Below are 72,089 nucleotides of genomic sequence, written 5' to 3' on the forward strand. Positions count from 1 at the left end.
AGTAGGGCCCATTCTCCTCCAAATAAAAATGCCAAGCCCTGGCACAAAGTGTAAATCCAGGAGCAAAGGTTGAAGAAAGGGATGAGCAAAAGGAAAATCTGAATCACAAAAAATAAATAAATAAAACACTAAAAGAAGCCCACAAGGGAAATTGAAAAAGATACAAGAATCGCTTGTGCACCAAGGACTCCAATAATGGTTAGAAGAAATGATATGAAGAAATGAAATAAGAGTTCCAGAAGGTAGAAAAAAGGAAGATTTAGCTTGAGATAGAACATAAAAGTATGATACAAGTAGTATATTCCCTGAAACCTATAATTGATCAAACTACTCAAGAATTCAACAAGGCAACAAAAATACCAGAATAAAAGACACAATATTCCCCATCATCTTCAGCTGTACCCCTACCACGACTCCCAACCTTGCAACTACAGCCATAGTACCAAGGAGGCAACCTTTTTGAAAGTGTATCATAATAATTTTCTTATCATGAGCTACAGCTCTACTTTCTCAGTACCCACAATTCAAAACCTGGAAAAGCCAAAGACAGTGACATCAGAAATAGAAGTAAGTATGCCTTACATAAATTTTGCTGCTGTATCCCAAGAATCATGAGGCCCCTCTGTGTTACTTAGTCTTTTATTTGTATCCCCAGAACTTATCCCGTCATTTTTCATTCATTCATTCATTCATTCATTCATTTATTCATCTAGCCATGCCTAAAATGAGTAGTTGAAGAAGTTATTATATCCTGGACAAATTATTTCTTTCCATTTATCTATCTACCTATCTATCTATCTGTCTGTCTGTCTGTCCATATATCTATGTATCTATCTATTGATATACTTATTAATATATATAACTATTTATTCTCTCTGTACCTTATATATTTCTATAGCACTATACATGCTACCAAAATGGTTCTCTTAATTGTAATTTAGCACTAGAATTAATGACACTAAATACTTTTAAAATCTCAGGCATTATTTTACAGGCAAAAATTTTCTATAATTCTTCTAAGAATAATTTTTATTTCCCTAATTATAAGTGTTTTGGGGTATAACCCAAGCAAATTACAGAAAGTTTTGAATTAGAAAATACTTTAATGAAAAGTTTTATTATTATTATCTATCTGTATTACAATTAAAATAAAATTATAGTAAAAGTATTTGGGAGTGTCTTTATTGTTTGATCTGTTTTTTTTTCCCCATTTCTTATATTTTCACTAGCTGTCAAAATTCTAGGTAGAAAAAAAGGTTAATGCACAGTGGTTGATTTTGGAGCTTACTTTCAATGATTAATCATTGATCAGTTGGCTTTTCACAGCGAGGAGGCTATGATAAGCCAGAGCGCCATATTTTTACCGTCTAGTCTATGAACTTGATTTTTCTTCCCCTACTTTTACTGATTTAGGCAGAAAGAAATAGTTTAAAAATCTTCTGAATGACTAATTTACTAATTCAAGAATAAGAAGAATCTCTTCACTTTACATTAAAAAAACAAAAAACAAAACAAAACAAAACAAACAACAAAACAGGCAAGGATTCACAATCAGTACAAATGGGGAAGCATAATCTTGATTTCAAAAGTTGACTCTCAGACCAATGAGACATATTTTGAAATTTCCATTAAAGTTCTGTGTTTAGTATGATATTTCGTATGTTATGAGGGATACAGAAAACTGAAAGGACTGAGAAGGCAGCTTGTATGTGTATAAATGTGAAACAACAGGATTTAAAATTAATTTAAAAAGATTTTGTACTAGTTTGTAATGGAAAAAAAAATAAGCTTGACCTTTAGTACTTTTGAACTGTCATGATTGGAATGCCGCCACCTACTGGAGACTTACTATAGAAAAACTTTGCCATGAAGTGAAGGTCTTTGAGGGCAAGACCAGGAGTCTTTTCTTTGGCGTCAGGAAGTGACATTTTGCTGGTGGGAGGAGGAAGGGGGAGCCGGACACTCTGCCTCTCTCTCTTTTCCTGGGGACGCTGGTGGAGAAGGGAGCTAGAAATGCGTTCGCCCTTTAATAGATAGGAATCTAGGCCTTTTCTTCTCTCTTTACCAAATTCTTATTCTCCTTAATAAATGCTTAAAAGTCTAACTCTTGCTAAAGCTTACAATTTATTGGTGACCACTCATTAGATATTTTAGACAGTTTAGCTAGAATTTTAGCCCTTAATAGAACTATTAAAACAGATTTATCAGTGCTTCTATATCATAGTAATTAACATGTGACTGTGAAATACAAGCTTATATTTGTGAGTTATATTTACATTGTAAGGGGCTAAAATTCTAGATAGTCTGTCTAAAATATCTAATGAATGGTTGCCAATAAATTATTAGCTTTAGCAAGAGTTAGACTTTTAAGCATATATTAAGGTGAATAAGAATTTGGTGAAAAGAGAGAAAAAGAGACCTAGATTCAGCTATCTATCTCAGGGAGCTACAGTTCTCCTGCTCCACTCTCCATGAGAGTCCTGGAGAAAGAGAGTGAGCCACACCTCCTTCGTCCCCCACACCTCCTCTGAAACTGGCAACATCCTCTATACACATCTCTGTGTGACCTAGGTGCCTCCCCCCCCCGCCCCCGGAAATCTGTTTTTAGGGAGTTATTTTCCTCAGTAAATTTTTATATTTCTTTTTGTTTTGTATTTTGTGAGGCAATGAGTGTTAAGTGACTTGCCCAGAGTCACACAGCTAGTAAGTGTCAAGTGACTGAGGCTGGATTTGAACTCAGGTCTTCTTGAATCCAGGGCCGGTGCTTTATCCACTGTGCCACCTAGTTGCCCTTTGTATTTCTTTTTTATGGTTCTCTTGCATTATTTTTATTTCTTTTCCCAATTTTTCCTCGACTTTTCTAATTTGCTTTTCTAAATTCTTTTAAAGCTCTTCCAGGAATTCTTTTTGGGCCTAAGACCAATTTACATTTTTCTTTGAAGCTTCATCTGTAGCCACTTTATTACTATTGCCCTCCTCTATGTTTATGCCTTGATTTTCTTTATCACTATAGTAACTGTCAATAGTCAAGCTTTTTTTTGTTGTTGTTTGTTTGTTTGTTTCCTCATTTTTGTGCCTTCTTTGTGCCTTGATGTTTGTATGAGAAAGTTAGGTTCTATTACTGCCCTGTTCCAAGGTTTTTGCTGAGTCTCTGCATCTTACTGGTGGTTTTCCCTGGATTTCAGGGCTTATCCCCCTTACTTTCTATATATTGTATGCTTCCCTTCTGTCTGATATTGGGGATTTTAGACCTCCCTTTTTGCTCCTCTGGGTGTGGACTTACCTCTAGGGGTGGTGTACTGGAGCTTGGTTGTAAATGTTAACAGTCTTTCTAGTGACCTGCTCTAGAAGAATCATCTTGTTGTTGGTCTACCTGAGGGATGGTGCCCTCCTGCTGGTTTGCTGTTAGTAAGGCCTCTCTGTTAGCAGGCCCTGGAGGAGTGATTTTGTTGCAAATCTTCCCAAATGTGTGGGTCTGGCTGCTTGGTTACTAAGGTAACCAAGTCCCTCTGTTAGCATGCCCTGGAAAGGTAATTTTGTTGCTTTCTGCTGAGGGTTGGAACCCCCTGTGGCTGGTTTGTCCCAGGAGGTACCAGAGGAGGGAATGTGATGTTGCCCAGCCTTGAGCTGGACTTCATTACTGGTCAGCACTGGGGTCAAGGCCTTCCTGGAGGTCTGTGCTATCTGTGGGTTTCCTGATGAGGGTCCCTACTATGCTGCCTAGACTGTCCACTTGCCCAGAGGGCTGCTGATTTGCAGGAGGACCAGGCCTCACTGGTGATTTGCCTCAGACTCAGAACCCTGCTTTAGGTTACCTGCTCTGAGCCCAGAAATTACTGATGCTGCTGTTGCTGCTCCTGGACCTCATGTCCCTACCACCCAGGTAAGACAGACCTTTCCTGCTGGGCTAGTAGACTGCTTTCCTCTTCCTGGAACAATTCAGACACAATTTTATATTGGTTTTCTAAATTTTCGGACATTAACCCTTCACCAGGAAAAAATGGAATTTTTTTTTCCCTCATTTCATATGAGTTATGACTCTTAGGAAAGAGAAATAAGGTTAGAGGGGCAGCTAGGTGGTGCAGTGGATAGAGTACCGGGCCTGGATTCAGGAGGACCTGAGTTCGAATCCGGCCTCAGACACTTAACACTTACTAGCTGTGTGACCCTGGGCAAATCACTTAACCCCAGTTGCCTCACCAAAAAAAAGAAATCAGGTTAGAACTATTAGTATTATAATCCAGAAACTTCTGTACTTCTGTGTATTTTTGTTGTTCAAGAAATTGGATAAATGGGATTTTGTGGGCTAGTCTATGTACCTAAACAACATTTGTAACTTATTTTTGTACAAAAAAAAGCACTCTTACTTTTAAACAACCAAATGAGATTTTAGAATACAATTCATTTGTTAAATTAAATAGTACTTCCAAGTAGATCATTATTCATTTAGTATTTAACTAGTGGCATCCTGGGTATGCATAGAGCATTGTGAACATCCTCTAGCAGAACATTTCCATTGGCCTTTACTTTAAGAAACATAAGAGAAAGATTAATGGTAATGCCCCCACAGATGTACAGGAAAACCTATCCCATGCTTTATACATACCTACGAGTGGCATAATAAAACACTTTTAATTTTTTTTTAATAATCCAGAATGAAGTAAGCAGGAGTATTTATAAAGTAAACATATCTCAATAATAATAACTCAGTATCACCCATCAGAGCCAGCTATTAATCAACATCATGTTTTCAAGGAAAAATGAAATTATTTCTCAGGTTTAATACTAAAGGTGGCCATGATATAAATTTAAAAACTTCCAACAATATGGTGAAACTTTGAAAAAAATTAAATTAAATGTTTTAAACATTTTTATACAGAAAGGATCAAGTATATAGCTGATCATAACATGGTAAGATCCTAAATGAAATTCAAAAAATATCAGCTTTGATCTTTCTTTCCACTGTGAAGGAAAGTATGGTAAGCCATAAAGTGCCCCTTTCTTTCTTGTATCATTAAAAAAATCATTCTTATAATCTATATGTACAAACATGACTTCATATTTGAACACTTCAGATGAAATACTTTTTTCAATCTAATTGGTGGAGCAAAAATAATTAAAGAAAAACATAAGAAATATGACAACGGATAAGAAAAATCAATTCCTGCAAGTGATAAAATAATTCTGATACCCCACAACCTAAAAGGGAAATAAAAAAGTTCTTTATTTTGGACATGTTATAGATGGCTGAACTTGTTAAGAAGGAGTGATAACAATCCTAGAAATCATTAGGAGCCATAGTTCAGGAGAACAAAGAGATGTTTTAAACAAGCACACATTTTGATCTGTCAAAGCTGTAGCAAAGAAATTGAGACCAAACCAAACTGGAAAACTTTCTGATTTCATGAAATTATATAGCATAATGAGGGTTTGAGAACCTAGGCAACAAGACTAAGTTTTTGGAATATGACTTTTGGCTTTTTAAATTATAAAAATTCATGTTCTTTCTGAAATCAAATGATGGTATCATTTCAAATTTCATTTCCTGATTCATTTTGGCTTTCAATTTGATATCTCAGTGTCATCTAATAGTGAAGATGAGATCCCAAATTAGTGATTAATTAAGGCTGTGTGGTCAATATACTGGAAAACTAGGGAATTACTGAACCTTAAAACATACAGTTGCATAAGAATCACCAAAACATTCATATACTGCATTTATAAGCTTAAAGTTATAGAACCAAAAGAATCCTTTGAGAATATCTAATCCATTATCTTCATTTTTTTTATTTTTTGGTAAGGCAATTGGGGTTAAGTGACTTGCCCTGGGTCACACAGATAGTAAGTCTTAAGTGTCTGAGACCAGATTTGAACTCAGGTCCTCCTGAATCCAGGTCTGGTGTTCTATCCACTGTGCCACCTAGCTGCCCCCATTATCTTCATTTCACAGGTGAGGATACTGAGGCTGAGGGAGATGAGTGACTTGGTAAGGATATGTATCAGAGTAATGAAGTATCAGAAGTGAGACTTGAGCCTAAGGCCTTGCATTCCAGAGCCCATGATTAGTAAAAGCTGCCTCCTTATGCTATGGAATCTATGATTTAGTGAGAGTGAATATGTGAGTCTGTGCCAGGTGCTTTACTTGGATATTATCTACCACTCAGATGTAGGAGTGAAAATGTGAAGTGCTGATTATTGTATCACAGATAGTACATCTCAATTAGTCAATCCATCCATAAGAATTCATTAAGTACCTACTATGTGCCAAGATCTAGGTAATGGAGTGGATACAGCACTGGACTTGAATCCATAAAGACCTGAGTTAAAATTTGACTTCAAACACTTATTAGCTGTGTGAACTTCATCAAATCCCTTAATCTCTGTTTACCTTAGTTTCCTCAAATGTAAAATGGGGATAATAATAGCCACTACCTCACCCGGTTGTTGTGAAGTTCAAATGTGACAGCACTTATAAAGTATTTAGCACATAAAAAGTGCAATATAAATGCTATTCTTTTTATCATTATGATTAGCCAATAAACATTATTTTTAGGCACTGAGGATACAAAATGAAGATGGTGGGAAAGTAGGGATATTCTGAAAAAAAAGTTTAACAGCTATTTTAAAAATTGCACGCATTTAAGAATAATTTGCATTTTTAGTACTTTCTTATATCTAGTAAAGCAACAAAGTAATACATCAAACTCTGATTTGTAGGGTTTGCTGATTTTTGATATGAAATGCTCACACTGAAAATTTAACAATTGTCTCTAAGGATCCAGTTTAACTTGGTGTCAGTATATCTCTACTCGGAAATAAAGATAACAGATGTGATTACAAATGGTGTTAAAAAGATTGGGTTTTTTTTCCTCATTTAGAAAACAAAAAAATAGGAGGAGATAGAACATAAATACAGCTGTCCATATTATATTGCTAAAACTCTGAGTTTGAACTCTAGATACGATACTGGAGGCATTCAATGTTATGTGTCATAAAAAAATGAAATCTAGGAAAAACAAAAATTCCTCTAATTTGTAGGCTTTTCCTCCCACTATAATACATTACCTGATATCAAAGATGCTGCTGCTTCATAAGCCATAAATAACACAATTTTTATAGCAGTGCTTTGTATTCCTCTCCCCCCCCCCAGTGATCAGTGTTGCTTGGGAATGAGAACTTTAGGGAATTAATGATTCAGAAGTTGATTGGGTGCCATAAAAATGAATTTCATTTAACCCATTTAAAATGTGTTACTTTCTAATTCATTTGAGATTTGATAAATAGGATGGCCTTACTATCTTAGGCACAGGGAGAATCAGACTCAATATGTAAAAATCAGAATGTCAGAGAAGAAAAGTCATTTGTATACTCCTACTTATCCTGTATCATAAAGAAATTATAAAGCAATGAATTGAAAATGGGTCAAAGGAAACCCACTTTAACTGTAATATATATTAACATTTCAAGTAGCTCATTGCCACAGGCTTATTGAGACAAATTCTTTATCAAGGTTTAATGCACTGATAGAAGCAGAATGTGCAGTTCGAGTTGAACATGCCTTGAAGATGATGTGATTTTACTGTATGATCATTACCATCATCAACAATTATCCATGCCCACCAGGTGCAGGCCACTAGAATAGACACCATGAGGATATTTCAGTATAAATTTCTTTCTTAAAAAAGCTTTATTTCATTTAAAGATTAACTTTCTGAGATTATAATGAGGAATGTCTTCTCCATAATTTAGCCTTCCATAATTGATCTAATATCTTAAAGAGATTTTTCATTTTAATAAGATAAAATCTTTTTCGACAAATGTTCCTGGCTAAATGGATTGACTTCTCTATTATGAGAAAGACAAATCAAAATTGCCATGCTGATGTAATTTCTCATAATATATTTTTTTATAAAATTGTCTTGCACATAGTAGGCATTTAATAAATGTTGATATTAGAAAATTAAATTTATTTGTGCTTACATTGATTTGGTGGCAGAAATCTAAGGAAACATCAGGAAGATTGCATATCATCAGCACTTCATCTTGTGAAGAAGTGGTTAGTGGGCAGAAGTTATAAGTTGGGAGAAATGAAAATTATTTTTCTCTGAAATTTAAAACAGTAGGAACAAAGTCATAAGAGAGTGGAATTAGTACACATTCTGAATACTTCTGCTCCTAGAATGTGTGAAAATATTTTAACATTTCACTGAATGTTATACGGTATATCTCTATTGCACCTTACCTCTCCCTTAATTGTGATTCTTTGGAGATTCCATTGGTCTGTTATTAACAGAAAGAGAGCACCACTGGAAAAGTATTTATGTTAAAAAGATGAGTTTTGTTTTAGTGATAAACTAGGGATCATTTTAAGTATAGCACAATTTCACAAATGTCTATCCTACTCTTTTGCTCCTTTTTAAATTGAGTTCATTATTTGTTTTCAGTGTCTAATTTAATTTTAGACAAACTCATTGACTTACTTGTCCAACCACATAGCAAAAGAACATCTGTAGGTGGTCAGCATTACAGTTTTTTTTTTCCCTCCCTCCTTTCCGAAGGATTTCTATATTTGGTATTCCTACGTCTTGTCCTTAATAGTAGGGAACTTGAACTTACAGGTTATGGGTTTTTGAAAAACTCTATCTTCAAAATCCTCTTTTCTGATGACCTACTCTTGCAATGAATCTCAACTATATACAGTGATTGTTACAACTTTGACACTGCCTTCATATATGTGACCTACTTTAAAGAACAATAAAAAACAAAACTAAAAGAAAAACCCTTTGGAAATGTATATAATTGTATCATCTTCTTCCCTTTTTTTTAGGTAAATAGTGTATTATTTATTTATTTAATTAAAGTTTTGAGTTCCAAATTCTATTCCTCTCTCATTCCCTCCCTCCCTATCCTTCCCCCCTCCCCAAGGTTGAAAGTGATCAGTATAGGTTATACATGTGCAATTATGTAAAACATTACCATATTAGTCATTTTACATAAAAAGACTCAAGTCAAAAAAAAAAGATAAGCACAAAATACCACGATTCAGTCTGTGTTCAATCAATATCAGTACTTTCTCTGGAGGTGGATAGTATGCTTCATCATTAGTCTTTTGGTATTGTCTTAGATCGTTGTATTGCTGAGAGTAGTTAAGTCATTTACAATTGTTCATAGAGCTATGATGCTGTCACTGTGCACAATGTTCTCCTGGTTCTGCTCACTTCACTATACATCAGTTCATATAAGTTTTTCCAGACTTTTCTGAAATCATCCTGCCTGTCATTTCTTATAATACAATAATATTCCATTACAATCATATACCAGAGCTCATTCAGTCATTCCCCAATTGATGGACATTCCTTCAATTTTCCAATTCTTAGTCACTAGAAAGAGTTGCTATAAATATTTTTCTACATTTTTTCCTTTTCTCTCTTTCACAGTTACTGTTTCCCTTCAACCTATTCCCTTTCCCATGACATTTACTTTTTTATCTATCTTCCTTCACCCTATGCCTCCTCAAAAGGGATTTGCTTCTGACTGCCCTCTCCCCCAATATGTCATCCATTCTTTTACCCCTCCCTTCTTATCCTCTTCCCCTCCTACTTTCCTGCAGGGTTAGATAGATTACTCCACCCAATTGAGTGTGTATGTTAATCCCTCCTTGAGTCAACTATGATGAGGTCTCTGAGCCTATTCTGATGAGAGTAAGGTTCATTCAATGCCCTGCTCCTCCCCCATATCTCTTCCTACTCCTTAAACCCTTTCCTGTTTCTTTCATGTGGGATTTCACCCTATTCGAACTCTCTCCTTCCCCTTCACCCAGTGCATTCCTCTCACCCTTCAATTTTACCTTAATGATGTCATCATGGGACAGCTAGGTGACACAGTGGACAAACCATCCACCCTGGACCCAGGAAGAACCAAGCCCAAATCCAGTCTCAGACACAAGACACTCACCCACTGCATGACCCCAGGTATGTCACTAAATTCCTCCCAAACCACAAAAAAAAAGATAAAAAAAATACTTTACAGATATCATCCTTTCATAATAAATTCCCACCTGTGCCCTCTGTCTAAATTTATTTCTATCAACCACCCTAATACTGAGAAAGTTCTTATGAGTTAGATGTATCATCTTCCCATGTAGTAATGTAAACAGTTTAACCTTTTAACATCCTTCTTAATTTCTTTTTCCTGTTTACCTTTTTATCCTTCTCTAAGGTATTGTATTTGAAAGTCAAATGTTCTATTAAGTTCAGGTCTTTTCATCACAAATACCTAAAAGTCCTCTTTTTCACTGAAGTCCCATTTTTCCCCTTGGTTGAACAACACTGGTGGTGCAGCAGATTCAAGGCTCAAGGGGTCTCTTTCCCTGGCTCAGCCTGCCTGGGACTGGATCTGTGTCAGCATGACTGTGGGGTTGGTCTCTACTCCTGTCACCACACAGCAGCTCCCTCTTGCTGACTTTCTAAGCCAACTTTGGCTGGAGAAAAAAAATTCCTATGTCTTCTTTTTCCTAAACTTATGCTTCATTCCCAGTGGGACCTCCAATATCTTCATCTCCAAGTACTCCGCAAGTTTATCATTGCTACAGTAACTTTGTTTTTCTCCCTTTACATTGTTAAACTTATTTAGTTTAATTTTACACTGTGGTCTTGACTCAAGTTCCTTCCTCCCTTATTGCCTTTTGTAATATTGCCCCTAGCAATTTAATCCTAAATTACCCTCAATATCTGTTTCTTTCATTCCTAATCTGATTAAATATAGCTTGAGTAATTCACACAGTTGAGATAGTAAGCCTTCATTATATTTATAATATCTAACTTAAAATTTTCGTCTTAGATCAACAGTGATCCTTTTACTCCTACATATTTCATACTTTATCTTTGTTGCCTAATCCTGTTCCAAATCTTCTTTCTTCACTGTCCTTGCCCCATCAATACCTCACCTCAAACTATACTGAGAAAGCAGAGACCCTGAACTACATCTTCTCCACTTCTCTTCATCTCGAAACCATTTCATATCACCTCTTGTTTTATCCTTCATTGGTCTCTATTGAAGAGGTGATATTTTTCCTCATCAATGCAAACCCCTCCATACGTTTCTTTCATTTTCCCTTCCACTTATTGCTTCTTCCCGACATATTTTCTCTCTAGCTATCTACTGTCTCTCTTCTACCTAAAACACACCCAACTAAATATAAAACAGCAAGAACAACAAAAACTAATTTGATTTTATCATCCAACCAAGCTACTAGCTTATCTCTTCTCCTTTTCAAATTTAAATATCTAGTAAATCTCTCTACACTCAGAGTATCCATTTCCTTTCCTTGCTAACTTCATAACCTTTTACACTCCTCTAATTATATAGGAAAAAAACAAAACAAATAACCTAAGTTACATGAAGGATATTACTTCAACTACACTAGTGATCTATTAATTGAAAAATATTATGCTCTTTTCTCTATCTTTTTTTTTTAATCTCATTGCACCATTCAGCAATGTTAAAAATCATCTCCTTATGAATACCTGTCCACTCTGGGTTTTCTGTTATATTACTCCATCTTGATTCTCTTCCTACCCATATAAAAACTACTCAGTCTCCATTAATGTTTCCCCATACCCATCATGTCCTCTCAAATGTGGATCTACTCCAAGATCCTGTCCTGAACTCCCCAGTATTTTCTCTCTACACTTTCACCCTAGATGACATTATCAACTTGCATGGGCTTAATTGTCATCTTTTTGCAGATAATTCCTAACTCTCTTTCTTCAGTTCTTATCTTTCTCCTAAGGTACATTCCTACATTTTTTACAACTTCCTACTTTATATTTGACACTGACTCTCTGGATATCTAGATTTGATGTGTCCAACTTAATTCATTAGCTTCCCCCCAAAGCACTGTTTTTTCTAACTTGCCTATTTTTTTTTGAGAATACCAAAGTGTGTGAGCAGTTAGGGGGTGCAGTGGATAAAGCACCAGCCCTGAATCCAGGAGAACCTGAGTTCAAATCTGGCCTCAGATGCTTGACACTTACTAGCTGTGTGACCCTGGACAAGTCACTTAATCCCAATTGCTTCACTAAAAAAAAAAGAGAGAGAGAGAGAGAAAGAGAAAGAGAATACCAAAATGCTTCTAATGAACTACATTTAATATTCTGCATTATCTTTGGCTCTTTAATTTCACTGTCTTCATATATCTAATTAGTTGCCAAACCTTTTTATTTCTTTCTCTATAACATTTTTCTCATATGTTCCATTCTTTCTTTTCATACATCCATCAGCTATGTTCAGGCCCTCCTAATTTGTCACCAAACTATTACAACACTGTGGTAAAAATTATTTGTGGTAAAATTATTATTGCAGTTTTTAGCTGACTCATTTGGGAGGGGTCACACCTGGCCCACCCTGAAGTTACATATGCTACTGAGGTCAGAAGTAGAACTTTCCATAGGCAGTTTTTGAAGGACCTCCCTTTTTGGGGGGAGGAAAGATTGAATGCTCCCTGAAGGGAAGATGAGGCTCTTCTGGAACGTTAGGTCTCTTGCAGAACGTTCTCTCTCTGGTGGCTTCTCTCTTGGACTGCTCCCCTTCCAGTAGTGGAGCGAGTTCTCTCGCTCTCTCTGGTGGCTGCTTTTCCGGGCGGTGCGAGCAACTGTAGATTGTCCAGGTTTTGGTGAATTAATTACGGAAAACCCTAAATTCCTTTGAACTAACTTAATTGGAAATGGTCTGGAGATTGCATAGGTTAAGTTTAGAGTTAAGAATATTTATCTGTATTTCTTTTTTCCTATTTCCTTATCCTTGATTTTTATTAGTTTCACCTTTGTTGTTTAATTCCCAAGTAATAAAATCTGATCCTTCTGTGAATTAAAGCTTAACGGCTCCTTTCATATTGGCCGGGGAGTAATATCTAAAAAGGGCAGTTCAGAGGGGAGGATGAACCTAAGAGGTCCCTCATTATTTCCGGGACTCCAATATTAAGGTGAGTCACCCAAATAATGATCTGTATATCAAATTTTAGCCCTCACAACAGCCTACATTTCTAAACTGTCAAAGTTATTTTCTATGAATGAATGAATAAAAAACAAACAAAAATCAGGTCTGATCATGCCACTCTCCTACTGAGTGTATCCCAGTGACTCTTTAATTGCCTTTGGATCAAATTTAATTCATTCTGGTTAACTTTTAAACCCATTCTGCCAAATTACTTTTCTAATATGTCTATTCCAATATTCTACTTTTTAGGCAATGTGGCATTACTGCTTTTCATCATAAATGGCACTCCCTCTCTTATCTATAAAACTTTGAATTGGTTGTCCCTCATGCCTTGAATATGTATTCATGTCTCTCTACTTTGAAGAGTTCCTTGTTTTCTTTTAAAGTCAACTGAAAGCTTCCATAGGAAAGCCTTTTCTGATTTTCCAACTATTAGTGTATTCCTCTCAAGAAGTTTATATTGGTGATTTAAAAAAAAATTGTATAAATTATGTTTATGCTTTTTATATATGCATTGTTCCCCAATAGAGCATATACTGTTTGAAAGCTGAAACTGATAAATTTTTGTCATTTAATCCCCAGTGCCTGGCACAGGGAATTAATAAAGGAACTAAAAAGCATTTAGAAAATGTTTACTATATGCAAAACACTGTGCTAATTGCTGGGGGAACAAATAGAAAAGACAACCTGCTCTTAAGGAGCTCACATTTTTATAGATGAGACAACACATAAGGGAAGATTTTAGTAGTTCATCAGGTGGAAAGATCCCATGGTCCTTAGGGTACAGTGGCAAAGCAAACACTTATGTGTTATTAGTAATTTCATTTCCAATGATGAAATGATATCAATTTCTGGTACGTGGTAGTCATTTAATGAATGCTTACAAATTGATTTATTTCTCTCTCTTGATTTTTATGCCAAAGTCTTTTTAAAAAGTTGTATTAGGGGGGCAGTTGGTGGTGAAGTGGATACAGCACCAGCCCTGGATTCAGGAGGACCTGAGTTTGATTCTGGCCTCAGACACTTGACAGTAGCTGTGTGACCCTGGGCAAGTCACTTAACCCTCATTGCCCCACACCAAAAAAAAAAAAAAGTTGTATTAGATTTTGTTGAGGAGACTGCCTTGTGCCCTGAGATCTGTTATCATTAGCACAATATCATGGACAAACAGAAATAGCACAATGTGTAATCATCTATAGTGAATCGCCTTTCAGTTTCAACTCTTCCATGGCGATTCTTCATGACAATAGCAAATACCTTTGCTAGCATGTATCTCACTATTTTATGCCTTACGTTACTATTAGCCACAGAAAATCATCTCTAATTTTGTATTTCCCAAGGAATCTTGAAGGTGTTAATAGATATGTTAACCTGAAGAAAAAAAGATGTGGGAGTTTTAATAGAATGCCAACTCAATATTATTGAAATGTGATAGGACAATCATGGAAGATGCTGAAATCTTAGGTTTTATTGAAAGGCACAATATCCAAGACCAGCCAACACTTCCCTCTCTCCTGTTCCAACCCAAATTCATCCTGTCCCTACACACTTTGGGGCATAGATTTTCACCAATAATGAGAAAGTCTAATACTAAAGAGTTTTGAAACTGGCATTACAAATATCTGAGTAATAACCTATTAGAGAGGAGCTTAAATGCCTCACCAAATCAATTTTAAAAAATTAAAAACAAGTTATAAACACTGTAGAATATTGCATTCTTTGATCTTTTTAGTTATTTGTCTATAGCTATGCTATGGAATCCTATTTACAAGATCTTGTCTTTTCCATTTTCTAATTTTTATCATAGATACTCTTGATGCACAGGAAGATTTTTAAAAAGGCAGTATTTTAAAAAGAGTGTCTGAAGTCAGAGGATCTGGTTGCTTACAGTGTGTGTGACTTAGGGAGAGTCACATATCCCCAGAACTTAGTTTCCACATATGTAAAATGACACCATTGGATTAGATGGCCTCTGAAATCCCTTCCAAGTTTGAATGTGTGGTCCTATGATCTTTACTCATATTTATTTCCTGTTGTTCAGAGCTAATCACCCAATGCAATAGGTCAGGTTAAAGCTGCTGAAATTCTTTATGTATGCTTCTCATTTTGTCCCTTCTTTTGATTTGATACTGCTTTGATCCTTTTCTCCCAGGACTAAGGGCAGGACTTGTGATTTGATTGCTATGGGAAATTCCTGCATGAGGAAACTCCCTCTATGAATGCAGGTCAACACTTTCTCTGCTACTTTATCTTTTTTTTTTTTTTTTTTGGTGGAGCAATGGGGGTTAAGTGACTTGCCCATGGTCACACAGCTAGTAATTATCAAGTGTCTGAGGCTGGATTTGAACTCAGGTCCTCCTGAATCCAGAGCCAGTGCTTTATCCACTGAACCACCTAGCTGCAACCTATGTTATCTTAAAGAGTTGTTTAGAGCTCACTGCAAAATTGAGCACTGTCAGTATTTTTGATAGTGAAGACTTGAACCTAGATAATCCTGGTACTGAGGCCAGCTCTGAGCTTACTATCTAATGGAGCTTAACCATTCTAATTCATAAATGAGATAATATATAGGATAACTTTTAATTCTTTTCCTTCTACCTGATATTTTTCTGATCTGTGCAAGATTTTAATCTATGCTAATAGAGTGGTGATTGAGGTTTATGTTTGAAGAAGCACTAATATTTTTATTGCAGTGAACTATGCCTTTGGATAGTGTGTGGTTTTTATTATTGTTTGTGTGTGTGTCTGTGAGTGTGTGAGTGTGTGTGTATGTCTGTGAGTGTGTGAGTGAGTGTGTGTGTGTGTGTGTGTGTGTGTGTGTGTGTGTGTGTGCGTGCATTTTGCTTCACAGGCTGGAAAGGCCAATAATCTTCTAAACCTTACTCCTAAGCAATGATTTGCTAATCGAAAAACACTGTAGTCGGGGCAGCTAGGTGTCACAGTGGATAGAGCACTGGCCCTGGAGTCAGGAGGACCTGAGTTCAAATCCGGACTCAGACACTTAACACTTACTATCTGTGTGACCCTAGGCAAGTCACTCAAACCCAATTGCCTCACTAAAAAAAAACCAACAAACAAAAACACTGTTGTCATAGCTTAAAAAACACACTGTGCATACAAAGTTTTGTTTGTATTTGCTTTTGCCCAAATTTTCCATCTGTGCTAGAAATGTAGCTACATGGTTTCAGACTAAGGAGATTTGAAACTTACATATGTATTATTATACACACATATGTCTACACACATGTATATAGACACCTGCACATATATGCACACATACCATATGATATTATGCATAATATACTCACATGTATACAATATATACAATTATGCATGCATACATAGAAATGCACAGGTATAAATACTCAAACATAGACATACACATATGCATATATGTACATTTGTGACTGTACACTTATACATACATATATTTCATATATTTTAATTTTATTTATTCTATCTTTAATTTTACTTATTTTATTTATTCTTTTATTTTCTTTAATTCTTCTAGTTAGAAAATATTGTTTTGTTCTATCTCATAATAAAAGTAGCATTTCCATTTGATAATTAGATTTAATAACCATCTCCATGTTAATGATTCTCAAATCTACCTATCATGCCATAGCCTTTCTGAACTCCTAACTAACATGTCCCATTGCCTTTTGGACATCTCTCAATGAATATTCAATAAACATACTAAATTCAACATATTGAAAACAGAATTCACTATCTTTTCCCTTAAGCCCTAACTTCCTTATACTTTCCTTTTTACTGTAGCAGTTGATACTACCCTTTAAGTCCCAAAGCTAGGCATTATCTTTGATTCCTCACTTAAAAATTAATATTATTGCTTTTCACTTTCCCTTACCCCTTATATCCAATATATCAATAGGCCAAAGACTATTTATTTCACCTCTACCGCATCTCTCCTATATGCATCCTTCTCCCCTGTATCAATGCTACCATTATGATACAGGTTTTTATCATCTCATGCCTGAGATTACAACTATAGTCTGCTGGTGGGTTTGCCTGCTTTAATTTTCTTTTCACTAATCCATCCTTCATTCAGCCACTTAAGTGATTTTCCTAAAGCACAAGTCCAACCATGTTACTTCTGTACTCAATAAACTCCAGTCAGTGGTGCTTTATCACCCCCAGCATCAAATAAAAAAAAAAAAAACTGTTCCATTTGGCATTCAAAATCCTTCATACCCTACTTCTCTTTCTAGTCTTAAGCCTTAGTGATAAGGCTGAGGTCAAGAAGTTCATCTTCCTCGGTTCAAAACTGGTTTCACACACTGTTTGCTTCAGTTCTTCATCTGTAAGGTGAGATGGATAAGGAAATGACAAACCATTCCAATATTTTTTGCCAAGACAACCCCAAATGGTGTCATAAAGAGTTGGATACAAGTGAAAATTGCCTGAACAACAACAACCCCACCACCGACTCTTTGATCCAGTGACTGGTCTTTTGGCCATTCCACAAACAAAACATTCTATCTCTCAGTCATTTTCTTTGACTTTCCCCAATGTCTATAAATGTTCTACCTTTTCAACTCTGCCTGGTGATTTCCCTAACTTCCTTTAAGTCCCAGCTAAAATATAATCTTTTATGGGAAAGCTCTCCCAACCCTTCTTAATTCTAGTGCCTTTCCTATGTTAATTATTTCCTATTTATCCTATATATAGTTAGCTTTGTATTTATTTCTTAGTAGGTTCAGTTCTTTCCACAATCAGATTGTAAATTCCATGAGGGAAAGGGACTATCTTTTACTTCTTTCTCTGTGTGTTTCATGAATGTTTATTGATTGATTTTGATATAGAAGGAACCACAGTTAGTCATCTTGTCTAACTGCTCATTTTTGACATGAGGAAACCTAAGCCCATAGAGGTTGTCATTTACCACAACATGTGCCTTTTCTTTTCTTTTCTTTCTTTTTTCTTTTTTTTTTATTTTGCAGGGCAATGGGGGTTAAGTGACTTGCCCAGGGTCAAGTGTCTGAGGCCAGATTTGAACTCAGGGCCTCCTGAATCCAGGGCCAGTGCTTTCTTCACTGCACCACCTAGCTGCCCCCAACATCTGCCTTTTTAGTTTTATACACCTTATTCTCCTACATGTACTCTTTCATCCAGTGACACAAGTCTCCTTGTTGTTCCTAGCACAACATATTGAATCTCCAGACTATGGGCACTTAAACAGGTTGGTCCTTATGCCTAGCACTCTCTCTGTCTGCATATGTACCTCCTGGCTTCCTTGGCTTTCTTCAAGTCCCAGATAAAATTCTACCTTCTCCAAAAAATAACTTTGCAATATTTCTTAATCCTACTGCCTTCCCTCTAAGTTTATCTCCTAATTATATTTTTTTCTATTTAGATAATTTTATTTCATTAACTATTTCCCAATTATAGTAAAAATTTACATATTCTTTTCAAAACAGTTTAGTTGAAAATTCTTTCCTTCCCTCCAGTCCCTCCCCCTCCTCTTGAGAAGGAAGCAACATGATATCAATTATACATGTGAAGTAATGAAAAATGTATTTCCATATTAACCATGTTATAAATGAAACACACACACGAAAAGAACACCCCCCCAATAAAGAAAATGAATAATCATTTTACACTTGGAGTTCAACAGTTTTCTCTCTGGAGGTAGATAGTAATTTTCATCATGAGCCCTTTAGAAAAGTCATTGGTCAATGTACTGATCAGTATAATTCAGTCTTACACAGTTGATCTTCATAAGAATATTGGTGTTATTGTGAATAATGTTCTCTTTGGTTCACTTCACTTTGCTTTAGTTCACATTCTTTCTTTCTTTTTTTCTGAAACCATCCTCTTCCATCCTCTTATAACATAATAATATTCTGTCACAATAAAATACCACAACTTGTTCAGTTGTGAAGTGAATTAAGCAATTGATGAGCTTTGTTGTGTATATAGTTAGTTTATCTGTAAATAGCTGTTAGTATATATCTCCTATTATATTGTGAGGTTCTTAAGATTATGGCTTTCCCCCACCCCAGCATTTTTTAAATCCATCATAGAACACAGTGGCTGGCACATGGTAGGTACTTAATACCTCCTGGCTATTTTGGCATAGATTATAAGTGGCAAAATCATGATTAAAATACAGGCTTTAGGGGCAGCTGGGTGTTGCAATGGATGAAGTACCAGCACTGGATTCAGGAGCACCTGAGTTTGGGTCAGGCTTCCGACACTTGACATTTGTTGGCTGTGTGACCCTGGGCAAGTCACTTAACCCTTATTGCCATGCAAAAAAAAATACAGGCTTTAAATTTACACCTTCGGGTAGTTAGGTGGCACAGTGGATAAAACACCAGCCCTGGATTCAGGAGGACATGAGTTCAAATTCAGCCTCAGACACATGGCACAAACTAGCTGTGTGACCCTGGGCAAGTCACTTAACCCTCATTGCTCTGCAAAAAATTAAAATTAAAAACAAAATAAAATAATGTAAAAAAATAAAAATAAATAAATTTATACCTTTTTCCCATTTCATGCACACTGTGTTAACACTTGCAAAACCTTTAGCCACATCTCATTTGATCCTCAGCCTAGTCTTGTGGAATACAAGTTCCTGTTAAAACTATCCTGTATCCTACATGCAAAATTTCTGCCAAAAAATCATTCAGGAATGAAAAGTTTTAGATATCAGAGTATGTAGTTGCTGTTGCTTTTTAACCTCCTAAAGGAAATATGTATAAGCATAAACGAGAGATAGGACAAAACTATAATTGTCTTTATTCTTTTATATTGCATTATTTATTTTTTTCCTTCCTTCTTTTAATTTTCTATTTTTATTCATGTCAGTTTTAGATGTATGTACATATGTATTTGTATCATTTAAATTATCCTTTGTATCCCTTTGCTTTCCAGAGAACAATCTCTTAAAAGAACTATTTTTAGAACAAAAAAAAAAAGTAAGAAGAAAAAAGCAGTAAAACCTACTAACATATTAAGACCATCAGATGCATGGATTTTTTTTACAAGAAATACTACTTTTTCATTTAATCACTTAGGATTTTGAGGCAGTATTGAATGAAAAATTAGATTAACAATAAAATAAGCATCCAAAATTATTTCTAAACAAAAAATGAAGAAAACAAACTAGAATACCTAGAGAAAAAGAATAAACCATGGACTGCCCATACATTAGTTTACCTTGACCTCTTATTAAAGTATTATCAAATAATCAGTAGCTTATTTGCATGACTTACCATTGAGAAACATAATTAGATAATTAGTGTTCATAAACACAAAAGAATTCCTCCATCAAATTATGAGAAAAATATAGTTTTAACTTAATCTTTCTATGAGAAACTAAAAATACATTATGGATTTTAGAAATTTATTGCTAAAAAGCCTTATCAAAAGGACAAAGGTTTGATCTAATAGCAAAGGAAATGCAACCCAATAATAAGGTATTTACAATCTGATCTTGATAAAGAACAAATCCATGTCATAGGTGCAACTTTACAAACAATTTTCAAGGTCTTTTCAAAAGAGAAGTTTCTTAAAGAATGAAAAACAAAAAGATCCAATATAGTATTACTTCAAACAAAAGTGAACAAGAAGGCATTTGGCTCTATTTACTTATATCCCTCTTTTCTTCTTTCTCTATAAGACAATAACACACATATATAATAATATACATATATACAATTTTTAGGCTCCACACTCTTTTAATTCCCTTTACTTCATCTAATCTATTCTTTTTTTTTTTTTTGTGAGGCAATTGAGGTTAAATGACTTGCCCAGGGTCATACAGCTAGTAAGTGTTAAGTGTCTGAGGCCAGATTTGAACTCAGGTACTCCTGAATCCAGGGTGGGTGCTCTATCCACTGTGCCACCAGCTGCCCCTCCACTGTGCCACTTAGCTGCCCCCATCTAATCTATTCTTAACTTTCATCTACCTATCTGCATCCATAATATCTCTATCAACACAACTACTATAGTTCAGGCTCTCATCAGCTTTTGCCTTGTGTAAAGGACTTGTCAAATTTGCGTGTCACATGAATCTGGGAGGACTAGGTAATTAATTGGATGATAAAATCAATATCCCAAAAGACCTCATCAACCTAAGATAACAGACCAAATATAAGATGAATTTAGTTTTTATCAAAACAAAATTCTAAATCATGATTCAGACATCTTTGTTAGTATAAACGAGACAAGGATAGTGTGATAAAATAATGGAATTTAGCAGACAACCAGCCCTCCCCCCCCCCACTGATTTAGTATTGTTTGAATTGGGTGAGAATGAGAAACTAAGTACCTACTTAAGGACAATGAATGGAGGCCACACCTGGCCGGCCCTGAGTACCATGTTGGTGTACTGCTGATGTCAGCAAGAGATCACTTTCAGCCAACCAACTTGGAGGACCTCCCCTTTGGAGGAGGGAGAGAAGATCGAGGAAGTAGACTCTCACTCATAGAAGAACTTTCTTTTTGGTGAGGAGAAATGAGTATGGCAGCAGAAGGAAAAGGGGGGAGCGCTCTTAGTCGTTTGGACAGCAGCTTGGTGGTGAGATATGTCACATGGGCCGCTAGGAAAGGAAATTGCTTTCTTTCTCTCTGGTTATACCAATTAGATATGAGCTATCCATGCTATAAAGTATATCTTCTCAATCTCTCTCTCTTCGCTAATTTATAATATATATTTAAATAAATCTTTAAAATCCTTGCTGAATTTATCAGTGAGTTCAGCCAGCTTCCCCCTAAGGATGTGTGTGTGTGTGTGTGTGTGTGTGTGTGTGCAGATTAGAACCCACAATTTAGATTTTAAACAACAAATAGACAACAGTTCATATCCATTTAAAAAATGTTTTTGAAGGTTTTAATGGGGTCTAAGATACAATATCAGCAGCTTTCCTTTTTATCCTCAGTGCTTAGTATGTTGACTGGAATATAGTACATGCCTAGTAAGTGACCAAATGACTCAAAGACACAGGTTAGTATGAGATTGAAATCTAAAAAGAAGAAATTATATGACTAGCTATTTTGCACTCAGAGCAATAATATAAAATTATATTCCTACTCATCAGAAATACACAGTATATGGGAATACTTGGGTTTTTATCTTATAAGATATGAACTTTTTGAGGGTAGGGGATGTCATTTTCCCTTCTTTGTATCACCAGCCCTTAGCACAATGTCTGACACAGAGCACATGCTCAATAATTGCTTACTGATTGACTGACCATTTCACAAAGTAAAGTCCATCTTTTCGAAAAGAGATGGGTTGCCATTTAGGTATGTCTGCTTGGTTTCTTTCCTCTACTGTGACAGGAGGGAGGGAATAGAATGCTGGTAGATGGACAAGAGATAGGTAGGATATCTAGTTTCCTAGAGTGAAGATTTTCAGGCAAAAAAATTATACAAAGAGAAAGGGCAGTAAACAGGAAGAGGGAGCATATATCTAATAGAAACAGTCTGTCATAAAAGAGGCTAGACCCAGGAAAGCAGAAATTTTGTCACTTTTCATCTCCCTGAAATGATTCAAGATAGTGTAGCCAGGAGCATAAAACTTAGTCCATCACAAAAGTTGCAATAATTTCAAACTGAGATTCCTATTTCCTTCTATACAAAACCGAGGCCTAGCGCATATTAAAAAGGGAAATTTCATGGTACAAATATAACAAGAAAGTACTTAGCAATTGGCAAGTAGCTCTTTGATTTTCTAATTGCATTAGATTTAAATTAGTCTTGCATTAAATTGGAATAAAAGAGCTTTGTATATGCCTATATCATCTAAAAGAGAAACACATATGTGGAAAACACAGGGATTTTCCTTAAGTGAAAACACATGTTATGTTTCCTTACTGTATGGGTGGAAACAAGCTCTTTCCACTGGCTGCATAGCCAGAACTGTCTGTGTTTCCATTTATTTTGTGGGGGAGGGGTTAATTATTTTAAATATTATTTTCTTTTTTTCCCAATCACACAAGACAATTTTTAACATTCATTTTTTTTGTTTGTTTTGTTTTGTTTTGTTTTGTTTTTTGGTGAGGCAGTTGGGATCAAGTGACTTGCCCAGGGTCACACAGCTAGTAAGTGTTAAGTGTCTGAGGCCGGATTTGAACCCAGGTACTCCTGACTCCAGGTCCAGTGCTCTACCACTGCGCCACCTAGCTGCCCCAACATTCATTTTTTTTCTTTTAATTTAGCTTTTAATCTTTCTTAATTTCATGTATATGCAAATCAAAGAGGACCCTGATAGTGAACAGAGCCTTAGTAACTCAGCCTACATACTGTTTCTGTAGGTTCGGTTTTGTTTTCTTTTGCCAAATTTCAGTTAATGCGTCTTTTAAGAGCACAAAATTCTTATTGAAGTTTAAACTGGATTTACAAGGAATTTTCAACCCTAAATCATATAATTGGGACAGGATAGATCAAGGAAGTCAAAAGAATAGACTTAATCTTATTTGAAAGGAATCTATCTGGTTTTTGTTTAGTTGCCCTTTGTTTTAGCTTTGCTCTCCTGTCACCCAACATTCATTTTTACAAGATTTTAAGTTCAAAAATTTTCTCCCTCCTTCCTTCCCCTCCCTTATCTTGAAAATGGTAGGCAATTTTATATACGTATTAGATGTGCTATCATGTAAAATACATTTCCATATTATCCAGAGTTGTGAAAGAAGTAACATTATAAAGGACAAAAAAATCACAAAAAACAATAAAGTAAGTAAAAAAATATGCTTCAATTTGCATTCTGAGTCTATCACTTCTTTATCTGGATGTGGACAGCATTTTCCTTCATCAGTCCTTTGTACTTGTCTTCAACAAGTTCAACATCAGTTTTTTGTACTTGGATCATTATGTTGCTAAGAAGAGCTAAGTCATTCACAGTTGATCATCACATAGTGTGCTGATGATGTGTATTATGCTTTCCTGGTTCTGCTCATATCACTTTGATTTAATTCATATGTCTTCTAAGTTATTTTTTCCTGAAATCTGCCTGTTCATCATTTGTTATTGCATAATATTATTCCATTACATTTATATACCACAGCTTACTTAGCCATTCTCCACTTGATGGGCATCTACTCAATTTGCAATATTTTGTCACCACAAAAAGAGTGCCATAAATATTTTTGCATATGTAGGTCCTTTTAACTATTTTTTGCTTCTAATTTAATTTTATTATTTTCCAGCTACATGTAGAGATAGCTTTCAGCATTTGTTTACATAAGATTTCAAATTTCAAATTTTTTCTCCCTCCCTCCCCTCCCTCCTCCCCTCCCCCAGATATCAGGCAATCTGTTATAGGTTATATTATATACATACACATACACATACACATACACATACACATATACATATACATATACACACATATACATATATATACACACACATACACACATACACACATACATACATATATATATATATATATATATATATATATATATATATATATATATATATTCATGCCGGAGTGGGAGTGGGGATAAGCTCCCACTCTCTGTAAAATGCTCCAATGGCGTGTGTCTCAAATAGCCTCTGACAACCGAAGCCCAACTCCTGGCCTTCTCCTGGAGGAACTGTTTCCATTAACAGGAGAAGGGGTGAAGGCGAGTCACGGGAGCCTTAAAATCAGTCGCTTCCAGGAGGTGGGGCTCATTAGCCTTGGTAGGCAATCTGCCTAGGGGAAGGAAACCCTGATTTTAAACCTCTGCTGCCTTGCGGCTATACAAATATATATGGGAAAGGCTTTGGGAGTTAACCCCGAGAAAAAATCAGGAGCCAGAGTCCCTTAGGCAGTTGGATGTTGGACATCCCATCCCTCTGGCAACTCCTGTGGTGGCACTGGTTCCAAACTGTATTGGCTCTACCTCTCCTTTGGATCCACCAAGGTCGAGGAGAGGGAAAACCTACTACATGGGCAACAGCTTGTTTTCCATTTTGATCCCCCCAGGCCAGCACCCTGGAGAGGACACTCCAGCTACTCCTCATGGGGTAGATACAACACTGTGGCCTGTAGCTCTTCAAGGTGCTGATCCATGGTTGTCTGCTACTGGTAGAGGCCTACTATATATATATATATATATATATATATATATATACACACACAAACACACACATATACACATATATAACAACATTAAACATATTTCTGCATCAGTCATGCTAAAAGAGAAGAATCAGAGCAATAAGGAAAAACCTCAAAATAGAAATACAACAGCACCAAAATCAAAAGAAATATTATGGTTCAATCAGCATCCATATTCCATAGTTCTTTTTTTTTTCTTTTTTCTGGATTTGGAGAGCCTTTTCCATCATGAGTCCCCTGGAACTTTCTTGTATCATTGTATTGGTGAGAAGAATCCAATCGATCACAATTGATCAACACATAATGTTGATGATACTGTGTATAATGGTCTTCTGGTTCTGCTCATCTCACTCATCATCAGTTCATGCAAGTCATTCCAGGCTTCTCTGAACTTCTCCTGCTCATCAATAGAATTCCATTACATTCATATACCACAACTTCTTCAGCCATTCCCCAACTGATGGGTAACCCCTCAATTTCCAATTCCTTGTCACCACAAAAAGAGCAGCTATAAATATTTTGAACATGTGGGTCCTTTTCCCTTTTCTATCATCTCCTTGGTAAAAAGACCCAAAAGTGGCAGTGTTGGATCAAAGGGTATGCCCAGCTTTATAGCCCTTTGGGCATAATTCCAAATTGCTCTCGAAAATGGTTGGATCAGTTCACAGCTCCACCAACAATGCATTAGTGTTCCAATTTTTCCACAGCTTCTCCAACATTTATTATTTTCCATTTTTGTCATATTAGCCAATCTGACAGGTGTCAGGTGGTACCTCAGAGTTGTTTTAATTTGCATCTCTCTAATTAATAGTGATTTAGAGTATTTTTTCATATGGGAATAGATAGCTTTAGTTTCTTCATCAGAAAACTGCCTGTTCATATCCTTTGACCATTTCTCAATTGGAGAATGACTTGGATTCTTATAACTTTGATTTAGTTCCCTATACATTTCATAAATGAGAACTTTATCAGAAGTACTGGCTATAAAAAAATGTTTCCCAGCTTTCTGCATTCCTTCTAATTTTGGATGCATTGCTTCTGTTTGTACTTTTTAATTTAATGTAATAAAAATCATCCATTTTGCATTTCATAATATTCTCTATCTCTTGTTTGGCTATAAACTGTTCTCCTCTCCAAAGATCTGAAAGGTAAACTATTTCTTTCTTTACTAATTTACCTATGATATCACCTCTTATGTCTAAATCATGTACGCATTTTGACCTTATTTTAGTATAAGGTATAAGATGTTGGTCTATGCCTAATTTCTGCCATACTATCTTCCAGTTTTCCCAGCATAACAACCTAGTAGTGATATTGCTGGAGCAAAAGGTATACACAGTTTGGTTGTCCTTTGGGCATATTTCTAAATTGTATTCCAGAATCAGTTCACAACTCCACCAAAAATGAAACAGTGTCCCAATTTCCCCACAACCTCTCCAACATTTATAATTTTCCCATTTTTGTCATATTAGCCAATCTGATAGGTGTGAGGTGGTATATCAGAGTTATTTTCATTTCCTTAATTAAAAGTACTTTAGAGCAATTCTTATGCATATAAATAGTTTGATTTCTTCATCTCAAAACTGCCCGTTCATATCCTTGTACTATTTATCAATTATGAATCCCTTGTATTCTTATAAATTTCACTGAGTTCTCTATATATTTGGGAAATGAATCCTTTGTCAGAGACACTTGCTGAGAAGATTGTTTCTCAGATTTTTTATTTCTTTCTAATATTGGTTGCATTCTTTTTGTTTGTACAAAAGCTTTTTATTTTTATATCATCAAAGTTCAAAGTTATCTATTTTACATTTCATAATGCTCTCTATCTTTTGTTTGATCATGAATCACCCCCTTCCCCATATATCTAATAAGTAGACATTATTCTTTGCTCTTCTAATTTATAGCATGGTCACCTTTTATGTCTAAACTATTCAATAATTTTGATCTTATCTTGGTAGACAGAGTGAGAATTTGGTATATACCTAGTTTGGGTCTTCTTGTTTTCCAGTTTTCCCAGTAGCTTTCTTTGGGTAAAATAGTGTGTTCTTATACAAAAAGCTGGGGCTTGGGGGTTTATCAAAAACTTGGGGTTTATCAAACACTATGGTCATTTACTACTATGTCTTGTGGACATAATCTAGTCCACTGATTCATCCTTCTATTTCTTGGTCAGTACCAAATAATTTTGATGATTACTATTTTATAATATAGTTTGAGATCTGATATTGCTTAGGTTACTCCTTTTATATTTCTTTTCATTAATTCCCTTGATATTCTTGACCTTTGGTTCTTAAAGATGATTTTTTTTTTCTGTTTTGGCTCTATCAAAAAAACAACTTTTTTTAGTAGTTTGATTTGTATTCACTGAAAAAGCAAATTAGTTTAGGCAGAATTGTCTTTTTTATCATATTGCCTAACCATGAGCAATTTATATTTTTCCAATTTTTATATATGACTTAATGTGTGGAATATATTTTTTTATAATTGTGTTCATATAGTTTCTGGGTTTGTCTGGGCAGGTAGAATCCAAAGTATTTTATATTGTTTGCAGTTATTTTAAATGGAACTTCTCTTTCTATCCTTTGCACTTGGGCTTTTTTGGTAATATAAAATTACTGATTATTTAAGTGTATTTATATTATATCTGGTAACTTTGCTAAATTTGTTAATAATTTCAAGTTGTTTTGTTAGTTGGTTCTCTAAGTATACCATTGTATCATCTGCAAAGAGTGATAGTTTTGTTTACTCATTGAAATTCCTTTGATTCCTTTTTCTTCTCTTATTTCTATAGCTAACATGCTAACATTTTTTTTTTTGCTGGAGACTTTTATTAAAGACACTATCAGTATTTTGGCAAACATTCCAAAAATCAGATTTGTAAATATAATGCTTCCCTTTTCAATTGGCATCACTCTGCAAAGACAATATAGTAAAATAATACATTTTAATCCAACGTTAGTTCAAAATCCTTGCATGCTTGACCAAATAAATTATGTTCCCACATTATAAATCAAGAGATAATTTATATCAAAGCAAGAAGAAAAACAGAATGACATGGAAGTGTGTGCTGTTTAAGGAATCACAGTTTTGTTTTGTTTTGTTTGTTTGTTTGTTTGTTTTGCGGTTAAGTGGGGGTTAAGTTACTTGCCCAGGGTCACACAGCTAGTAAGTGTCAAGTGTCTGAGGCCAGATTTGAACTCAGGTACTCCTGAATCCAGGGCCAGTGCTTTATCCACTGTGCCACCTAGCTGCCCCAAAACAGTTTTTTATAGTTATAGTTATAGTTAAATATTTCTGTTCTTTGTTAATATTCCTTTCACCCAGGAGAAAAAAAATATATATACATTTCATGTAATCAATATCTACTTTGCATATCTCTCTTAAAAACATATATAAATATATATAAATATAAATAGGTCACCTACATTTTAAATTTTATAATTTTGCCCCCAAATTATAAATGTTTAATTTTCATAACATTGATTTTTCTGAACACTAATAAAGCTGACAAACTGTTGAAATGAAAATGCTTTTGTCTTCCACAATAGACAGAAATTTTATAGGAAAAAATCTACAGTAACACTCATCAGTTGTTTGAACCTGAGCATTTTGGCCTACTAATTGTAGCAGCTTTTTTTTTTCTTCATTCATGCTCATATCCACACAACTTCTGCACACATACAGTAAGTATAAGCACACTCTTACAAATATTGTTAGGCCACAGGTTGTTTCCCCATTGCTTTAATATAATGTGAAGCAATGTAGCTAAGAATTAACAACACTATATATACAACAAGTAAACACCTTACAGCAAATTTAACTTGTAGAAATAAATTACTGCTTGAGACCAAGTCAGGCTGTATATATGTATATCTGTGTGTATGTATACACACACACAGACCCCTTTTTTTTTTTTTGTGGGTCAATGAGGGTTAAGTGACTTGCTAAGGGTCACACAGCTAGTAAGTGTTAAGTGTCTGAGGACAGATTTGAATTCACATACTCTTGACTCCAGGGCCAGTGCTCTATCCACTACCCCGCCTAGCTGCCCCTCCTTTTATTTCTTAATCCTCCAAAAAAATGTTTTAGCTTTTTTGGGGGTATTTTGTGCAAATTTCTAAACATTCTACCAATTAAGGCAAAGAGTTCACATTAATAAAGGTAAAAAAACAGGCCTATATTTATGCAAAAGCATTTCAACTTGCTACATTTTTAATTCTTTGAAAAATATGCATAACCTTTAAGTATAGACACTGGACTTCCAATATCTAAAAGTAATCTCCATGGACAAACTAAATTATTGAGGGGGGGGGGGGAAGAGACCAGAAAAAGCAGCTTTAAATATGCAGGGAAGTAAAATAAAATTTAAAAAATAATAATTTTGTTGTTGTTGTTGTTTGGTTTTTTTTGTTTGTTGGTTTGGTTTTTTTGCGGGGCAGTGGGGGTTAAGTGACTTGCCTAGGGTCACACAGCTAGTAAGTGTCAAGTGTCTGAGGTCAAATTTGAACTCCGGTCCTCCTGAGTCCAGGGCTGGTGCTTTATCCACTGTGCTACCTAGCCGCCCCCTAAAAAATAATAATTAAAAAAAAAACCTCAAAGTTTGCTAAAACTGAAACTTTCCACTGACAGTTTCAACTTTTTAGAATCTTAGAGCAACTCATTTGGAATTTTAAGTAAATATGCTTAAGTTTATTCACATCTTCTGGTCTGAGCAGAGGTCTAGTGCCAGGACCCTGATTTCTGGTGTTCAAATTCACCTATTAGTCTTTTGATGTAAGACCATTTGTTTTTTCAATGAGGGTTAAGTGACTTGCCCAGGGTCATACAGCTAGTAAGTGTCTAGTGTCTGAAGTCAGATTTGAACTCAGATCCTCCTGAATTCAGGGATGGTGCTTTATCCACTGTGCCACCTAGTAGCCCCAAGACAACTTGTTATGATGATTTTCACATCTGTATTTTTCTTCATGGTAATTGGGATTAGACTAATTAATCTTCTTATATTCCTCTAATACTTCTTCATGAAGTCTGATACTCCTTGGAGCCTGGAGAATGGCCTTTACCATGTGTATTGAGTTTAATAAATCTTCTAGTGAGGGTCTCCATCCTGGCATGCAAAGTTCTGTACTCATCATACTCTGCATTGAAGTCATCTTTATAATTCTGGCCTTGCTCTTATGAGACAATTGCAATATATTTTATCAAGTAATCCAGTAGTTCAATAGCTGATGAAGGAGGCTCTGTGGAGGCAGTGCAAACCTCTTTAACTCCTGTATTTGTAACCAGACTGGAGTTATTTAGCTTGGCAATTTCATCTTTTGTCTTAAGGTCTTTCTCTTTTTCCTCAATGTCCTGTCTTTTTATTTGGTCCTTTTCCTTGAACTTTTTAGATTTTTTTCTGTGACATTGAATGCTTCTCTTCCATGGACTTTGGATACTTCAACAGGATTAAATCAGATGATGGGATTTCCAAAGAAGTCCTAGAGGCATATTTGTCCTCTGGTCCTCATAGATGCTACCAGTTTGACTAAAGCTGTCAATAGGTAGGTCTTTAGTCCCCTAGCCTTCTGGAGTGCTAGCAGAATTGTAGTTAAAATTTAACATCTGAGAAGGATTTGAAACTGGAAGGTGGGTTGAAGGAAGAGGTTGTGGAATCACGGTAGTGGCAGCTGCAGGAGCAGGAGGTGATGGTGGTGGAAGAGGAGGAGGAGGTTGTCATGGAGCCACAGCAATTTTTTCATGGGTGGAATTCAAATTCAAATGGGTGGATAATGTTGGGTAAACTCTATTTTTTAGGTGAGGTGTTGGAGTTTTTATTATTATTATCAATTAAATGATATATGAAATCTGAGGAGAAGATGCAGCATCTTTACTAGAACACATAGAAGATTCTGAACCGCTGGTGCAGGTAGCATTCTGAGGAGATAGGTTTAATTTTCTAGATAGCAATAACACCAGAGACTATTTTATTTTATCCAGAACAACCTTTTTGGAGTTCTTTAAATACATAATCCTTTAAGGTTTAAGAGAGGCCCTTAGGATTCAGGTTGGCTACCTGTTGAAGGACAGCTCCAAGGGAGTCTTTTTGATTAATGTCATCTTTTTGTAATCAAGCAAGTAACTCTGGTTCCTTGTATGTCTTCAGTGCCAGGAAGTGAATCACCCTGTCAATATAGGGCCTCTGAAAAACATTGTTGTTTAAATGGATCTTTCATATTGTATTTACAAGATTAATAGGAGTTGACCTTTTCCTCTCAGGCAACAACTTCTTGTGCTTTCAGAACTCTTTTTCCTACAAATGGTCCACCAGGTTTTATAACCTTTGTACTTTGATTACAGGATTCCTCTTCTGCCTGAGTCATTCATTCTCTTGTCATTTGGTAGGCATCACTTGTTGCACATACTGTAATATTATCTAGTATAAATCCCAGGCAATTGAGCTGTGAGGGACCAGAACTTGAGACAATTTGTTGGATGGAGTCAAAGCTTCCCTGAGTGTTATCTTTGCCAACATTTGACAAGAAGAATTTAAAGTTATGCACTTCATTTGGAAGATCATTTTGGGGAATTTTGAGAAGACCTTGGAGTTCTTGAAACTGGATTGAAGGTTTGGAAGGAGTTAAATTTTTATGGGTCTGGTACATCTCCAGCTGCTGGATCCCTGTCTCTGTGAGCTTCATATGCAACACGGTGATGTCATCCTGGCCAAGCCTTCCTCATGATAAACTGTAGTGCCACTCCTTCCTGAGACCTGCTGCTGCCGGCCACCACACCATTGCCATCTTAAACTACCCCAGGTACAGCTGCTGTTGCTACTGTTGCCTCCACTGTGACTGAAGCTGCTCTGATTCCTAGAGCTGCTGCCCCAGCTATGGCCATCCCACTGCTGATGTAGTCATATATTGAGTGGAACTAAACCCTTTTGCTGCCCAGCTGCTGCTCAGTCCCACACTTTTCCCTATAGATAACTTTTCTAGTACTGTATTAAATAATAGTAGTTATAATGGACATCCTTGCTTCATCCCTGGTCTTATTGGGAAGTCTTCTAGATTATCCCCATTACAGATAATGCTTTCTTATGGTTTTAGATAGATACTGCTTGTCATTTTAAAGAACACTCCCTTTATTCCTATGCTCAGTATTGTTTTTAATAAGAATGAGTGCTATGTTTTGTGGAAAGCTTTTTCAACATCTATTGAGATAATCACATAATTTCTCTTGGTTTTGTTATTGATACGGTCAATTATGTTGATAGTTTTCCTAATATTGAACCAACCCTCCATGCTTAGTATAAATCTGACCTATTCATTGTGTATAATCCTTGTGATATATTGCTGTCATATTTATATTTGCTAATATTTTGTTTATCACCTTAGTTTCTTGTTTATTTTTTGGTTGGATTTCCCGAGTTCTGAGAGGGGAGAGTTGAGGTCCCCCGCTAGCATAGTTTTGTTGTTTATTTATTTATTCCTATAATTCACTTAACTTCTGCTTAAGGAATTTGGATGTTATACCACTTGGTGAATATATGTTTACTATTGATAGTCCTTCATTGTCTATGGTACCTTTTAGTAAGGTTTAGTTTCCTTCATTATCTCTTAAGTTCATTTTTGCTTTGTCTTAGTCTGAGATCAAGATTGCTACATAATCCTGCTATTTTTACTTCAGCTGACATTTTCATAATGCATTCTCCCTCTTGTTTGATCATGAATTATTCCCTTCACTATAGATCTGATAGTCCCTTACTTTTTGTCTTTCTGCTTCAAGTGTGTTTCTTATAAAGAACGTATTGTGGGATTCTGTTTTCCCCACCCCCAACTTCACTTAATAGCCTCTCCTCCTGCTTCTCTATCAGATAAAATAGAACTCTATGTTAAATTTATTATGTATATCATTCCCTCTTTGATCCAGTACTGATAAGAGTCAGTTTGAAACGATGCCCATTGCCCACCCATCCCATCTTCTCCAATGTAAAAAGCTTTTTGTACTTCATGTGAAATAATTTATGCCATTCTATCTCTCTTCCTTCTGCACCCAGTGTACTCCTCTTTCTCATCTCTTAATTATTTTGAAATTAACTTTATACCTATACCCTCTATGTATATTACTTGTAAATATACTATTAGTGGTACAATTCTTAGGAATTACAAGTATCTTCCCATGTAGGGATTTAAATTCAATTAATTCTATTGAATTCCTTCTATTTTCTTTTCCATTTTAACTTGTTTATGCTTCTCTTCTTTTTTTATACCGGAGATCAAATTTTGGGCTTAATTCTGGTCTCCTTATGAAAGCTTGAAATCCTTCTATTTCATTGAATGACCATTTTTTCTCTTGATATATTGTATTTAATTTCACTGGGTAGGTGATTCTTGGTTGTAGTCCTAGCTCTATTGTCTTCTGTGATATCATGTTCCATGATCTCTAATCTTTTAATGTTGCAGCTGCTAAGTCCTGTATAATCCTGATTGTGGCTCTTGATATTTGAATTGTTTATTTCTGGCAACTTGCAGTAGTTTTCTCTTTACCTGATAGTTTTAAATTTTGGATATACTTTTCCTTCGAATTTTTATTTTGGGATCTCTTAACTGAGATGATCAGAGGATTCTTTCAATGACTTGCCCTTTGATTCTAGGATATCAGGTAGTTTTCCTTGATGATTTCTTGAAAGATGCTGTTTAAGTCCTCCTTTTGATTAGGGCTTTCAGGTAGTCCAATGATTCTGACATTGTGTCTCCTGGATCTATATTCCAGTTCTTTTTTTTTTCTTTCCATGAGGTATTTTGTATTTTCTTCCAATTTTTCCATTATTTTCAATTTGTTTGATTGATCCTTTAGGAATGATCTATAGCAAGTATTCTAAATTGGAGATGCACAAAATGCTAAGGTATCCATAGATAGATTTCAGTTTTTCTGTGTTTTCAGAATGGAAAAATTTAATTTCATATTAATTTTAATATACTTGGTTTCTTTTTTAATCTATGTTTAATTTGTGCATTTAGAAATATCATTCTGAGAAACATCATCTATTTGATAAAGGTAATAAAGTTTGAGGTTTGTAGTAATGATGAGAATGTGAGCCCATGGAAACCTAGATGAGATAAACAAACAAAAAATCTGGTAAAAGATTGCTTTGAGTTATCCTGAAACAGGTTTTTGTAAAAGGAATGTACTTGAGTGAAATTAGAATGAAATCTATAACTGAAATATATTACAATATGAATATAGGAAACATTTTATATTATTCCAGTAACATTTTAGTATTTCATGATGACTAATGAAAAGTTCATGGAAAAAGTACAATTTGTGGATAATAAAAAGGTCTTTTTAGCTAGCAAATTTCATACCTTTATCCCTGTCTCACATGTGTATCTATCTCTGTGTGGAATATATATATATATATATATACATATATACAACTTCTTTATGTAAATGAGCAATAAAAAGGTGAGATTTTATAATCTCACAATGCAAATATTAAGGTGGTATATTTGGAACACGTTAAAATATCAACATATTCCCTGTCAAATTGTATGTTCTAGTGGAATTTACATATCTGAATATCATATATTATGGAAAAATATTTTTATGATATTGTTCTAGTGTGGCAGGCATACATGGAATGACTTTCCTTTAAGTGCCTTGCAATGTTTAAACCATTCTAGCTATATGCATTTATTCTAAGAATGTGTGTGGGAGGGTCATGTTACTGTAGTACAATGTTGTGTTTTACAAACAGTATGTGATCCTGCATAGAGGAGCCTAATGGCTTCAGATTATAGACTGTCAGAATTTAAAGGGGGAAGCCCATTTAAATCTAGAGATCCAACCTCAGTGAATTCTGTGACAAGAATTTAGTTGATGTTGCCTGGGTCATATTATCAGTGTTTTGTGCATAGAACAGCTAATTTTGTCATAAGTTATGATTCAGGGATGCTTGCCAATTTAGCCATCTGGAATTCAAAGGGATATTTTTAGTGAAAATTCATCTAAGTTTTCAGTTTAGCCAACACAATTAGCATTTTTATGCAACTAGAAAGGAAATTTCTATGGTCCTCCCTATAGATTCCCTATCCCCTTCCTTTAATTACTGGAAATAGAGACTGGGGTAGAGTTGATATTAGATTATTTAATAGAGCAAGTATAGGAATTTATTCTTTACCAAATACCTTGGCATTTACAAGGCCTGACTTTAAATATTTGGCCTTTCATCATCTCCCTGGGAAGATAATTGCATAATTAATATATTCTCTCTGATAGCTTTAAAATTTCCATTCTTTGGTTTTATTACCCTTCCTTCTTTTTCTCTTCTAAGTGAATAAATTTATTTGTTCACAATTTTTTTCCATAAAAGAAAATGCATTTAAAGGGAATTTATTACCTGTAGTACACAATCCATTTAAATCTCATTATTTTGAGCATTGGACTTGGGGGTGGGGATGAGTACATGTGTGAGTTCTAATACTTAATAGCTATGTGAATGACCACAGTGCTTAACCTCCAGATGCTTCAAAATAGGGTAATGCTTATATTGCATTGCTCACAGGGTTGTTGGTTGAAAAATACTTTGTAAACCACATTCAAATCTATATAATTAGATTTAGAGCAGGAAGTGATATAAGTGATAGTCCAACCCCCCTCATTTTACAGATGAAGTAATTGTCTAGAGAAATTACATTACATGCACTGTCACACAGCTAATATGTATGTGATATGAGATATAAAATTGGTCTTTTTGACGCAAAATCCACTGCACTATAAACTACCACTTTGCTTCTAACACAAATGCATTATTATTGAGGAAGCCTTGTATAAAGGCTGGAATGTGGAACTTAGAATTAAGAAAAGTTGATTCTTATTCCCAAGTTCCCATTCCTGAGCTGTGTGACCCTGTGCAAAGGACTTAATTTCAATGTATTTCATTTTGTTCACATGAAAAAAAAAAGAGGAGTTGAACTATACGATCTCTAAAGTTATTTCCAGCTTTAAATGCATGATCATGTGGAATCTAACTGTTCCCATGACCTGAGTTTCTTCAACTATATAAGATAGTAATAATGCTATTCTTACCTCATAGGTTGTTGTAAATCTCAAAAATCTCATTAAAGCACTCTATATATGGCATTTGTCATTAATAGCACTACAGAAAATATATCTGGATCCTTCGATTCTTCCTAAGGTCTTTTTTCCTAAGAATCTTCTTGAATTGATGACAAAAGACAGACCAAGTCAGAATTCCTTTGTGATTAAAAATGTATTAATAACCAGAGAAATAGATCATTTTCCACAGGCATGAATTATTTCTATATTTTCTTTCAATCTTCAGTATTTAGTATAGCATCTGGCACATAGTAAGTATGAAATAAAGGCCAATCAATTGATTGTTCATATAATTTTACAACTGAATATGACATTAGAGATTTTGATATAAGACTATTCTAAAATGTCTTAATTTTTAAAAGGTCCAGAAGCACTCTTAAATATTACATGAGTTCTTATGAATATTTTGGATAAATTATACAAAAATGGATTCATAAAAATACATTTAATTCAAAATACTTATTGTAATAAAAATGGGGGGGAACCTTAGAAAACAGGTATTTTAAGTTTGCATATTTCAATATTTTGTCCTAAAATAACAACAAACACACCTATGTCATTAGTTTTCCTATTGCTATAAGTAGTATTTTTCTTATAACATTAAGAATATGCTTTCATAAGTCACATAAAATATTGTACTATTATTTTCACACATTCTAGGTGAAATCTCAAGAGAAAGAATGTTTCCTCTCTTTTGAAAGTACCAAAGGACTGTTTACAAAAGAAAACAGACAAAAAACCCACCTTATCCCAAGACCTTTTGTTCAGGCCACTGAGTAAGAGTGAAATGTGCAAACATCAATTATTCATCTCTTTTAAGCACTTTATGCGTGTGTGAGTATGAATTTCTATAATGTCATCAGCCTTGGTGTTTCCATGATTAAGGTTCTTCTGTGCTGCTTTGTTAGCAGGCTTTTCAAACTCTATATTTGCCAATAGGTCTTCAGGTGGCTTCAAGGAATGTGGGCATTGAACCATTACTAAAGATGAATGATTCTGCTTTTATTTATCATTTTGCTTTACTCTTACTTCACCTTCTATACCAGAATTCTTGAGGCTAGACACAATTTTTCTTATACTTCCTAAATATGTAATGGCAGCTATTTAGATTAATTTTCATTTCAGAATTTGGGAAAGAAAACAGGTTCATTGCAGATGACAGGGGGCTTAGGGTGGGAGAGTAATGTTTAGCATTTTGTAGGATTGGAACAGAATTCAAAATTAGTTTTAGAACTTGACTGTCAGCAATAAATCAGTAAAGATGAATATATAGATATTTTGACAAGTAAAAACTAATAACACCTGCCTACATATATTTCTTTTATGAGAATGGATTTGTATGTGTGCACATGCATGCATATGTATGTATGTGTGTGTGTGTAAGAAGAAAAAAATGGAAAAGGGTCATATTCACTGAACTGTTCACTGAATAGAAAGGAGTAATATACTTCATAATTCAAAAGATTTCTTGTGTGTTGGCATCTATACTATGGATACAGACTATAGATTAGATTCCTTAGATGTTGTCTCATAATACTGATTGATATTATAATAATAACAATTATAATAATTATATTTTGAGTATAGAACAGTCCCTTTGTCCTCCTGTGCAATAGTTTAAAGATGGTTACATATTTGATAATAACAATAATAATAAAAATAGTAGTGTATTGTTACTGGACCATCTCTAGAAAACTCCTTTTAGAAACATGAGAATAATAAAATCATATCACCACTGCCAATAATAATATTATAATCTAGAATCAGATGATAGTGAGCCAAAATTAGAGAAAGATTATTCTTAAGGAACATGGGTTTATTGATTATTGTAGATTTTACAAGGAAATAGTGGAAAATATATAACATATCTCTACAGGTTGAAAAAAATAGCACATTATGACAATTATACCTACCATTGATGGCTATTACTATAGGTTTGGAAAAGTATTCATATACATGATATCATTTAAACCTCATAGTAACCCTATTATATAGGTGCCATTGTTATTCTCCATTATATATATAGGTACACCCCCCCACATATACATAGACACACACACACACAACACACACACACACACACACACACACACATAAAACTAAGGTTCAGACATTAAATACCATACCATGGATCACACAGCTAAGAACTCAGATCCTCCTGACTCTAAGATGTGGGCCATAAAAATATGTCTAATCTACACTAAAAAACACTGAGGGCCAAGTTCTGGGCAATAACCACTTATTATAGGGACCAGACCTCCTTCAATGAATAGGACCTAAGATTTTCCTCATGATCTGAGATGCCCCTTTACTCCAAGGCCTTAGTTTTATAGTGCTTTATAAGCAGCTGACCCAGATGAGGCAAAATAAAATATAGAATCTTCTTGGTTGACAGACCTATACCTTGACATTTTAAAAGGAATGGAGATGTTGCATCTTCATGAGTGGTCACAGGATGAGCAAGACAAAGGTCATCTCCACTGACTAAGTGGTGAAAGGATGGGTGCTTCCTCATGTTGGACAAGAGAGGGTTATGTTAAAGGGCATGGGGCAACAAAAGTTGTTGGGAGACTTACTATATCATTGGGTCATCTCTACTAGGCTAGGCTTGGTCATGACAATTAGGCAAGAAAAAGTGTGTTGGTCTGGATGTCTTCTTATTCACACTGGCCCATGTCATTCACTTATCAGGCCAAAAGGGTGGAAGTCCTTTCATAAGCATTCTGCAGTTAAGCGAGTGAACTTTATAATAATCAAGTGAACTTATAACATGCAGTTTAAGGTTTTGAGGCCTAATATAAGAAAATAATCTATGTAACCTTACCTTAAATATAAGATACTTAAATAATGTATTAATATTAGTTTGTATATGTAAAGAAATAATGCTTAACTTGATATATCAAATATAATCTATGTTAATTATGAGTATAACAGAAGTAATCACTACCCCTATAGAATCACACAGAACTGAATAATACCAATTGGAATAAAATAGTTGTCAAAAATCATTCAACAGAAAGACCAAGATATTGTGCTACTTAGCTGCTCCAAATTATATTGAATACCTAGAAAGACAGGATTGTTGGCCACAATTTTACATTGAAAGCACACTAAATTTCAAAAATTAATAGGTAAGAAGTCCCTAAATTATAAGTCATAAAATATGCTTCAGAGTTATTTTTAAAATATTCTGGAACTAGACCACTACCACTACTGGTTCAAAGCCCATAATTTATCATTCAAAACACTTATTCAGAAAAATTTAAGAAAACCATTTATGCTAATCTACCAAATGCTCATAAATTCCAAGGTACATGTAAGGAAAGACTTCAGAAATATATAGATTTAGTAAAAGGTAGGACCTAGATAAGGTATGTATCATCCCTGTCAACCTTCCTGTCTTCTGGAATTTTAAAAGATAATTTCAGGGATGTTCAGAAAATGAGCTTAGATTCCACTTTTTTTTTCCAATTATATAAAAAAAAAAACATTTATTTTATTTTTTTTCCAGTAACAAGTAAGGGTAGTTTTCAATATTCATTTCCATAAGATTTAGTGTTCCAAATTTTTCTCTCTCCCTCTCTTTCTCCCCCCTCCACAAGACATCAACCGGTATATAGTACAATCCCAAGTGCTTTTTTATCAGGTTTTCTATGGGGCTGGGATAGTATGCTTCATTATTCCTCCCTTGAGATTGTCTTGGATTGTATTGTTGAGAGTAGTTAAGTCATTCACAACTGCTCATTGAACAATACTGTTGTCACTATAAACAATGTCCTTCCAGTTCTGCTCACTTCACTACACATCTGTTCATATGAGTCTTTCCAGGTTTTTCTAGTATTATGCTGTTTGTCATTTCCTATAGAATAATACCATTCCACTACAATCTACTCAGACTGTGAGCTTAATTCTAGACGATACTGGCACTGTAGCTGATTCAGAGGCGCCGAGAGTTCTCCTTTCCTGGCAAGGCCTTTTTGGGACTGGAACCTGTGTCAGGGTGCTGTGGGGTTGAGCTCCACTCCTGTCTCAGCACATCAGTTCTCTCCTTCTGACCTTCCAAGCTGTCTTTTGTTTGAAGATGATTTCAGCACATTCTTCTATGGATTTTGGTGCTACAGGAATTGTCCTATGGAATTATTTGCATATTTTTTGGAGAGATAGTCTTTTTCAATTATAATAACAAGTCATTTTATTCATTGGTGCAATAGTTCATAAAACAATAAATATAAATAATATTAAGATAATGTCTTCTTACCATTTCTTCTAAGCTTTGAATGTTCTCTCTGTTTCACGTTCTTATTTAATTTTTGAGTCTCCTAAATTAGAATGTAAATTCTTTGTAGATGGGGACTTTTTTGTATCATTCTTATTATTTTTTCTGTATCACCAGTTCTGAAATTGGTCCCTGGCAGATCATAACTTCTTTTTGTTCCCCCATAATGATGCCTACTTTATTTTTGAACTATTTATTTAATATTATATTTTCCCCAATTACATGTAAAAATAATTTTTAATGTATGTTTGTTAAAATTTTTAGTTCTGGGGGCAGCTAGGTGGCACAGTGGATGAAGCACCAGCCCTGGATTCAGGAGGACCTGAGTTCAAATCCAGCATCAGACACTTGACACTTACTAGCTGTGTGACCCTGGGCAAGTCACTTAAACCTCATTGTCCTGCAAAAACAAAAAACAAAACAAAAATAAAAACAAAAAAACTTTGAGTTCCATATTCCTCTCTTCCTCACCTATCCCATCATTGAGAAGGCAAGAAATTTGACATAGGTTATAGATGAGCAATCAAGAAAAACCTCTTTCCATATTAGTTATTTTGTGAACAATGCCCCCTCCAAAAAAAAAACACAAAACAAAATAAAAACAAAACAAAAACTCAACAACAACAAGAAAAATAAAGTGAAAAAAAAAAGCATGTTTTAACCTGCATTCAGGACTCCATCAATTATTTCTCTGGGAAGGGATAGAATTTTTCTTCATACGTCCTGAGGAATTCTTTCAGATCATTGTATTTTGAGAATAGATATGTCATTTGCCTCTCTTTATTTTACAACATTGCTATTACTGTGTACTCAGTTCTCTTGGTTCTGCTTACTTTGCTTTATATCAGTTCTTGCAAGGTCTTTAGAGGTTATTCTGAGAAAGCCTTGCTCATCTTTTTCCCCCCTATCTTAATAGTATTTTTTTTTCAATCACATGCAAATATACTTTTTAACATTCATTTTTTGTAAGGTTTTGAGGTTCTAATTTTTTCTCCTTCCCTCCCTTACCCTGTCCTTCCCTAAGACAGCAAGCAATCTGACATAGGTTATACACTACAGTCCTTTTAAACATATTTCCATATTAGTCATGTTCTAAAAGAAGACAGAACACAAAGGGAAAAAACTCAATAAATGAAAAAAAGTGAAAATATATGATTCAATCTGCATTCAGACTCCATAGTTCTTTTGCTGGCTATGGACACATTCCGACCATGAGGATTTTGGAAATGTCTTGGTTCATTTCATTTCTGAGAAAAGTTTAATTCCATCATCATTGACCTTACTCTTCATTTCTTAGACTTCAATAATATTCCATCAAATCCAATATCATAACTGATCAGCCATTCCTCAATTGATGGGCATCTCCTAAAATTCCAATTCTAGCCAGCATTAAAGGAATGCTATATTTTTGTATATATTGGTCATTTTCCTAAGCCCCCCAACCCCACCCTTTGGAATATAGAAGTAGTAGAGGAATTGCTGAGTCCAAGGGTGTGTAAGATTTTATAGCCCTTAGACAGAGTTCCAAAGTGCTCTACAGAGGGGTTGAATCCATTCACCAATTCCAGCAACAATACATTAGTGTCTCAATCTCTACACATCCTCTCCAACATTTTCTGTCATATTAACCTATCTGACAGTTACAGGGGTGCTACCACAAAGTTGTTTTAACTGGAATTTCTCAAATTAAGTGTGATTGGTAGCATTTTTTCATATGACTATAAATAGGGTTAATTCCTTTTTCTGAAAACTTTCTGGTCAATATCCTATAACCATTTATCCATTGTGAATGGTTCTTTTTTTTTTTTTTAATTTTGGCTCCATTCTATATATATTTAAGAAATGACACTATTCTCAAAAAATAGTTGCAATATTTTTAAAGTTATGATTATAGCTTCTTCTCTCCATCCTATTTCCTTTTCCCCCTCTTCCTTTCACTCTGTATATCCTCAGAAGTTTTTGCTTCTGACTTTCCATCCCCCAATCTGATCTCCCTTTGATCAACCACACTCCCTTTCTTATGTTTGTTTCCCTCCTACTTTGGCTATAAGGTAAGAAAAATTTCTATACCCAACTGAGTTCACCTCTTATGCCCTCTTTGAGCCAATTCCAATGGAAGTAAGGTTGAAGTGGCCTTCTTTACTTTGCCCATATTCCTCTTCCACTGTTACAAAAAGCACTTTCTTACCTTTTAATGTGAGATAATCTATCCCATTATACCTTTTCCTTCTCCCTTCTCCCAGTGCATTCTTCTAACTCACCCCTTTTTAAATATATCATCTCATCATATTTAACTCATACTTGTTTCCATTGGTCTATGTATACTTCTTCTAACTGCCCAAAATAATGAGAAAGTTCTTAAGAATTATAAGTATCTTATTTTCCCCTGTAGGAATTGTAAAAAGTTTAACCTTAATGAATCCTTTATATTTCTCTTTTCTGTTTCTCTTTTTGTACATGTCTTGAGTCTTCTTTTTGAAAGTCAAATTTTTCTATTCAGCTCTGGTCTTTTCATCAAGAATACCTTGAAGTTCCTTTACCAAGATGGCCAAGTGAGGAAGCAACCAACTGAAGCTCTCCAGATTTCTTCTCCAAACTGACATAAAAACTGCCTTGAATTGTCCCAGGAGGCAAGGAAACAGCCTACCAGCCTGGCAGGAAAGGTATGTCTTACCTTGGTGGAGGGAAGTGTGATTCAGAAACAGAAGCAGCATGAGCCACTTCTAGGGGATCACAGCAGGGGCCCTGAAGTAGGACTCTGAGCCTGGGACAATCCACCCAGTGAGGCTTTAACCCACTTTGAAGGCAGCAACTCCTTGGGAAAGGTGGGCGAGACCTGGGCATGCATAGGCAGGGAACCTTCATCAGGTGACCCCAAAGTGAGCACAGGACCATCTGAGGGGCTTTGACCCTACTGCTGACCAGTAGTGAAGCCCTGCCCAAGACTAAGTCAACCAGCAAGCTCCCACCCCTGTGACCTCCCAAGGGAGAAACTGCTTCTAGGGCAAACCAACCCCAAGGACTCATAAATTTACCCTTCTAGGGCATGCTAATAGAGTGACTAGTTACCAGAGCAACCCAGAAGCAGGACTCCTCTCATCAACACCCTCCCCATGCAAACACTTGGGCAGATTGGAAATAAAATTACTCTTCCACGGCCTGATAACAGGCAGGCCCTACTAAAAGAGTATCTCAGCAGCAAGTCACCACCCCTAGGGAAAGTCAACAACAAGATGCACTCCTCCAGGGCCCAACCAATAGAAAGACTTGTTAAGTTTACCACCCAGCAAAAGCAAACAGTTAAGCCATGAAGCCCAGTGAAAACCAACAATAAGACCAGAGCTTCAACACAAACCCTGGGAGAGTTTTGGGAGAGAGCTCACTTGAATAGAGAATATCAAGGCACAAAAATAAGCAAAAACAAAATGCAAAAAAGCTTCACTATTGACAGTTACTATGGTGATAGAGAAAATCAAGGCTTAAACATAGAGGAGTTCAATAGTAACAAAATGGCTACAGTGAAGCTTCAAGATAAACGCAAATTGGTCTCAGGGCCCACAAAGAATTCCTGGAAGAGCTTAAAGGATTTAAAAAATTCAATTAGAGAAGTAGTATCAATACATGGGGAAATAAATAAAAACAATACAAGAAAACCATGAAAAAGAAATATAGAAATTTACTTAGGAAAATAACTCCCTGAAAACAGATTTAGCCAAATGGAAAAGGAACTACAAACGGTCAATAAAGAAAATTAATTTTTTAAAAATTAAAATTGAACAAATGGAAACTAATGCACCACTACACTTCCTATACCTTCTCACTGCTTGATGCCTTCCTTCAGGAATCTATTACATTCAATTATCTTGTGTACCCTATGCACCAGTCTCCCTCTACCACTTAATTTTTTCCAAACCAGAAATTTCATTCGCTGCCCCTTATCTTCCTCATCATGCTGACCTATTCTTCCAAAGGCAACCCAAGGGTGCTAAAGATTCATCTCTGAATTTTTGCAAGATCCATTCCTATGGTCAGCATCCTTCATGGTCTCACCTCACAAGATGTCCATTCATAGGATGTAATGGTGAAAGGGAAAAAGAGAAGAAAGTGGTGTAATAGAAGGGAGATCAGTTTTAGGAGAAAGTAGTCAGAAGCACAGGTAGTAATTCAATCTCAGACAAGAAAAAAAACAATAATAGAGTTAATAAGAGACAAGGAAAGAAATTACACCTTGTTAAAAGGTAGTATAGATGACATAATAATATCAATACTAAAAAATATATGTACAAGTGTATAGCACCCACATACTTAGGAGGAGAAGTTAAGTGAATACAGGAAGAAACAGACAGGAAAACTATACTAATGGGGAATCTCAATCTCCCCTCTCAGAGTAGATAAAGCTAACCATAAAATGAACAAGAAAGAAAGTAAAGGAGTAGGATAGATTGTCAGAAAATTTAGATATCATAGACCTCTGGAGAAAACTAGATATAGAAAGTAAGTAGATATTTTTCTAGTGGTATATTGCACCTACACAAAAATTGGCCCTATATGGGGTCATAAAACCTCATAATTGAATGCAGGAATGCAGAATTATAAATGTATCCTTTTCAGATGATGATGCAATAAAAATTGCACGCAATAAAGGGCCATGGAATGATATACTTAAAATAATTGAAACTAAATAATCTCATCCTGAAGAATGAATGGGTCAAACAACAAATCATAGAAACAATCAATAATTCATCACAAATAAAGATAATAATGAGACAACATACCAAAATTTATGGGACATAGACAAAGCAGTTGCTTAAATGAATAAAATAGAGAAATAGGAAATCAATTAATGAGATATACAACTAAAAAAGCTAGAAAAAGTACAAATTAAAAATCTTTAAATAAATACCATTTAGAAATTCATGAAAATGAAAGTACAGATTAATAAAAATCAAAAGTAAGAATACTATTGAACTAATAATAATAGAGCTGGTTTTATGAAAAAAAACAGAGATAAACCTTTGGTTTATTTGATTTTTAAAAAAATAAAGATGCCAAATTATCAGTAAGAAAAAATAAAAGGGCAAATTCACCACCATGGAAAAGAATTAATGTGATAATGAGAAACCATTTGCTTAATTATATTACAATATATTGACAGTCTATGTGAAAAGGATGAATACTAAGGAAAATATAAATTGCTCACATTATAGAAGAAATAAAATACTTAAACCCATTTAGAAAAAAAATATAATGAACCAGCCATACAGAATTTCCTAGGGGGGGAAAACATCCAGGGACAGATGGGATTTGCAACTGAATTCTACCAAACATTTAAAGAACAATTAATTATAGTACTTTATAAACTATTTGGGAAAAATCGGCAAAGAAGGAATCTACATTTTTCTTTTTACAAAAACATGGTGCTGATACCTAAACCTGGAAGAGACAAAAGATAGAAAGAAAATCATAGACCAAATTCCCTAATGAATAGGCAAATAAATAAATAAATACAATACTAACAGATTATAGCAATTTATCATGAAGATAATACACTATTACCAAGTATACCAAGAAATACATGACTGATTCAGTATTAGGAAAACTAACAGCATAATTGACAATATCAATAACAAAACTGACAAAAGTCGGATGATTATCTTAAAAGATGTTGAAAAAGATTTTGATATAATTTATTAAAAACACTAGAGAGCCCAGGAATAAATATATATTTTTCTTAAAATGATAAATGGTATCTTTCTAAACTCATTGGCAAACATTATATGTAATGGGGATAAATTAGATACATTCCCAATAAGATCAGGGGTGAAACAATGATGCCCATTATTACCACTATTATTCAATATGGTAGTAAAGCTATTAGCTTTAGCTAGAAGAGAAGAAAGGGAATTAAAAGGGAATTAGGATAGATAATAAGGAAACAAAAATTATCACTCTTTACAGATGAGATGATTGTATACTTAGAGAATCCTAGACGATCACTAAAAAACTATGTCAAAAAGTAACATTAAGCCATGTTGTAGGATATAAATAAACCACATGAATCATCAGCATTTCTAATATATGACCAACAAAAGCCCATCAGGAAGAGATAGAACGAGAATTTTCTATGTAAAATAACTGTAGACCATATAAAATATTTGGAAATCTACCTGCCAATACCATACCTAAGAAACATATGACCCAGTTACAAAGGCCTTTTTCACACAAATCAAGGTCAAATCTAAATAATTGGAAAAAATATCAGTTGTTCATAGGTAGGCTGAGCCAACATAATAAAAATGACAAATTTAACTATTTTACTTATTCAGTGCCATACCAAACTACCAAAATTATTTTATAGAGCTAGAAAAATAATAATTATATTTATCTTGAAAAACAAAGGCCCAAAATAATAAAGAATTAATTGTTATTCAGGGTTTTATGCCTGGTGCACACTGGCCTGGGGCGTCCGCAAACTCCACGGTGCTCCACCCACTGGTTGTAGCCATTTCACGGGGCTCTGGCACCTCACATCATCACCATTCACCAATGCCTTACATGGGTCTGGCAAAAATTATAATGACTGGAAGCCTAGTGAGGGCAGTCATGTGACTGTCAAAGCAGCCATCTCATAGGTTTGGGGCTGTGTGGGGTGTTTCTAGGTTTGGGGGAGGGGAATTGGACATTTTAGGTGGAAGCTGGAAACGGACAGGCCATTCTGCTGCATATTTTCAGCTGAGTCCTGGGCTGGTGGTATTTTTTCAGGTATTATAATTTCCCTTTCCCCCACTTTTATTTCCTTTCCCTTGATCCTACTGATGCTGTTTTGTGTTTTGTTTTTTTTTTAAGTTCGTTCTTCTTAAAATAAATCTTGTTCTGTTTTGAGGGAGGCTGCTGGTCTCCTTCCATGCCGCAATATTGCGGCGAGCTGCTTAGCTAGCACTCCCAATTAAAAATTGGTCCCACAAATATCAAGGGAATTTTTGTGAAAAAATAATGCAAAGGAAGGTAGCCTAGCAATGCCAGATCTCCAACTATATTATAATGTGGCAGCTATTGAAATCTATTTGATATTAATTAAGAAATATAGTAGGGGGGGTGGAATTCAATGGAATAGATAGGAACACAGAAGACACAGCAGTAAATGAACAGTAGTAAGCTAGTGTTTGATAAATCGATAGACCCCCAGCTTCTGCAAAACGAATTCGCTATTTGAGAGAAACCACTGGTAAAACTGGCATGATGTAAACCCAGGCATAGACCAACATCTCACACAGGCACACCAAGGTAAGGAAAAAATGGGAACATTATTTTAGCCTTTAAGGATGATACCATAAGCAAATTAACGGAGAAAGTAATAGTTTACCTGTTAGTGCTATAGAGAAGGTAAGAATTTAGAAGCAAACAGAGCAGAGAACATTTTGAAATGCAAAATGCATCATTTTCATTACATTACATTTTTAAAAAGGTTTGGTTTTTTCCCCCACAAATAAAACCACCATAACCAAGTTAGAGGGAAAGCAGAATGTTTGGTAACAATTTTTGAGAGTCAGTGTTTCTGATAAGGCCTCATTCTTCATACATGCTAAGGGAAAAGGCAATGGGTTAAGGATCTTTTTGTTGAATTCTAAGCACCTCAAAAGAAGTAGAAAATATTCTGATTTTAGTATCCAAGAAACTTGTTCTAATCCTGGATTAGGCTCTTATAACATGAATAACTGGGCAAAATCATTTAAACCTTTCCTCATAGAAAATAATTGTAGTTTCCTTATTAGAAAAAAAATAGGATAAGGTTACATGATTATTAACATCTTTTCTTAGTCTAAATCTATGATCCATGAAAATTGATAATTGTTTCTAATTCTAACATAAAAAAACAAAAGAAGGATGAGCCCTTGACTTTTTAAATGATTGTAATAATTGAAAGCTTTTGATCATATCATTTGTAAAAATACTTCTATAGAATTTATTGTGATTACTGATCAAAACTTCTGGGAAAAAGAAAGTTCTTCAAAATTATAAAGTACATTGTTGTTTTCTCTCTTGCTCTTACAGATTTTGATATTGAAATGATTTCAGTGTTTTGGATACTAAAAGCCCGGGACTTAGTGTGTAAAAATCTTCAAAAACCCCTAAATCTCAGAAGAGGATCTGCATAGTTGAACTGGGGGAGGGAGACCCTAGGAGATAGACCAAAGAAAAATTGAATCTGCCCTCCAAGAGTCTATATGTCAGTCAATAAGACTACTGATCATATATTGTAATTGCAGTGATTTCAGAGGACCATTTTAGTTCACTTATCCTACTTATAAGGTATCTTATTAAATATGAGTCTGATGCCATATTAAATCTGTCCCCTGGGGCAGGTGAGTGGCGCAGTGTATAAGTACTGGCCCTGGATTCAGGAGTTCAAATCCAGCCTCAGACAATTGACACTAGCTGTGTGACCCGGGCAAGTCACTTAACCCTCATTGCCCTGCACAAAAAATAAAAATAAAAAAAAGAAAAAAGAAATCTTGTCCCTGGGGCAGTAGGTGGTTCAGTGGATAGAGCACCAGCCCTGGAGTCAGGAAGACCTGAGTTCAAATCCGGCCTCAGACACTTGACACTTATTAGCTGTATGACCCTGGGCAAGTCACTTAATCCCAATTGCTTCACCCCCCCCAAAAAAAAAAAATCTGTCCTAAGCTTTTAAATTTTAACTCACATTTTTATCCAGAAATGTTCTGTTAAAGACTAACTGGTCTTGAGACTTATATTGTAAATTGATCTCTATTTGATGTCTTTATTAGGATCTAAGTTCCTTTGAAAGTAGGGATCACCTTGTTTTCTTTATTTGTATCCTCAACACTGTAACTGCTGCCTTGGACATAGTAGGTATTTAATAAATGTCCTATATGTCCATCTATCTGTTTCCTTTTCCTGAATAATTCCATGGGGAATTGAGGACATAGTCACAATCTATAAAATCTCTGGGACAATTAGATTTCTCCAATATTCCTTCATTGGTGAAGACTTCAATATTTCAAGATAAGAATAACAACAATGATGATGTAAAAGCTTCTTTTTGTAGTGCTTCTTGTAACCTTCCAGGAACTGATGAGATAGCTCCTTAGATGGAAGGAGTTGAGATTAGAGTTCACCTTGTTCAGAGAAAGTATAGCATCTGACAGATGGGTGAATGAGCACAGGAGGATTATATCTGGGAAACAGTTTGGCCCTGAACAAGGAGCATTGGGACAAAGGACAGAGGTTGCTTAGTATGCATGTAAAAAGTTTGGGTGATCAGTATGCATGTTCTACACAGACAGATATGATTACATTACCATACTCCAGGGCCTGATCATTATTGCACCCTACACCCCACACCCCCAAAAAGAAGAAAAAAATAAACAAAACCACAAGTGAAACACAGTGACTGGGTGAATTTTATTTTTATCCTTACTCTATCTCTATTGGTTGGACTGAAAACTTGCTACTTCTGTCCTATTTTGCTATCCCCTAATGGCATATTGTAAGTTTCATTCTCCTTTAATAATTAATTTGTTTCCATTAACTGTAGACATGTCCTGACTCGAAATCAGTTTAGGCATGGAGGGTCACACTGAGGGTTTTTTTTTTTCTTTAATTTCAGATGATTTACACTAGTAGTACCCCACGGTATTAGAATAGTTCAAATAAGATAATATCTGTAAAATACTTTTCATAGTGTCTAACACGTGATAAGTGCCTAATAAACACCTATACAAAAGATGAAAAGAAGTAAAAGTAATAGGTAGGTAACTGAGGATGGATACACAAGGGTGGTGTGTGGAGTCCAAAAATCATGTTGGGATTCTTAACAATCAGAATGAGGTTTAATTAGTACTAGTGGGGTAGATAAAGGAGAGTAAAAAGGGTATTGTTCATTTTTAGCTACTTAGGAAAATTAGAAGAGGAAAGAAGATATGACACCACTGCTTATGATATATGATATCAAATTAATAGTAAGATAGTAAGTGTTGTTTCAAGGGGATTGTTGAAGAAATATATTCCCCTTTTTTCACACAGAGAGACAGAGTGAATGCTGTGGGTTTCAAAAGTTTTAATACACAAACAGATATAGTTGAAGTGATTTTTTCCCTCCTTTTATTTTCTAAAGAACAATTCTATTGGGCAATGATAGTCTTGGTTATTAGAAAGTAAAAACATGTAAAAATCAAAACACAAGGTATCCAAATAATATATAACTACCCTATGTTTGTGGTCTTATTCTTCTACATTATATCTTTAAAAGTGAAATAATTATGTATTTTTTAATTTATTGAGTTCTTCAACTCCATCAGAAATGTCTCTACTTTGACACTCTCATTTGAGGTTGCCATTTTGGATAGCCACCTATATGTGAAGCATAAAACACCTGAGCCTTGAAAGCATAAATTGACTTTTCAGTTCCTTTATTTCTTAACATCTTTCTGTCAGAACTTTCTGATTGCTCATGGTGCAGAAGTTGAGCCTGCTGTGATAGTGTTTCAAACACATTAAAAGCTGTTTTCAGCACATTTTATTAATGTTCCTCAACCAATTCTTTGATTGCTAATGTCCTCTAAATATACAAAAGTAAGTCAGCTAGATTCACATATCTTTCAGCAAAACGACTAGCAGTTCAGTTATTATCTCTGGGGGGTTAAGAACAACTATTATTTCAACACCCACATATATCCAAAAGTAAATTCTTAGGATTAAATTGGAAGTTAATATATGTTCTTCAGGAAAAAAAATGAGAGCTTATTTTAGAATAAAACTTTTCTAAAATATCATGCAGGATTCTCATTATCATTTCAATGAATATGCACAATAGGTCAGTGATACTTCATTGAAATACCTCATATGGATAAAGTTTCACAGCATGTATACTATGTAAAGATTACTTTTTTGCTTGTACCCCAAAAGTATAGTAAGCATGTTAAGGGCTAAAATTCTAGCTAAACTGTCTAAAATATCTAATGAGTGGTCGCCAATAAATTATAAGCTTTAGCAAGAGTTAGACTTTTAAGCATTTATTAAGGAGAATAAGAATTTGATAAAGAGAGAGAGAAAGGCCTAGATTCCTATCTATTAAAGGGAGAGCACATTTCTAGCTCCGCTCTCCACCAGAGTCCAAAGGAAAGAGAGCGAGACTGAGCGCCAGTGTCTTCCTTCCTCCTCCCACTCGCCCATGTCATTTCCTGATGCCAAAGAAGAGACTCCTGGTCTTGCCCTCAAAGACCTTTGCTTCATGGGTGGAACTCTTCTACAGTAAGTCTCTAGCAGGTGGCCTCATTCCAATTGTTACAGTTCCCCGCTTTGTTTCCTTCAAGAAACAGTCGTTTCCTTGATGAAACAGTCAAAAATAACAGAATATAATATCCCTATGCTTAACTAACAGTATGTTAATAACAATATAGAAAAGGGAGAGAGGAAAGTTTTGTCCAGAGGGGCGATTTTTTGTCCACATGAACCGACGCTTTGACATTGGTCTTGCAAAGGGAGGGCCTCTGCAGAGAGTATATTATAACGAAAGAGTAAAGAGGAAAAAAAAAACACAAAACTGTTCATTAAAAGTCTCTGAAAGTCTTTTTTCATATGTCCTCTAGGTGTAGTCGTGGAATGGAAGTCTTTTCAGGGTTTGATGTGTGGGGTGCTGGTAATCAGCCAGGAAAATTTCCTACAAAATTGAGCTTAACACAACTTTAAAATAGCTTTGCCAATATCAAATCAAACAATGAAAGTTCTGAAAAACATGTCTAAGGGAATTCAGAATCTTAGTTGTTACACATGAAACAATATAATAAAACGAAAAATTGAAACATTCTTTAAATTATATTACTATAGGTCCCCCCTTATGGAGGGTAATTGAGAAGGACATTTGCCTGGCAATATTAATTATTAAAAATAAGTGTTTATTCTGTTTCATCACTTTTTTGCATCATCTGCCCTGAATTATCCTCATGACACTATGAGAAATTAAAAAAATCTAATATAATTGGTAACAGGTGTCAAGGCCAAGATTCAACACTGTTACTTATCATGACACCTGAGATAATTATGGGGGTTACCATAAAAGAACAGAGAAATGATGGGATGATGAGCATTCCCACACTTGATCAATATAAACTGCCCATGCAGTATGCCAGGCTGTAAAATAGGTGGATGGAATATATGTCCATGCCACCGAACATATTGGAGGAAACTGAGTCAGACTTAATCAGATGCATGGATTGAGGTGGTCCATGGCATCAGCATATAAGAGGGAGCATAGAAGCCAGGTGTAGAAGTGAGATGGGTGGGATCAATACTTCCAGCCATCTGTACAATACTGTGGGGAAAAATAAAATAAAATATTAAACCAAGCGAATCCAACCTCAACATTTGTCAAAAGCCATTCCCTCGGCCATACCCTTAACTTCATGCTGTCTCCCCTCATGTGACAGTTCAGTGTCTGCTCTTGCATGTATTCCTCTTGTGATTGGATGGCACCTTGGCCAACTGGCATCTGATAACTCAGAATAAAGGCAATTAATGTCTTAAATGATAAGTTTCCCATAATCCAAGTCTCATATGGATTTAAAAATTGAGGATAATAAATGATAGCAAAAAATGTGAATACATCTTGACTCAGAAACACAATATATAATTATGCAACAATTTCAAATAATACCCCTTTTTTACTTAGTATACAATTACTTTTGTGAAAATCAGAACATATTTAAATACAAGTTAAAGCATAACAGAATCTCAAAGAAAACTTTTTTTTTTGAAAAAAAAGAAAACTTTTACAAATGCCCCCCCCTTTTTTTTTAATATGCTCATCAAAAATAATACTTCTAGAATCAATTTACACTTGCCATGGCAACCAATTTGCCAGGGAAATGCTTTAAAGAGTTTGATCAAATAATCAGTTGAGGAAAAAAAAATAACAAAAACAAACAACTCAGAATATGGGAGCACAATACTCCTAGAATTAACATTGTATTATGAAATCAAAACCATCTTGCAATTTTTTCAAAATTAGAGAATTGAATAGAAGAAAATACACATGGAACAATAAAGACAGTGAAATTCAAACTAAGGAAATCTAAATGAACATGAACTTAATATTAATAAGAGTATTATAAAATATAAACTTGATCACATGACTAAAAGCTTTTACAAATATTCTCCTTGTTTTAAAAACTAAGTATAAGACACAATCTCAAAGCATGAAATCTCTATGAAAATAAACTCATACCATTAATTTCAAAATGTATATGTAATAGCATAGAAATCCTATGTAACCTCTGAACTGACATTAATACTCTGAGTGAATTCAGAACACTTTTGATTCCGATATCTAAAATCCCCCATACTCATATCAATACCTTGCTGCTTACTTCTACATTTCTGTAAAATATATACCCTTCCATGGCAAAAAGAAGTGGAGTCTTGAACTATGGTGATGATCGTCATTCTTATTCATCTTAAGTTTTTCTTCTTTAACCCCTCTATATTGTCTGTCAGTCTTTTCACCATACAAATGCTTTATAAGATTACTAATTAAAGACAAAAGCAGGTTAGCAAAATTATGAACAAACGAGTATATCTGGAATTTAAAGGGTTTTCTAAGGTTGTCTCAGAAGCATAGCCAGGGCTGGGAAGGGCTGAGCCTGAAGCTGCAAATGTAGTTAGAGAAAGTTGAGCATGCGCATCAGATCTCTGGACTTCCCAGGCAGGGGAAGCAATGGGCTTGGCCATGGGGGGGAGTAGAGGGTGGGGTCTGCAGAGGAGGGGAGGGACCAGCTCAATTTGAATCAGACTTGATTTTGAACTCAGGCCTGGATTCCTTTTCCCCCACTTTGCCTCCAGGTGCTAGGGGATTAAAAGCTTCTAGAGGGTGGGTCATTGCCTCCAGGCATGCAAAATTAGAGCAACAATTAGTGTTAGAACTGGGAAAAGCTGCAGGAATCTCTTCAGGTTTCTCTGAAAAAGCATGGTTGGGAGAGGGAGAGATATTTCCTTGTGTGAGTAAGTTGCTGGCTCTTTTAACAAAAATAAAAAGAAAAATAGAAAATCCAGAAAAACAAAGCATTAACATTATCTTATCTCCCATTTGTCTGGTTAAACAGACTAAAATCAAAAATAGGGTAACTAGGGAGTTTAAAAGGTCCATTTGAAAAAATTTAAAGGGAAAACGCAGCCAGTACGCCCAGTACTTAGCAGTTAAAGGGAGAGGGAGGGGAAATTTCTTACCCAACCAGAAGATCAGAAGACTGAGGTTTAGCTTTCCTCTTCATGATCAGCCATCTGTTAAGGGCTAAATTCTAGCTAAACTGTCTAAAATATCTAATGAGTGGTTGCCAATAAATTATAAGCTTTAGCAAGAGTTAGACTTTTAAGCATTTATTAAGGAGAATAAGAATTTGGTAAAGAGAGAGAGAAAGGCCTAGATTCCTATCTATTAAAGGGAGAGCACATTTTTAGCTCCCTTCTCCGCCAGCGTCCTAAGGAAAGAGAGCGAGAGCGAGCGCCAGTCTCTTCCTTCCTCCTCCCACTAGCCCGCGTCACTTTCTGACACCAAAGAAAGACTCCTGGTCTTGCCCTCAAAGACCATTAATACTTAATACTTCATGGGCAGAACTCTTCTACAGTAAGTCTCCGGCAGGTGGCGTTATTCCAATCATTACAAGCATTAAGTGAATAATGTATTACTAATTAATGTATAATGTATTAGTAAGCATTAAAATGTATATTCTTCTTTTTTCTAACCCTGTTAATGTCCTCTATGTGTGAATTTCTTATAAAATAATATATATTTCCTAAAGAAGAGAGAAATTAGCTGAAATACTCCAGAGATCAGAAAACTCTGTCAATCTCTCTCCTACAGACTTTTCATGGTTATTCCTTATTATGTCACCTCATCAGCCTGATAATAATAGAAAATATTTTCTTTCATTCAAAAGTAAAGGTCCCAGTGACAGATATGGATAGCACAGTATCAAACAGAAAAGCTCTGCTCGGACTCAGTGTATATTCCTCATTCTCCACCTTTGTGAGAATGTGTGGAGAGTTTCTCTAAAGACTGAAGGAGTTATTTAAGTAACATCAATGTGATAATGTGGCAAGAGCACTGATTTTAGAGTCAGGAGATAATTGCGTTTAATTTCTACTGCTTACAATTATAATTCATGTAACTTCACAGGTGGCCAAGAAAGAGGCATTTTATAAACTTTTAATGATAATGATGATGTTTATAATCACTCTCAATATCATCTTCAATATCATCATGTTATCATCATCATGTGTTGTTTAAAAATCTAAATGTGGGTTCTAATCTGCCCCCCCACCCCAGTCTGGGGGAGAAGCTGGCTAAAACCACTGATAATTCAGCAAGAGTTTAGGCTTTTAAAGATTTATTAAGGCTTGGGTCTATTCAGTATAACCAGAGAGGCAGAAACCTTTCCTTTCCTAACAGCCCACATGAAGTCTTGCCACCAAGCTGATGTTGTGAACCAAGAGAGCAACATCCCATCCACCAGCCTCAGCTTCCTACTTCCTGTCCACCTCCCAGAAATGGGAGGTTCTTCAAGTTGATTGGTCTCCTGTTGATGTCACAGTCCATAGCCTCTGAGAACACACTCTCCTCAGGGTTGCCCACATGTGATCTTAATTTAATCAACCTTAACTAGGTTCAACTTCTGAGAACAACACCCTACTCAGGGTCAGCCAGGTGTGGTCCGATTTAATCATCACAAGTAAGTACTTGATCTCTCAGTCTCACCCAATTCAATCAATTCCAAATCCAACTTCAGGTGGGGGCTCCTGGGTGTCTGCCAAGTCTCATTATTTTATCATAATCATTACCACCACAATCACCATCCTCATTGTAACAGAAGCCTTTATAGTTGTTTTTAATTTTGATTCTCCATTGGCCACAATGACTCATGCAAATGAGTATGAATTTGCCCACAAGGAAACAAAGTGATGGAGATTACACCAAATATTCAAATAACCATATTGGTGTGATCTTGTCCATGCAAGAATATCCTTTGGTACACATTGAAACCAATACATTTCTGCATTTCTTATGTAACTTTTATCCAAGCCATCCTTTAAATCTACTTATAGTTTGGGGTGGGTGGTAGGGCTTTCTTATCTTCTCTTTTCATAGAAAACATGCTATGGGATATTAATTATCCATTGCTCTTGACTTGTAACCATTCTACCTTCTATTTCATGAATTTTATGACATTATTCTGAATCTTTTCCACAATTCTTTATTTTTAATGTATTACAGTCTTTTAAAAAATCTTCCAGGTATCTTTCCAATGACCACCAGGTGATAATTACTATAAATTCATTTTAGACCATAGTGTTCCATGGATTACAGCCATGTACCAAGGGATGCAGAATATTTCTATTACAATGCCGTGCTTAATTTCATGGAGATTCTTGAGTCATTAAAATGATTTTTCTCTAACTATGGACATCTTCATGTCATGCCAACCCAGTGTTTCAGATGCTGATCTAGGGCTTTCCTCTCCAGATTCATGCAAATTGGCTGTTTCTGGTCCATTTCAGTGCTACTATAATTCCCTTTGCATTCTTGCCATCCTTGTGTACTGCCATATTTCTCATCTGCCTGCAAATTTCCATATATACATTTTGGGAACTACAATAAAGTGACTACTATTATATCTTGTGGATAAGATGGCAGCCATGCATATTATGACCTCATTGATTTCGTGTAGCTTTCAATGGAACACCCAAAGTATTGTTCTTCCCTACCATTCATCAAGAAAAGCTAAAAAGTATTGCATAGAAATTCATGCCATCTCTTGGCTAATAAAGATTAATAATTGTGAAATTATTACTGAAAATATATGTACCTACATACATGCATACATAGTCATCATCCAAATTATACGTTAACAGGGCACAAAGCCAAGATGTCAAAATGAATTAAGCAATTCTGTTGAAACTCTACAAAGGTAATCCTTTAAACAACTTTTTAAAAAAAAATTATTTTAATTTACGGAATAAAACAAGCATTTCCATAACATAGTACAATAACATGATTTCATATGAAACTGCAAATCTACTATGCACAATTTGCTATTCCTTTCAAATACACAAGAAAATTATTATGTAAGTTTCTTTCTCCCCCCAACAAAACTGCTACCATTATACACAAATAATTGTGTGTGTGGAATTATTCTATATATCTATCTGTCCATTCTTTCTCTGGATGCAGATAGTGCCTTTTTATAAGTCCTTTATAGTTAACTTGGGAATTTATAATATTCAAATTAATATATTCAATCAAAGTTGTTCTTTAAAAAGTATTGCTATTACTGTATGAAATTTTCTCTTGGTTCTGCTGATTTCACTTTTCATTATTTTGTGCAAGTCTTTCCATTTTTTTCTAGAATTGTTTTGATTTTTCATTGGGAAACTCCCTGTTCATATCCTTTGACCATTTATCAATTGGGGAATGGCTCCTATTCTTACAGATTTTGCAAATGTTTTTATATATTTTAATTATGAAATCTTTTTCATATAAAATGTCTGTAAATTTCCCCAGTTTTACTGCTCATCTTGGTTACATTTGTTTTATTTGTACAAAATTTATTTTTACTTTAATGTCATTGAAATTACATGATGGCATTGAATATGTAAATGAATTTGTGTAAAATTTTGCTTTTATTATATTGGCTTTGCCAATTCACTAATTACTAGTTCACTAATTATTTCAATCTAAATTTATTTGTATAAAAAGTTTATTTAGATATTTGTTTAAATATGTGTGTATACATATAAGCTTGTTTATATAGTTCCTGGTCTTCTCTTTGCAGGTGTACTCCCATGGATTTAAATGCATCAAATCAAATTTTGAGTGGATAAACAAAAAACCAGAATAACTCATTTTTTCCAGTCCAAAACATCTTCATAGGACATAAATAGATATCTGTGGGCATCAGAATATGCACTGGCTCCACCGGCCAGGAGAACAGTGTGGTTGAAGTAGAACTACCTATGAGGCATAGAAGTAGAGGCAGTATTTACAGCATGAGCACTGAAGCACTCAGCACCTAAAGATGATAAGGGGAATCATAAAGCTATTATAAGAAATCTCTGTGCTAACACTGGGTCCAGAACTCAATGCCATTTGGCAGTTTCCTTCTCCCATTACCCACTTCTTGGTCAGAGCAGAGCAGAGCAGAGAGGAAAATTTATATTCTTCATCATTGAGGGCACAGGGACCTCACTTTGTAAAGGACCAGAGCAGGAGCCAGTAGGATAGTCAGCATAATTCTTGCTGGATCACACTACCTTGGAAACACTGGAAATTTGTGAGCCCCTGGATCAAACCACAGAATCTTAGGTTAGCTATCTCTCCCAGAAGAGAGCAAAGACCAAATAGAACATTAAGTCCAAAGTAAAAAAAAAAAAAAAAAAAAGACATTAAAAAAGAGCAAGTAACAAAAAATAATTACAACCTCACTATTAAAATATATGCTGATGGGGGGGGGTGGAGTCTGAGTCACAAATGCCAAAGAAGATAATAACAAATATATCTATAAGCCATGCCAGAAAGACAAATTCAGATTGGACATGAACTCAACAAAATTCATAGGAGAATTAATGAAACAGATTAAAGAGAGCAAAAAAGTTTTAAAGATACAAATAAAAGTAGTAGAAGGAAAATTGGGGGAAAAATGAAAGAAAAATATGAAAAGAAAAACTAACATCTTGGTAAAAAGAGGTACAAAATACCACTGAAGAAAATAATACTTTAAAAATTAGAATGGTCAAGGGGAATCTAATTACTGCATGAGATATCAAGACATGATAAAAACAAAGTAAAAAAATGAAAAAAATGAAGAACATTTGAAATATCTAATCAGAAAATCAACAGACATGAAAATATATCAATGAGAAAATTTAAGTATATTTTATTTTTTAAAATATTTCCTAATTGCATGTAAAAGTTTAGTAATTGTGTTTTTTCTATTTAAATACCAAATTTTCTTCATAATTCCCACCCAACCTTACTCCTTGAGAAGGCAATCAATTTGATGTCACTTATGCATGTGACGTTGTGTAAAACATATTTCCATATAAGGCATCTTGGAAATTAAATCACAGACAAAAATAATAAAAAGAAAAATACAGTAAAAAAATATGCTTTAATCTGCATTCAGTATTCATTAATTCTTTCTCTGGATGTGGATAATATGTTTTTCATCATGGGTAAGTTGGAATTGCCTTGAATAATTATGTTGATTAGAGTAGATAAATCTTTCACAGTTGATCATTCTTATAATCCTGCTACTACTTTGTATAATGTTCACATTCTTTTGCTCACTTCAATTTCCATCAGTTCATATAAATCCTCCCAAATTTTTCTGAAACCACCTTGCTTACCATTTCTTATAGCATACTAATATTCCATCGCAATTATACTCTATAGCTTTTTGGATATCCATTTGATTTCTAAATTTTTACACCAAAAAAAGAGTTGCTTTTATTTTTCTGTTATAAATAGGTCATTTTCACTCTTCTTTGAGCTCTTTGGAATATAGACCTAGATATACAGGGTGAATTGTCTTTAAGAGTCTACATAGGGGGGCAGAAAAGTGGCACAATGGATAGAGTACCGGCCCTGGATTCAGGAGGACCTAAGTTCAAATCTGGCCTCAAACACTTAATGCATACTAGCTGTGTGACTCTGGACAAGTCACTTAACCCCAATTGCCACACCAAAAAAAAAATTAAAAAATAAAAAAAAAATTTGAAAAAAATGATTCTACATAGGAGCAGCTAGGTGGTGCTGTGGATAGAGCACTGGCTCTGGATTCAGGAGGACCTGAGTTCAAATCCGGCCTCTGACACTTAACATTTACTAACTGTGTGACCCTGGGCAAGTCACTTAACCCCAATTGCCCTGCAAAACAAAACAAAACAAAAAAAAAAACAAACAAACCAAAAAAAAAAAGTCTACATAGGCAGAGATATAGATATTTAGGTGCAGTTCCAAATTGTCCCAACTCTACCAAGAGTTCATTGTCCCAATTTCTCCACATCTCCAGCATTTATAATTTTCCTTTTCTGTCACATTAGACCATTTTGAGAATTATCGGACTATGCTATTTCAAGAAATTATAAAAGAAAACTTCTTGAATATCATAGAACCAGGGGACAATGTAAAAATTGAGAGGATCCACCCATCACCTCCTGAAGGAGATCCCCAAGTAAAAACTTGTAGGAATATTACTGTAAGCAGGTAGAAAAAAAATAATTCAAATACAATAGAACCACAGTCAGGATTGAATCAGATCTAAAAGTTATCACTATAGAAAAGTAGAGAACTTAAGATATGATATTCTGGAAAGCAAATGATTTAATACTACAATCAAACAGAAGCTACTCAGAACAACTGAGTATCATTCTAGAGAAGAAAAATGGTTATTTAATGAAAGAATAGACTTTCAATCATTGATTTAAAAAAAGAGATGATAGAAAAAGGAACAAGATGGCAGAGTGAAACTGGGAAGCTGCTTGAGCTCTCCCAAATTTCCTTCAGAAACAATGTTACAATGTTAAGCCTCTTATCAGATTGTGGAGCTTCAAAAACTGCAAAAAACAAACAAATCAAAAACCCAAAACAACAACAACACCAAAAAAAAACCAACCAGAGTGAAACAATCTTTTGACTTAACATAGAAGATCTTCAGGAAAGTCAGTTTCATTTGAGTAAAAGGGGAGCATAGCTCAGTGCAAGGGTGTCTGGGAAGTCCAGCAAAAGACTCTTAGGCACAGCACAGATCAGCAGCTTAGGAACCAAAGTTCTAGCTCAGAAAGCTAGTGTCACAGCAAGCCAGTTCTGAGGCCTCCAGCCCCAACACAGAAGGCGATCTGTAAACTGGGGTATCGCTATTCAACAGATCCAATGAGGATGGGCCATTCCGGTGAAGTGAGTAAGTTTCAAGCTGCTGAAGCCTCAGAGCATAAAGCTAGTGACCTCTGCCCTGGCACTGAGCAAAAGAAGTTTGGGACAGTGCATGCTGTACCCCAGGAGCAGAACTCAACCTTAAAAGGCACAAAAGAGGCTAAATATGCATAAGGAAAAAAAAAGAGCCCTCACCATTGACAGTTGCTCTGGTGACAGGGAGGATCAAAACTTAATCTCAGAGGACAACAATGATAAAATGCCTATGTGTGAAGCCTTAAAGAGGAAGAAAAATTGGTCTTGAAACCAAAAAGCCCTCTTGGAAGAACTCAAAAAAGGGCTTTATAAACCAAATAAGAGAGGTAGAAGAAAAATTTAGAATATAAATGAAAGTTATGCAAGACAGAGTCAATAGCTTGGAAAAAGAAAAAAAAATTGACTGAAGAAAACAACTCATTAACAATACACTTGGCCAAATGGAAAAGGAGGTGCAAAGCTGACTGGGGAAAATAATTCCTTAAGAATCAGAGTTGTGCAGACGGAAGGTCTCAATGAGACAAAATGAAGAAGTAACACAGAATCTAAAGAATATAAAACTAGAAGAAAATGTAAAACACCTCTTTAGAAAAACAACAGGCCTGGAAAATAGATCCAGGAGGGACAACCTATGTATAACTGGGCTATCTGAGGACCATGATCAAAAAAAGAGCCTAGAAAGCATATTTAATGACATTATCAAGGAGAAATCAAATTGGACTTAATAATGTTAAACTCTGCACATCTTATATAGGAAGATATACAAAGCACACACATATATGTACTTGGTACACACATATGTATGCATGTGTGTATATATCCTCTAAGAACCTTATCACTATTAAGGAAGTTAGAAGAAATCTACAAAGGCAGGAGGCATGGTGTGTGTCCATTATGTTGGAATGATGTTTTTTAATGTATTTATTTATTTATTTGAATTTGAATAGAATTTTATTTTCCAAAATATATGTAAAAACAAAATTTTAACATCAATTTTTTAAAAACTTCATGTTCCAACTTCTCTCACCCCCTACATTCCCACCCCCCACCCACAAGAACTCAATCAATTCAAAATAAGTTATACATGAGGAGTCATGGAAAAATTCCCATATTAGCTAGTTGTGAGAGAAAACAGTCAAAAGCCCCAAAATTTCAGATTAAGGAACTGTCAAAGAGGAAAAGAAAAAAAAATTAATATGTTTCCATCTGTTTGCAGATACTATCAGTTCTTTCTCTGCAGATGGGCTGCAATCTTCATAAGTCTTTCAGGGTTATATTGGCTCATTGCCTTGCTGAAAATAACCACATGCTTCCCAGCAGATCATCCCCCACTATTGCTTTTATTTTGTATACAGTACATTTCACTTTGCTTCAGTTCATATAGGTCTTTCCAGTTTTTTTTTTATAATATCCTGTTCATCATAATCTTTACATAGCACTTTAAGCTCAACAGAGAATTTTCTTCATAAAAGCCCAGCAAAGTGGGTACCATATGTTTGCCATTATAATCAATCATCATAACTATTTTCCTCCAACCCCACTCGCTTCCCATGACATTTACTCTATCTTCTTTTTACTTATTCCTCCTCAGATGTGTTTTACTTCTGACTATCCTCTCCCTTGCTCTGCACTCCCTTTTTTCACCTTTCCTTCCTTATCCTCTTACCCTCCTAATTTCCTGCAGGGTTAAATAGATTGTTCCTCCCAATTGCATATGAAAGCTATTCCCTCCATGAGCCCACTCCAAAGAGATCAGGGACCCTGAGCTAATTCTGTGTTCTAAATTTTTCTTCCTCCTTCCCTACTCAACCCTCCCTATGATATCAAGCAATTCAATATATCATACTGGTGCAGTAATGCAGAACATCTCATCTCCCTTGAAAGTGTTTTGCTTTTTACTGCTCTCCCCCAAATCTGCCCTTTCCTCCTACCCTTCTCCCCCCCAATTTGTCCCTCCCCCCCAGGGCAAAAACATATTACTATACCTACTTGAATAGGTATGTTGTCCTTTTTTGAGCCAATTCTGATGATATGAATGTTCACTCACTCCCCAACTCCTTCCCCCTCTTCTACTCTCTTCCATAAGCTTTCTTCTTGTTTCCTTCATGTGAACTACCTCTCCCCTGACCATCTCTCCTCTTCTCCCTCCCCAAATTTATTCCTCCTACACCTCAACCCTATTTTAATGATGTCATCATGGATTAGTTAGGTGGCAGAATGGATAAAGCACCAGCCCTGGACACAGGAGGCCCCAAGCCCAATTCCAGCCCCACCCTGTCTGCCCCACAAAGAACAAAACATAAATGCTTTACAGATATCATCTCTTCATATTCAGTTCAGCTCTGTTGTCTGTGAATTTCTTACTGAGATGGTTCTTATGATTGTGAAGTATTATCTTCCCACATAGGAATGTAAACAGTTTGATCTTTTAATATCCCTCATGAAGTCTTTTTCCTGTTTACCTTTTTATGCTTCTCCAGGATCCTGTATTTGAAAGTCAAATTTTCTATTCAGTTCAGGTATTTTCATCACAAATGCTTGAAAGAACTCTTTCTCATTGAAATCCCATTTTGCCTTTCAAAGATTATACTCAGTTTTGCTGGTTACGTGATTTTTGGCTGAAGTCCCAGTTCCTGGGATTATCATATTCCATGCCCTTCTGTCCTTTAATGTAGAAGCTGCTAGATCTTGCTTTATCCTTATTGGAGCTCCACAGTATTTGTATTTCTTTTTTCTAGCTGCTTACAATATTTTGTCCTTGACCTGGGAGTTCTGGAATTTGGCTATAATATTCCTGGAGGTTTTCCTTTTGGGATCTCTTTGAGGAGGTGATCAGTGAATTCTTTCAATTTCTATTTTAGCTTCTGCTTCTAGAATATCAGGGCAATTTTCCCTCACAATCTCTTGGAGGATGGTGTCTAAGCTTTTGTTTTGGTCATGGTTTTCAGGTAGTCCAATGATTTTCAAATTCTCTCTCCTAGATTTATTTTCTAGGTCAGCTGTTTTTCCAAGAAGATATTTCACATTGTCCTCTATTTTTTCATTCAATTGGATTTGCTTTACTGTGTCTTAGTTTCTCATAAGTTCACTAGCTTCTATTTCTTCAATCCTAATTCTTAGGCAATTATTTTCATCAGACAGTTTTTTAATCTCCCTTTCCATTTGGCTTTTCAAACTGTTGACTTTTTTCTCATGACTCTCCTGCATTGCTCTCATTTCTGTTTCCATTCTTTCCTCCTTTTTTCTACCTCTTCTTTCTATTTCTCCTACTTTCTCTTCAAAGTCCCTTTTGGGAGCTTCCATGCCTGAGACCAGTTCACATTTTTCTTGGGAGCTTTGAATGTTGGAGCTTTGATCCTGTTATTATCTTCTTCTGAGGTTGTATTGTGGTCTACCTTATCCCCAAAGAAGTTTTCGATGGTCTTCTGCTTTCTCTGCCTACTCATCCTGGCTTACTATTTCTTGGCTTTTAACTCCTTCTTAAAATGTGGTGCTACTTCCAGGACACACTATTCAAGCTATAGCATGGCCCAGGGGATGGCTGGGCTTCTTCTCAGCCTGCCTGGCCTCGCTTTCATTTGATTTTAAACTTTCCACTGGGGGTGGGGGAGGGGGCTGCTTCTTGTCTCCACTCCTGTTCTCAGCTTCAGAGGGTCCCAGATGTTTTGGGTTGAGAGGGGGCAGGCTTTAATCTCACCTGGCGTGTTCTCAGGTCTGGATATAACCTCAGGCCTACTTTACTAAGCAACCAAACAGCAAAGCTTTCTGTGGTGTGGTTCTCAGCTTCAGATGAGACTGCTCACCTGCTTCCCTAGCTCACCTGGGTCTTGTGACACTCAGGATTTCTTCCTGGTTCCCCACAATTGAATCCTTCCTCCCAGTCCACTGGTGCCCCTGCACTTATCCCCCTGGGCCAGCCATTCAGTCAGACTGTGTGCTTGGTTCCAGAAGACTATGGTGCTGTAGCTGATTCAGAGGCAATGGGGCAAATTCCTCTGGGGGGTGTCTGGTGTGTCTGCCCAGTTGCAGGGTTAGGCTTTATTCATGGCCCAGCACAGCCCCCTGAAATCTATCTATAACTGGAGAAAACTCAGCCTGTATTTTTGTGTGTTTTTCTGCCCCAAGGGTTCTTTTATTGCTATTTTTGGAGTTATTGTATCAGCAGCCTTGTGGGTTTAATGTCTTTCCTCTGCCGTCTTTGCTCTGCCCCTGGAATGATTTTTTTTTTTAAATGAAAGGGTTGAATAAGAGCAATACCCTGGAAGAAGGTGGGGTAAATGAAGAATGGGAAACATTGTCTAACATAAACATCATGAAATGAAGAGTTTTTGCAATATTTGAAAAAAGGGGAGAAATGGGAAATACTTGAACCTCTCATATGAACTGATTCAAAGAAGGAAATTACACACACACATATATATATACAAAAATATGTGTACATGTATACATATGAATATGTATGAATCTGTGATTAATAGAAATAATGAGTAATCTTAACAATTGGATAAATATTCTTCATTCATGGGTAAGCAGAACCAAGATAATAAAAAGCATAATACTACATAAATTAATCTACTCATCAAGGCCATACCAATCAAACTATCAAAAACATTATTCTGTAGAGATAGAAAAAATCTGGGGAAAGAAAATATAAAAAAAAATAGCAAGGAAATCAATATGTAAAAAGGGAAGCAAAATAGGTTAGCAATATCAGAGTTTAGACTACACTCATTGCAGCAATCATCAAAACATGATTGATCAATAGAATATATTAGGCACATAATATACCAAAGTGATTTTTTTTGGGGGGGAGGGGGGTGAGGCAATTGGGGTTAAGTGACTTGTGCAAGGTCACACAGCCAGTAAGTGTTAAGTGTCTGAGGCCGGATTTGAACTCAGGTTCTCCTGACTCCAGGGCTGGTGCTCTATCCACTGTACCACCTAGCTTCCCCCAAAGTGATTTAATGGAATCAAAATATCCCTTTTGACCACAGTAACTTTGTTTTTCATAAACCCAAAGATCCATGTTATTAAGGCAAAAACTCATCATTCAACAAAAACTGTTAGTAAAGGACAAAGACTACTAGATATTTAGACAGAAGTGGTAAAATACTTTAAAAGAATAGCATCACTTTCCAGAAATTATTTCACTGCTTTAAAATAATGGCTCTAAGGAATAAACACACACATGCACATGTGCATGTGCATGTGCATGCACATGTGTGTGTATAGATATACATATATATGTGTGTGTTATATACATATATGTACATATGAATGTGTATGCACATAGGCATAAATAGGTTAGTGACTAATTCACATGTGTGTTCACACATGAACATGTGTGATGTGTACATGCTTCTGTGACTATGTAGAATTATACAATGGTATGTGTACACATATAGAACATGCATTTATAGAATATCAATTGAAACTTTCATATATATATACATGCATTTGTGTGTGAATATAATAGAATATCAATGAGACATTCATATATATGTATATGTGTATATATGTATGTATATGTATATATATGTGTGCGTGTATACATACATATATATAGAGGGGGGGAGCCTTATTTGCTATTCTATTTTAATTTAGTGGCTTCAAAGGAGCAGAATTGTTAAAATATAATAATACCTGTTCTCTTTATTTTCCTATGATATTTTTTATCTGTTAAGATATAATGCATAGGGGCAGCTAGGTGGTGCAGTGGATAGAGCACCGGCCCTGGAGTCAGGAGGACCTGAGTTCAAATCCGGCCTCAGACACTTAATACTTACTAGCTGTGTGACCCTGGGCAAGTCACTTAACCCCAATTGCCTCACTTAAAAAAAAGAAAAGATATAATGCATAAAGTTAAGTAAAGGAGGAGAAATATTTTGTTCATGAAGAGCAAGGACTCACTTATTATCATTTCTGTATACTCATCTCCCAGCACAGTTCCTTTTACATAGTGAGTGCTAAACAAATATTTATTTAATTGAATTAAAAAGTCTTTAGTTAGCAGCATCAAATTATTGGACTTAAGTGCTTTAAGATGCTTAGACTGGTAGAATATCTGACATGGTTAAAATTCATTTTTTTTGCTGTTCAATCATTTTAGTTGTATCTGACCCTTTGCAACCCCCTTTGGGATTTTCTTGGCAATGATACTGAAGTGATGTGTTTTTTCCTCATCCACTTCATTATATAGATCAAGAAACTGAGGCAAACAGGGTTAGGTGACTTCTCCACAATCACACAACTAGTAAGTGCCTTCAGATTCAGAAAGATGAGTCTTTCTGACTGTAGGCCCAGCTCTCTATCCATTTTAATATCTAGATTCCAAATCCAGTGTCCCATCCACTGTGCCACCTAGCTAGGATGTTAAGCTTATTATCTGGGTGCAAAGAGAACTTCAGCAGATATGATGGCACAGGCATTCATTTACTTTATAAGCTTTCTGTGGAGTTGATCACATGCTACTTACCTTATATAGAAATCTACCTCAGAGGGAAGAAAACTTGGTCAAATCCATTTTGTTAATTGAATATGACTCAATCCTTTTAAATATTTATTTAGGTGAATCACCAACGAACCACCATTCTCCTTTTTCTTTCTTTCAAAAAAAAAAAATAGGGGCTTAGATGGGTCCGGCTGATTCAGCAATGCAGACAATTTAAAGAATCTTGGGAAGATAATATTTTTTATGCAAGCATAGAGATGATTTGCTAAAACTGCAATATCATCTAATTCTTTGACAGAATTGCTTGATACCTGTGGGAACTGATTATAAAAGTACATAATATTATTATTAAAACTCCAAGGAGCTTCTCATCACTGTTCTTTATGTAAATATTACTGCTGAACTGACAATGAAGTTATTATTCATTGTTTATATTGAGGCCAAAACATCCTAAGAACCAAATTAGAATTTAAAGCAGTATTTATGGCTTGCTGTTAACATTTACTTGCTTTCTTTTTCAGTGAGAGCCAGCCAGCATATTGTAATGGGGGGAAAACAAAGCAAATCAAAATAACAAAACCTCTGGAATTGCATCAGAAAACAATGAGTTACTGACTTCTAAATGTGGAAAAATATTTAAACTCTCTGAGCCTCAGTTTTCTCTCTTGTGCAATGGAAATAATGCATTTACAACCTGCACCATTGCAGGGTCCTGAGAACCAATCATTTGAAATATATCAAAGTACATGGTTACTGAGTATATGACATAGAATATACAGCAGTGCCTTAAAATCAGGAAGACAGGAATTGGAATTCTTCTTCAGACATGTACTAATGATCTGACTTTGGTGGAATTACCTTACCCCTTTTAGTCTCACATCCCTAATCAAGAAATTGATATAATATTTATAGTTACTTTAATGTAAAAATTAATTCTCTTCATCTACTTTCCTGGCTCTGATTATGGATAGATCTCTGTATCATCATTTATATCATGCCAGTAAGCATCCTAAAACTAAGAACTAAGCAGTTATTAGTAAATATTGAAGTAATAATATATGATACCAAATTTTGTTATATTAATAAATATAAATATTTCACTGTTGTATCAACTGTGAGTATGTAAATCTTAAACTGATGATTTGGGAGAAATCTAATGGTGAGGGAGAATATCATCTTGGTATATGTTTCATTGATAACTGAGAAATTACAATAGAATTGCGAAGAGTAATTTTTGTGCAGAGATGGAAACAGGGATAAAGGATAAGAAGAGAGATAAAGAATAAGACAGAAGGGTGGCTAGGTGGCACAGTGATAAAACAACAGCCCTGCATTCAGGAGGACCTGAGTTCAAATTTGGCCTCAGATACTTGGCACTTACTAACTGTGTGATCCTGGGCAAGTCACTTAACCCTCGTTTCCCTGAAAAAAATAAAAGAGTAAGATAGAGTTAAAGAGTGTAACGATTGGAATAACGCCACCTGCTGGATACTTACTGTAGAAGAGTTCTGCCCATGAAGCGAAGGTCTTTGAGGGCAAGACCAGGCATCAGGAAGTGACGCAGACTAGTGGGAGGAGGAAGGAAGAGACTGGCGCTCAGTCTCGCGCTCTTCCCTTTGGACTCTGGTGGAGAGCGGAGCTAGAAATGTGCTCTCCCTTTAATAGATAGGAATCTAGGCCTTTCTCTCTCTCTTTACCAAATTCTTCTTTTCCTTAATAAATGCTTAAAAGTCTAACTCTTGCTAAAGCTTATAATTTATTGGCGACCACTCATTAGATATTTTAGACAGACTAGCTAGAATTTTAGCCCTTAACAGATGGCTGACCACGAAGAGGAAAGCTAACCCTCAGTCTTCTTCTGATCTTCTGGTTGGGTAAGAAATTTCCCCTCCCTCTCCCTTTAACTGCTAAGTACTGGTGTACTGGCTGTGTTTTCCTTTGAATTTTTTCGAATGGACCTTTTAAACTCCCTAATTATCCTATTTTTGATTTTAGTCTGTTTAACCAGACAAATGGGAGATAAGATCATGTTAATGCTTTGTTTTTGTGGATTTTCTATTTTTCTTTTTCTTTTTGTTAAAAGAGCCAGCAACTTACTCACACAAGGAAATATCTCTCCCTCTCCCAACCATGCTTTTTCAGAGAAACCTGAAGAGATTCCTGCAGCTTTTCCCAGTTCTAACACTAATTGTTGCTCTAATTTTGCATGCCTGGAGGCAAAGACCCACCCTCTAGAAGCTTTTAATCCCCTAGCACCTGGAGGCAAAGTGGGGGAAGAGGAATCCAGGCCTGAGTTCAAAATCAAGTCTGATTCAAATTGTGCTGGTCCCTCCCCCCCTCTCCAGACTCCACCCTCTACTCCTCCCATGGACAAGCCCATTGCTTCCCCGGCCTGGGAAGTCCAGAGATCTGATGCACATGCTCAACTTTCTCTAACTACATTTGCAGCTTCAGGCTCAGCCCTTCCCCAGCCTGGCTGTGCTTCTGAGACAACTTTAGAAAACCCTTTAAATTCCAGATATGCTCGATTTGTTCATAATTTTGCTAACCTGCTTTTGTCTTTAATTAGTAATCTTATAAAGCATTTGTATGGTGAAAAGCCCGACAGACAATATAGAGGGGTTAAAGAAGAAAAACTTAAGCTGAATAAGAATGACAATCATCAACATAGTTCAAGACTCCGCTTCTTTTGCCATGGAAGGGTATATTGTACAGAAATGTAGAAGTAAGCAGCAAGGTATTGATATGAGTATTGGGGATTTTAGATACCAGAATCAAAAGTGTTCTGAATTCACTCAGAGTAATAGTATCAGTTCAGAGGTTACATAGGATTTCTATGCTATTATATATACATTTTGAAATTAATGGTATGGGTTTATTTTCATAGAGATTTTCATGCTTTTGAGATTGTGTCTTATACTTAGTTTCTAAAACAAGGAGAATATTTGTAAAAGCTTTTATAGTCATGTGATCAAGTTTATATTTTATAATACTCTTATTGATATTAAGTCCATATTCATTTAGATTTCCTTAGTTTGAATTTCACTGTCTTTTATTGTTCCATGTGTATTTTCTTCTATTCATTTGTCTATCTAATTTTGAAACATTGCAAGATGGTTTTGATTTTATTATACAATGTTAATTCTAGGAGTATTGTGCTCCCATATTCTGAGTTGTTTGTTTTTGTTTTTTTTTCTCAACTGATTATTTGATCAAACTCTTTAAAGCATTTCCCTGGCAAATTGGTTGCCATGGCAAGTGTAAAGAAGTATTATTTTTGATAAGCATATTCCAAAAAAAAAAAGAGAGAGAGAGGAACATTTGTAAAAGTTTTCTATTTTCAAAAAAAAAAAGTTTTCTTTGAGATTCTGTTGTGCTTTAACTTGTATTTAAATATGTTCTGATTTTTCACAAAAGTAATTGTATGCTAAGTAAAAAAAAAAGGGTATTATTTGAAATTGTTGCATAATTATATATTTTGAGTCAAGACGTATTCGCATTTTTTGCAATCATTTATTATCCTCAATTTTTAAATCCATATGAGACTTGGATTATGGGAACTTATCATTTAAGACATTAATTGCCTTTATTCTGAGTTATCAGATGCCAGTTGGCCAAGATGTCATCCAATCACAAGAGGAATACATGCAAGAGCAGACACTGAACTGTCACATGAGGGGAGACATGCATGAAGTCAAGGTATGGCCGAGGGAACGGCTTTTGACAAATGTTGAGGTTGGATTCTCTTGGTTTAATATTTTATTCTCTTTTTCCCCACAATATTGTACAGATGGCTGGAAGTATTCATCCCACCCATCTCACTTCTACACCTGGCTTCTATGCTCCCTCCTATATGCCTGATGCCATGGACATCTCAATCCCATGCATCTGATTAAGTCTGACTCAGTTTCCTCCAATATGTTCGGTGGCATGGACATATATTCCATCCACCTATTTTAAGCCTGGCATACTGCATGGACAGTACATATTGCTCAAGTGTGGGAATGCTCATATCCCATCATTTCTCTGTTCTTTTATGGTAACCCCCATAATTATCTCAGGTGTCATGATAAATACAGTGTTGAATTTGGCCTTGACACCTGTTACCAATTATATTAGATTTTTTAATTTCTCATAATGGCATGAGGATAATTAGGCAGATGATGCAAAAAGTGATGAAACAAAGATAAAAAATTATTTTTAATAATTA

The 72,089-nt window shown here is 35.3% G+C and overlaps 1 pseudogene; it reads right to left on the minus strand.

The window, feature by feature from the left end:
• Positions 1-29,794: 29,794 nt before the first annotated feature.
• Positions 29,795-31,854, minus strand: LOC122747049 (annotated as a pseudogene).
• Positions 31,855-72,089: the final 40,235 nt, after the last annotated feature.

This window comes from Dromiciops gliroides, chromosome 1 (genome assembly GCF_019393635.1).
Source record: "Dromiciops gliroides isolate mDroGli1 chromosome 1, mDroGli1.pri, whole genome shotgun sequence".
Lineage (NCBI taxonomy): Eukaryota > Metazoa > Chordata > Mammalia > Microbiotheria > Microbiotheriidae > Dromiciops > Dromiciops gliroides.